Raw genomic sequence first — 68,158 nt, forward strand, 5'->3', positions numbered from 1 at the left:
AATGATTGCCGCCGAGCTCTCCAGATCCGACGCGAAGTTCGTCCTAGCTTCACTGTTCATCTCAGATGACTAGTACATGCTCGTAGGTTGACCAGCCATTTCACCCCAAAAGCTTACGATTGGAGAAGTCGAGCAAGCACAACCGGATACAGTTTTGACACGAAACGGTGTATGCAGAAAAGCAATGGCTATTTAAGATTCCATCCACATTGGATTGGATCAATGGTCAGTATCGTTCTGCAACAGGACTAGAGGGATGTTTATGTAAAATTAAACTTTAATTTGTTCAAAACGATGTGGTAGAAATCTATTTTTGACTTGTTTGCATATATCATCCATCTTACCGAAAAACTTAGCTAGGCCTAACACAAATCTGAACTAGCATATATCAAACTTCCAAATGAAATGCCCAGACTAGCTCAATGACAGCAGAATAATGGAGCAATCACCAATCAAGCACATCCCTTGACGTCACGATCCAGATTCTCACCAATCTAGTGCCATCAACAAGCTGGCTTTAAAATGCAGGCAAGCAGCAGTACAGTCCTGTGACTCTTGTCCGATGTGCCATGTTCATGGAATCATGGTACCAGTTGGCTTGCTGCCTCATGAGTAGGCACCGGCGTAGACCCCAGCTGAAGTCTAAGCATCACCTAACTCGTTTTAACTTCTTCCTGATGATATTCATCCAACTTGCTGATCCCTGGATCATCAAGCACCTAATTCAGCATCCAGCCGTGTTAAACCATCCATCAAGCGCGCACCGGCCAATGGTTTCCGCCACAAGATTTTTAATTTACTTGCAAATTGATGAACAAGGAAAAGATTCTTCTCCGGTCGGAGAATCTGGTGCTTGGCCAAATTTTGCCTAATTTCTGGTTGGCGTTCTTGTTGTTTTTCTTGGTCAGTCCGTCAGTGTTGAACTTGGATGCTTCTGTAATAGGATTGTCAGCATGCATATATAGTATTACATACAATATATGAAGCTTAGCAGTGTTGGGAATTTGCTGACATATACAGGTAACAAGAACTGCAATTTGTTTCCCTGGAAGATAAGGCATTTTCTTGTGAAGATAAAGGTAAGGCGAGTTTGATTTCGTCATCCCAGGTCGTATATTATGGGTGGGAGGTTGGAGGAATCAGAGTATTGATCCAAAATTCCAAAGCATCGGAATATGCGTACTAGTCTGCACACTGTACAACAGTCACTAACATCACAAGCTTAAATGCATGAGTTCAAAGATCAAAGGGGGGCATATTTGTACCGTGAAAACCATGGTGCACTGTGAAGTCCAAGGATCACAGCAAATTCTGCAAGCAGTAGCAGCTGGTCACAACAAGGCCAAGCCAGTATGAGGCTGTACAGTGGGCATCTTCCAAGCTCATTGCATTTGACCGTGTAATGGAATTGCCTGCACAAATTCAAGAGGACCATGAAGCCCCTGCTGGCGATGTCATGTTGTACCATCGTCATCCTCTAGATCACTGAACGATACATCTTCATCATCTGCAACTGGAAACGTCGTGTTTCCTGGGCCACCTATCTCCTCTTCCAACCATTCATCGCCATCATCCTCATCCTCATCCTCATCATGATAAGCTTTCTGAATGTCAACTCTTGAGTGTTCACTGATGTCAGCCAATGGTTGTTTCTGTTGATCATCTTTAGGAGGAGAATTCTCCACCAATGCTATCTCCGACATTTGCATGATCTGCTCTTCTGCTGCTGCATCTTCTGTAGAGAGATCGCATGTGCTTTCTTCCAACGTAGACTCTGACACCACAGTAGCGTCTTTCAATATGGGGACTAGCTGTACAGGTACACTGCCGCTGATGTTATCTGAAGAAACAGTTCCAGCATCACTGGTTGCATTAGTTGATTGAAATTCCTGATTGGTTGGTTGAGAGATGCCATAGTCTATGTTGCTAAAAGATGTGGCCATCACGGAGCCATCTTGACCCTTTAAGGCATCCAAAACCTCTACAGGAGAAGCTAAAGCACCATCTACATTGCTGAAAGGCACAGGTAAGGTGTCCCCACTGCTGCTCTGTAACTTCGTCTGATATTGCAAATCATGTGACAACCTGCCTCTGGCTTCCAAAATCTGTGCCAAGGAAATCAGGAGCTGATAAGAAGTTAGCTAGCAAACAATGTAATGAGCTGGCAGACACCAGCTTATCTTTTGTGCAGTCAGAACAAATAAAAGGTTAAACATCATGACTAGCAAGAAAGCAAAATCATCAGCAAAAACTACTAGAGCATTGAGGGCCTATTGAAGATGACTTTCTGTTGATATATCCACCTCTTAAGGCTCATGCATGCATGTGAGGGCTAATAAGTGTTACGAATTATTTGAATATAGGGAAATCAGTCTCATTATACTGCACTTTCTGTTTCAAGATATTTAGTAAGTCAATATTCATTTGATGGTTAATTCGAACTTTTTGCTGTTTGACATGTTTCCTCCATTCACTTTAAATTTAACTAATATGAGACTTCAGAGTTCAGACTCATGCAAAGCATCATTACGCAAATAAAATTGTATTAAGGAATTGAGTCGATAAAAATACAGTAACAGCTAAAACTGAATGAATCAATAAGTTATTATAGAAAATTAGTATAATATAATGAATCAATTCAGCGTGCAGCCAGCTAGGCCAATTTCTAACTAGGAGGCACATTTGGATGTGAGCATACCCCAACATGCTTGGGACAAAAGGCTAAGTTGTTGTTGTTGTTGTTGTTGTAGGCACATTTGGATGTGACTTGCAAGAAAGTAAAATCACAAACAGAAATCACTAATGCATTGAGGACCCATTAGACTTTCTGTCCAAATCACTAATGCATTGAGGACCCATTAGACTTTCTGTCATATATCCATCTCTAAATCATGCATGCCTGGCAAACAATCACAATGAATCAATTCAGCTATAATGCCTATGCTGGGCCAAGCCCAAACTATGGGCCTATTTCGATGTGATTTATTTAACTCAACTCCCTTCAAAACAGATGTCTATCAATTAGAACGAAAAACTGTCATAAATTCATAATTTCAACCAGAGCAAACGCAGCAATAAAACAGAAGAGCAAATGTACCGATGAAAAGAATGATAATTAGATTCACTATGAAGCAGGAGGAAGGGAATGTGGGAAGGTTACACTAGGTTAGCCAACAAAAAAAAAGTGGATCCAGACTATAACAAATCTGCCACACTTGTTGACACATACACTTGATATGTACAGGCTTCATTAGCTTATCCGGCAGAAAGGCAGAAGGACAAAGCTTGAGAATGTACATTAGTACATATATGTGCCACATGAGACTAATTAACCAACCATATTTTTATGATTGCTGAAAGCCTTTATGACTGCCGAAAGCCGAAACTGAACATTTTGAAATCAAATCCCAAAGTGAAGTCATACTGATGACCAAGTTACATATGGAACATTGGCTAATGTAAACACTGAACAACAGAGATATGGCCATGATTTATTGACCATTTTAACAAAATAGTACATCATTTTATTTGAAGAAGGCACATGCCTAGCGTGGATCTCTCACTATTTCAGAAATCATAACTATGATGCAAAGTTCTTTTTTGTTGCAAAAGACACAAATTTATTATGTACATTTTGGTCATATTTTCATGCCTACTGCTGCCATATGAGCATGACTGCCTTCCCAGGACACAAATCATAACTTGGTGAGCTCATATGGCTAACTCAATGAACATATGCCAAGGCGAATCACCTGTGGAGTCGACAGAATCTCGGCATCCTCCTTCGTGAGCTTAGGATGCAGCAGCACGAAGTATATCTTCCAGAAGCAGCCCTCGCTCATGTGGCTGGGGCAGAGCTCGATCCGTAGATCAGCGAGCTCCGGCGCCACGCTCTCGACGGCCAGCGCGTGGTCCTGCTGCGCATCAGTCATGTCGAAATCTGCACTTCGCGTCAACGGAGCAGAACAAAATTAGCACTAAATCATAAGTGAGATTGAAGGATAAAATTAGTACCGAATCCGCACTTCATTGCCTTATGGGGGAGGCAATGAAGATACGCACGCACCGTCGGAGTCGGCGTCGTCGGGGAGGAGGGGGAAGTCGAGCCAGAGCTCGTGCCGCAGGGCGGCGTCCCGCGCGAAGGCAACCACCTCCTCGGTGACCCCCACGGCGGCCTCCGCCCAGCCCGCGCCGCCCTCCGGGGGCAGCAGCGAGGAGGCGATCTTGGCGAGATCCGCAACGGCCTGGCGGCCCGGGAGCCGCGCGAGGCCGGCGCGGAAGCGGCCCGCGATCTCCGCCGGGTCCGGCCCCCGCCGCGCGCCCCCGCCTGGGGCCTCGAGGAAGGAGGCGAGGCCCTGGAAGCGGTTTGCGAGCGCGCCGGTGAGCTCGGAGAGGTCCTCGCGGACGCCGCGAGGAGGGGAGGAGGAGGAGGAGCCGGGTGAGGCAGAGGGGCCCGGGGCGGTGCCGCTGGGTTCGTCCTCCTCGGGGGAGAGGAGAGAGTTGGCGATGGAGCGCGCGAGCCACGCCATTGCCGGCGGCGAGGTCGGTGGCGGCGGCGGGAGGGGAGCGGGGGAGACTTGGGGCGGGGGAAAGGTAGGTGGGCGCCTTGTCGTGTGCCCCCTTTCACTGTCGTGTGGGCCCGGTAGTATCTTAATCGACCAAATAACTTCCTCCTAAAATTTCTCATTTTGTGATTTAGAAAAATAGTACTGACAGCACGGGCCACCTTCTCAAAAAATCTCTACGGGCCCCACCACAGCAGCACACATGAAAGTTCGATATTTGACATCGAATTTGCATGCTTCACGTTTTTAACCGTCAATTCGCAAGTTTTTCAAAATATAATCCTTTATTTGCGAATTATTTTGATTCGGGAGATTTTTCTTATTTTCTCTATTTCTCTATTTTTTTAATTTTTAGGTTGCTGATCAAGTGAAGGACTATTTTACCTCTCACCCTATCAGTCAGAAGGATTGGATCGAATCCATTCACTCGTGCTGGCTTGCCTTTCATCTCACTTTCTCGCTAGCTTCTTCTCAGCCACCGCTGCTGCTCCCTCTCCTCCCACCGCCGCCGACCGTCACACCGGCCCACACAGCCGCTGCTGCCCCCTCCCACCGGCCCTCCGGAAGGCCAAATCTTTTCTGCATCTGGATCCTCCAGTAGCCGCCGTAGAGCAGCCCGTAGGTGCAGAGCAGCACGCCAGCGCCGCTGACCATGTTGCCGATGATGTAGTTGCGGATGTGCAGCGCCGAGACGCCCAGCACCCAGAGGGGCATGAAGCACAGCAGCGCGAACGTCATGGCGTGTGTATAGACATTGTTAAAACCCAGCCTCCATGCTCCACCCCAACACACACTGAAGGTGGGAGAGATGTGACATCCTGGCCCAACAAGGATGAATTTGAGCTCACCAGTAGCTCAAGTGGGAGTGATATGGTACGTGTGGGGAGTTGTCCCACTTTTCTAATTGAGGGTGAGCCTCACCTACGTATAAACCCAAATGTCAAGTGCATTTAAACCTCCGGATTAACCCTTTTACACGAAGTGAGGACGAAAGCGTAAGTAGGGTCGGTATGAGTGCGTATTTTACTCAACGTGCAAGTAGAACTAAAATAATTTGAAACTGCAGCGTTTACAAGATATTGCCGCTGCAATTGAACGTATGGCCAGCCCACTTGGCCTCCGTCACGACGTGCCCAATGGAGGTGGGATGCATTTGTGTGTCCAAGAACCAGGCGAGCTCGTGGCACTGGTTGGTTATCTTTTCCCAGCGGGCTGCACACTGTGTACTCGGCGGCGACAACCGGCGCGGCGAGCGAGAGGGAGATGAAACGCTGATCCGCATGGGTGAATGGATGGATTTGATTGGCCAATTATTCTGAACCGATCGATTGATAGGATCAGAGGTATCCCTTCACTAGGTCTGCAACCTGAAAATAAAAAAGAAATAGAGAAAAGAAGAAATTTTTGAATCGAAATAATTCGCTGATATATTTTAAAAGGTGTGTAAATTGAGGATTAAAAGATACGAGGCGTACGAATTTGATGCCAAATATAAAAAAATTTCTAGCAGCACACCGCACACGCGCCACTCCACTACGCCAAGCCGCCGCCGCCTCGCCGCCCCTAGAGCTGAGCCGCCGGCGCCGGACACCGACCGCGATCCCGCAGCCAGGGTTCACGCGCCGGGCCCGCTACGGCGCCGCCGCCAACCAGGACCACGCCGCCGGCAGGGGCACGGAGACACCTCCACCAGTTGATCTAGCGGCCTGCCCCCGGAGCAACCGCCGGTGAGGGACGCCAGCGCGGGTCTACCCTGCCAACATCCTCGACCCCCGTTTCGACTCCTCCATCGGCGCGACCCGGTATCCTAGCTCGAATCCCGCCATTTCTCCGGCACTCCGGACTCTGGAACTGCTAGGTTGGTACGCTCTCGCTCTTGTTGCTGCTTCCTTGAACCAGATTAGGATTTATTTTGTTGGCCCGTCGGACTACGTTCTGATGAATCTCTTCGTGTCGCCGACAGGTTAGAGGAGCAACTGAGAAGATTCCGAAGGGGGCATCGTTGGACCAGGAAGTGAGTGTGCCCTGTCTCCCATCCCCATTTCTTTCGTTTTTGTAAGTGTTGATGGCATGCTGTGGTGCATTATGCTGGAATGTTCGTTGTGTTATTAGCTTATATGACTAGGGATCTGGATCTCTATGGTCGCGTTGTTTACTAGCTGAGCTTCTTAATTCGGTGGCCTTGCTTGACTTAAAAAGTATGCACGTGGGATGCGTAGAGGGTAGGACCGCCTTCATGTGAAGCGTTGTTTAAAAATCCGGTACGGTCTATAATACAGTTGTTAAACAAATTAACAAACCAATGGCACATGGGAGTTGGGAGGAGCGCATTGGCAGCCATTAGCGCTGACAGTACCGTTCTGCGCTACCAATTGAGAAGAAATGTACAATGGACTTAGAGGAGTCGAAGAGGATTGTGCTTAGATTTAGATGTTCACATATCCCAACGTTTTTAAAAAGGTTTATTTGGAGATTATGCGGGTTGGGTTGCCATCTCATTCTAAAACCTGCCCATGTTAGTGCCACCCTGGATTAAAAACCCAAGTAGAATGACAGGGGTAACATGTCCGTTGCCCAGTATTGAATGGTGAGAGATGATGTAAGGCATGTTTGGTTGTATGTCTAAAGTGTTAAAAATTACCATATATTTTCTACCACATCTGGCTACGGTTAGACGCTGAAATTCTGCGCCACACCTTGGCATGCCTAAGGAAATCTTGCCACATTTTTACAAATCATTGACGAGTGGGACCTACACAGTAGAAGAAAAATCTTACCATAAATGTAGATACAAACCAAACGCACGTCTAATTCAGTCAAACCTGCATAACCTTAAGCGTGGCAAACTGTGACAACTAACGTAGGGAACCATACATACCCGTAAAGCCCGTAAAGTAACCAGTTTTTCTTTTCCCCTCAAAAGAAGTGTCACATAAATTGCCTTTTTACCGTTTGTTTTCTTCTTGCAATAACGCATTCATGATTGCATATTGCTCGTGTAATGTAGTCCTTTTGCTTACGTTGCTCCTGTTGTGCGGTTCCTTTGTTCGATCTGCAGAGACAGTATCTGTGTGCGGCACCTTCTCGGTTGAGTGCCCCTGATGAAGCAAGCTCTTCCAGGAACAGGGATGCCTAGCTCGAACATTCAGAAGAGCGCCCCAGACAGAACCAGCGCCCTACCAGATGACCTGTTGCTTCATGTCATGTACTTCCTAACAATACAGGAGGCAGTGCAGACAGGCCTGCTTTCACGGGGGTGGCAGAATCTCTGGTCATCTTTGATGTGGCTCAATTTTGACGCAGCCAAGTTCAGCAGCATGAGAACTTACAGAAAGTTTGTCAACAATGCGCTTCTGTGCCGAAGCTCTTTGCCGGAGCCGGTGCCACTGGATGCATTTTGGATTTATGCTGTCTGCGACAACTCTGATGATTCCCTTGACTATTCTGACATCCATCCATGGATTCGCCATGCCATCAATAACGAGGCCTGGGCTCTAGGCATAATGAAGCATTCTGGCCCCAAGCCTCTTTCTATGGAGGGTTATCCCTTTCCTTTCAGCTCGGTGTACTTGAAAATTTTAGGCCTTTCCCATTGTTCTATAGATGACTGGTTCGTCCAGAATCTCTCTTCCTGTTGCCCCGTGTTAGACGACCAAGACTTGATGAGTTGTGCCATCCATATCACCATGTTTTCGTCAACCAAATTGAAGAGTTTGACCATTACCAGTACACAACTTACTAGGGACCATCCATATCTCTCTTCCTGTTGCCACTAGAAGATTTGTTATGTGCTGAATTGGTGAGTATATTCATGACCTGGCAGTGCAACTTACTAGTATTTTTATGGTGAAATGGGTATTTTGGTCCCTCAACTTTATCATGAGGATCAAGTTTGTCTCTCAACTTTATCTCAAGAGTCAACTTTTAAATTGGCCAATATAGTCCCTCAACTTTTGTTTTGAGATCAAACTCATCCTTATGCTGATATTATACGCTATAATAATATTAGATAAATGCAAAAGGTCCTTTTTTACCTTTGGTTTCTTTTCCCTCTTCAATTTTCACTATTTGTGTCACTATTAGCTCAACTTTCCGCAACATTTTAGATGGTGGTACGTATTTATTCAGTAAGTAGCTTTAATTTAACTTGCCATGCGTCCACGGTATACAATCCGATGCATTAGTAAATAAATTTTTGTTTTTCAAATTAAAAACTTGTGATGTTCAACTTCTAAATAAATTTAGAAGGGGAAAGGAGCCAAGGGTAAAGATATCTTTTTCATAAATCTTATATTATTATGGAGTATAATATCAGTATAAGAATAAGTTTGACCTAAAATGAAAGTTAAGGAACTGTATTCGGACCGAATTGAAAGTTGAAGGATGAACCTGACCCTCGGATCAAAGTTGAGGGACTAACACGTCTATTTTGCCATTTGTCAACGAGCTGATAAATATTGAGATGATGAAGTCATCAAACACGTCTCGCAATCGATGGAAAATAATATCATTTATTTTGTAAATAAATCTAAAAGAATATGTATCATTCAACTACCACTCTACGAGATTAACACCATGTCTTTGGTTACCGTTAGGCGCGCTTGCTGACTTTTTAAGCTTTCAGCCCCTCCAAACCATCTCAAGCTACCTCTCAAACCGTCTCAACGGACACAGCACAACAGCAGCCCCTCCAATCCACTGCAGATGCCGAACCGCCGCCGCCCCTCGACGCCGGCGCCGGACCCCGCCCGCGACCCCGCAGCGAGGGATCACGCGACCCGTCTCTACACGCCACCACCGGCCAGGATCGCGCGTGGAGACGCCTCCGCCCCCAACAGATCTAGCGGTCAGCTGCCGGAGCGAGCGTAGCCTACTCCTGTCTGCTCCCTCGACCCCCATCGCTGGCTCTCCAATAGGGCCGCCCCGAATCCCAGCTCAAATACCCCCTTTTTCTCCGGTATTTCCAAACCCTAGCCGTCCAGTCTCCAGTTCCCATTTCTTAGTGTTGATTGATGGCATGCTGTGGTGCATTATACGTTTATATACTGGACTGTCCATTGTGTACTGCTCTGTGCATTAGTTTATATGACTAAGGATATCTATGGTTGCGTTGTTTATTCATTATTAGCTGAGGTTCTTAGTTCAGGGGCATTGCCGATTTAAAAACGATGCACGTGGGATGCATAAAGGATACGAGACTGGGATAGGCCCTCTTCAGTGCACTGCCTTAACCTGAAGCGTTGGTGGGGAGCGGATTAGCAGCTACTGGTGCTGATAGTACTGGGCCAGTGCCACGCTAACCAGCTGAGAAGAAATGTAAAGAGGACTTAGAGGAGAGAAAGAAAATTGAACTTTGATGTTGGCATTTGGTCCCACCATTTTTAAAAACAATTATTTGAAGATTATGATTGTTGGGTTGTCATCTCATTCTAAAACCAGCCCATGTTAGTGCCAAACTGGATTAAAACCCGAGTGGAATGATGTCTAGGGGGTAACATGTTTATTGCCAAGTATAGGCTGGTGAGGGATGTAAAGTAACCACTATTTTCTTTTCCCCTCAAAACATTGTCACCTAGATTGTATATTTTCTTTATGTTTCAAACTCGTTGGTTTTCTGCTTGCAATAACGCATTGATGATTGGATATTGCTCACGTAATGTAGTCCTTTTGTTACATTGCTCCTCTTTTGTTTGTCCCTTTATTCTGCAGAGACAATATCCGTGTGCAGCAGCTGCTTGATTGAATGCCCCTGATGAAGCAAGCTCTTCCAGGAATAGGGATGCGTAGCTCTAACTGCCAGAAGAGTGCCCCCGACAGAATCAGCGCCCTACCGGATGAATTGCTGCTTCATGTCATGTACGTCCTAACCCTGCAGGAGGCAGTGCAGACAAGCCTGCTTTCACGGAGGTGGAAGAATCTCTGGGCATCTTTGATGTGGCTCAATTTCGACGCGGCCAAGTTCAGCAGCATGAGAACTTACAGAAAGTTTGTCGACAATGCGCTCCAGTACCGAAGCTCTTTGCCGATGCTGGTGCCACTGGTTGCATTTTGGATTTCTACTGTCTGCAACAACTCTGATGATTCCCTTGACTACTCTGACATCCAGCCATGGATTCACCATGCCCTTAATAGCAAGGCCTGGGCTCTAGGCATACTGAAGCATTCCGGCCCCAAGCCCCTTTCTATGGAGGGTTATCCCTTTCCTTTCACCTCGGTGTACTTGAAAATTTTAGGCCTTTCCCATTGTTTTATAGATGACTGGTTCGTCCAGAATCTCTCTTCCTGTTGCCCGGTGTTAGACGACCTAGACTTGATGAGTTGTGCCATCCATGTCACCATGTTCTCGTCAACCGCATTGAAGAGTTTGGCCATTACCAGCACACAATATAGAGTTTCAGTAGCTTGTGATAGATATGCCAAACCTAGTCTCCCTGAGCCTAGAGGAGATTCCGAGAAGAATTATTCACCTCATGCATGTGTCATCAGTGAAAACAGCCTCAATATACCTGTTCTCACTCTCTTTTGGACACTCGCAGGTTCAGTGCAGTATTCTCAGTGCTTTTTCAAATGCCACCAGCTTGATCTTCCAAGGTGTTTGACATTCAGTAAACTGAAACAACTGCACCTTGGCGGGTGGTTTTTGAGTGGTGGGTGCTATCCACTAATATACTTGCTTCGGCGCTCTCCTAACACAGAAAAACTTATCCTGCAACTTGACACAGTAAGATATACCACCCCCTCCCTCCCACATGATGGTTCTGCTTATGAATTTGAGTTCAATAATGTTTTTGTAACCTAACAGAGTGGAGCTGATGATTGTGCGAGGCTTGCAAAGGCTTATGCTGAAATATATCCTACGTGCAAGGAAGCAGCAGCAACGTTTGGCTTTGGAAAGCTTAGAAAAATCAGGATCTACTGCCATCTGCAGAGGGATAAAAAAAGAGCTGCGATCATCATGCTCGCCCTGTCAACCCATATTAGCCCTCTCCCTAGCATTAAAGTCAAGCCCCTTCCAGTTTAGGATGGTATGTCTCTTAAAACTTACCATGCAGGCATACAGAATCTTGAAATTACACCTTGGGCTCTTATGATCGAACCAGGTATTATGTTTATCGAGGTAGGCTGTTGACAAACATCGCTATGTTGTTGCAGGGATCTGGATTTGGTGACCAGGTAGCTATCTGACCATGGATTAGAGCTTCTGACACCTGGAAGACTTGTTCCTTCTCCCCCTGATGACAGTATCTATGACTTAGCTAGTGTGACTGCCTGTGCCCAACTAATGTCTCCGTTAGCGACTTAGTGTTTTTGTTTGCTGCTTTTATCTTTCTGATGGCCTTTTTTGGCGCAAAACTGGACTTCGCCATTATTTTGGGAAGCATCTTGTAGTTGTCTGTCTGCCAATTCATGTCGCCATTACTGGCGCGTTGGAGCTATGATGTCCGTGAAAATCATGTGCTTGTATCCGGTGGTTGTTCAGTTATGGTGTCCATGCCATGTTCTCTCGTTTTGCCTGCCTATCTGCAATGGTTAATCCCATCAGCCGAAGAAGCCTGAAGGGATAGTTGCCACGCTTGCAGGCAACTGGAGTCGCTGTAAAGTGTTTGCACCATGTGCTGCTGCTTGTCTAGTCTTGTCCAAGTCCTTTTTCGAGTGAATGTTGGCCAAAACTTTTCGAGTGCTAGTCAAATAGAAAATTAGCATTGATCAGCTTTGTCTGCTTTGACAAGATTAGCGCTGAATTCCTGACCTGCCAATATCGATCTCCAGCTGCACGTTCCAAGATGTTTTCTTTTTTGTCTTGAAAAAGGTCTCGAGCCGCACACGGCACAAGCATACCAGACCAGACGAGAGCTTTTGCTGCCGTGTGTCTACGGTTAGCTGGCTGCCAACCGCCTACACTTCTTCCAGCTCTGAGCCGTTGACTTTTCCTCCGGTTGCCAAGCCATTACCTGCAGTGCAGCGCTCGCCGCTGAATCTTTCCACGCAAAAGTGTTCCACTGTCAAATCATCACCAGCTGCAGCCACGTGGTCTAAACACCTCGATAACTAGGCCCCAGTTTGACCTCAACGTTGACCTACGCGTCATGTAGAGCCTCGTCCAAGACCAGAACTGCGTGTCAGAAGAAAAAAGGACCAAGAACTGTGCAAGGCACGCCGACGTAGCTCCGGGGCTTGCTCACCGATCCTAGCTTTTACGGGTAGCGGGTGGTTTTAGGGATTAAAAATAAGTTCTGTCACATCGGATATATAAACAATATTTAAAAATATTAAATATAGATTAATTATAAAAACCAATTGTATAAATGGAGGTTAATTCGCGAGACGAATATATTAAGTCTAATTAGTTCATAATTTGATAATGTTGTGCTACAGTAAACACATGCTAATGATGGATTAATTAGGCTTAATGGATTTATCTCGTGAATTATTCTCCATATATGCAATTTGTTTTATAATTATATCATACTTAGTCTCTCTAATTGGCGTCCAAACATACAATATGATATGATACGGACTTAAAATAAAAATAAGTCACTGGATCCCTTCAGTTTGTGGGCTAGGTGCTACGAGCAGTTTGCTAAATACTCAATCCTTGTTGTATTTAGTTTCACGAGGACAAAGACTTTGACCGACATTGACTCTACTACTACGCATATTTTTTTTACAAAAGCTGTTCCATTAGATTTATATTCAATTATTTTATAATTACATAAATAAAAACTATATGAAGAAAATATTAATCGAAGGCTTATCTCGCAAGCGTTCTTGTGGAGAGCCTACGACGGCGGGACAATTTCTCCGAGCCTGCATACACCGTTGAAAAGAAGTTCGGTGTTGATTTGTGCTGGACCCCGCCGATTCAGAGAAGCATCCTGTTGGATGGCAACCTTGCTTGACATAACACACACTTGATGCTCCTTGACGTTGACAGGGCTGGCATATGCGTGGTCGATAATTTCAGCGTTGTTTTATATTTTTTTATAATTTATGATATGCTAGACGTTAATATTCTTCTTTATGTATTTGGTTAAATTTAGACTACTTTGGTTTAAAATGAACCAAAATGCTTTATATTTCAGAAGCATGACATGTATAATACATTCGAAACCATCCAAAGGGATAAATTTGGCCGGTTTTGACAGCTGGATGGCCTCTGTTATCCGGTTTTATAGTTGAAGGTTGAAAATTAAATTTTTATGATAGTTTGAGCGTGTAAATCGGATTTTTCTTTTTTTATTAGGAAGTTGAGCAGATTCAAGTGCTATCCAATAAACAATGTTACAGTAACGATCCCGAAGATTTGCTGCCTCAGTAAGATAACCCAAAGCAGATGATGGCCTTGACAAGTACAGCACTGAGTCGACGACTTTTCAACGTACCTCGTGTTGACCAGAAAGCACTCCCGCTAACCAGTAACCATGATCTTGCTGTCCGGTCCCCATCACTGGCTACAAATCCCCTGCACGCGCGCAGCTACCACGCGCTGTCGCTTCTTCTACCATTCCCTGATGATTGCATGGACCTCGTCCATTCCTTCTTCCTCCTCTGTTCGGCTGGTCCTCCTCTCGTCTCCTCCTCGATCCGTCCACCTTCTCTTCCTCCGGCAATTGTCGCCGTCGGCCGCCACGCTAACTAAGATTTTCAGAGTTCCTGTTGCTACCTCGCCGTCACCGCCACCGTTGGTCCACGGCTGGTCTTGTATTGCTCCTACCGGTGCATATGGTAGCTACCTCATACCTACATGGAGATCAGGGTGCGGGGGTGGATTCAGCGGCAGGAGCCCTCTACCGCCGGGAATTTTATGGAGCCCCCTAAGCTTCTCCTACAAATTTGAGGAGGAAAAGGAGGAAGGAGGAAAGGGGAAGTGGAAGGAGGAAGAGGAGCAAGAGAGCTTCCAAGATTCAATCCTGTCTCCGCCATTTTCGAGATGTGTCTTAGTATGATCGTATCATCTTGATTTAATGGTCTAAAATTGTTAATAAATCTTTCCTCATCTTAAAAATGATTCTATACCGTGTAGGAAAGAATAGGTGTGCTATGTATAGGAAAATAGCCGGTGGTTTGCCTGAAGCTGGGAACCAAAGGTTTAGGCGCTGCATCTGCATGTCCTTTGGCCTCAACTTGCTTGGTTGTACTGCGTACCAGAGCCACTCATCCGTACCCTGCACGGGTGTGTTTAGATAGGCTAAAATTAAATGCTATTAGCATCCATACACAATACTAAATTAAAGTTTTTAAATTAAAGTTATTAAGTCTTAACTAAAGTTTAGCTAATCCAATTAACACTTCTGATTGGATGAGCTAGTGTAAAAATTTAATATTTTTGGATATTAGCATCCAGATCCAAACACCTTTTAATCAGATGGTAACCACGCTCGAATATCCATCACTGCTTGAAGTCGACATCCCAACTTGGCATTTGGCATGCATGAAGTCGACAATCAACATGGTCTATATGCATTGGACGGGTTCAAGTGCTATATTATCCAATAAACAATGCTCGAAAAAGATCTCCTCCTCACAAAATAGCCAAAGCATTGACAAGTACAGCACTGAACCGTTGACTTTTCAACGCAGCCCGCGTACCTCCCCCTGGTCACACCTCGCGATCGTGCCAGTGAGTGCTCCAGTTGACCATCCTGCTGTTCCATCACTAACTACCATTGTCCAAGCAAGCGTCACTCGGTTTTCCAGGGGATTCAGAGAAATTTTGAAGCAAAGCTTTTCAATTCAATCTCTTCAAGTTAGGCGAGAAAGAGAAAATGTTGCCTGTTTCAAGAGGTTGACCTTTTCATCCCTGTTCTCCGGTTGCCGAGTCATGTCATATCTTCAGACTTCAGCAACTTTTTGTTCTGAAAACTGATGAAATTTGAAAGCTTCATCAAATTCATTCTAGTGTAGCCACCATCTGCACAGTCAGAACAGAAGCCAAGTATAACACCCTACGTCCCTACCCAAGCTCGAGTTTGACTTTGACTTTGACCCCCGTGACCTGTCCCCGATATAGCAGCTTCGTCAGAAGCCAAAGCTCCAAGGCAAGGCTGCAGCAGCAATGGCCTCCTTCCGTGCTCTGACAGCCTCCTCCTCCTCCTCCTTGTTCCTCGTGCTCCTCTTCCTCGCCTCCGGCGGGCAAGCGCCGCAGCAGCTCCGGGTCCGGGCGCAGCAGCCCTACGGCTCGGCGATCAGCGACTGCCCCAACCAGCACAACGCCTCCGGCCTGCTCGGTTACTTCTGCGGCGCCGGCAGCGCGCCGTCCTGCCCGGCCTTCCTCACCTTCAACGCCCGCCCCCCGTACAGCAGCCTCGCCTCCATCGCGGCGCTGCTCGGCGCCGACGCCGCGGGCCTCGCCGCGGCCAACGGGGTCGCGGCGGCCGGGGCGCCGCTCGCGGAGGGCACCCGGGTGCTCGTCCCGGCGACCTGCGCCTGCACGGCCACGCCGGAGGGCCGGTTCTACCAGCGGAACGCGACGTACGTCGTCAAGCCCGGCGACACGCTGCTCATCATCGCCAAAGACACGTTCGAGGGCCTGTCGTCGTGCCAGGCGCTCCAGGCGCAGGGGCTGCGCGGCGCCGCGCCGGAGACGCTCAACGCGAGCCAGACGCTTCCCGTGCCGCTGCGGTGCGCGTGCCCGAGCGCCGCGCAGGCCGCCGCCGGGGCGAGGTTCCTGGTGAGCTACCTCGTCGTTGAGTTCGACGACGTCAGCGCCGTGGCCGCGCGGTTCGGCGTCGACGTCGAGACCATCAAGGATGCCAACCGGCTCGAGCCGCCGTACACCATACTCCCTAACACCACCCTGCTCGTCCCCGTCAGCGCCCAGCCTAACGTGTCGCGGATCCAGACGCCGCCGTCGCCGCCGCCGCCGCCGCCGGTGGTAGCGCCTCTTCCGGCCAAGAAGAGCAGCAGCCATGTCGGGGTTTACATTGGCGTCGCGGTGGCGGTGCTTGCCGTCGCTGCAATTGCCTCTGCCGGAGCTGTGCTTGCTCTGAAGGCGAGAAGGAGGCGAGCCGGCGCCGCTCTGGCCACCGGCGAGCTGGCTAAGAAGGACGGCAAAGGCAAAGGCAACGACACGAACACGACGTCGTCGGGTTTCACCGGCGGCGGCGAGTTCTCCCTTTCCACGAGCGAGGCGTTCTCGAGCCTCTCCGTGACGGACATCAAGTCCTCGCTGAAGGTGTACACGTACGCGGAGCTCAGGGCGGCGACCGACGACTTCAGCCCGGACCGCCACATCGGCGGGTCGGTGTACCGCGCGGCGTTCAACGGCGACGCCGCCGCCGTCGAGGTGGTCGACCGGAACGTGTCGACGGAGGTGGAGATCATGCGCAAGATCAACCACCTAAACCTGATCCGCCTCATCGGCCTCTGCCACCACCACGGCCGGTGGTACCTCGTCACCGAGTATGCCGAGCACGGCGCGCTCCGGGACCGCCTCCTCGCGGCCGGCGCGGGCGCGGCGGCGCCGCTGACCTGGGCGCAGCGGGTGCAGGTCGCGCTCGACGTCGCCGAGGGGCTCCTGTACCTGCACGAGTACGCGCGGCCGCCGTGCGTGCACATGGACGTGAGCAGCGGCAGCGTGCTCCTCGCCGGCGACGGGCCCCGAGCCAAGCTCCGGAGTTTCGGCGCCGCGCGGGCCATCACGGGCGCCACCGCCGGCGCCGAGGAGGCGCTGTTCACGATGACGAGCCGCATCGCGGGGACGCGCGGGTACATCGCGCCGGAGTACCTGGAGCACGGCGTGGTGTCGCCCAGGGCCGACGTGTACTCGCTCGGCGTGGTGCTCCTGGAGCTCGTCACGGGGAAGGACGCCGAGGAGCTGGTTGGGGACGGCGTGGGCGACCCGTTCGCCGCCCTGCGGGAGCTGGCCGAGGAGCTCGACGGCGGCGGCGACGCCGTGCTGCAGAGGCTGGAGGAGCTCGTGGACCCCGCGCTGCCGGCGGGGAGCTGCCCGCAGGACGCCGTGGTCATGATGGTCAGGCTGGTCGAGAGGTGCGTCCGGCGCGACGCGGCGGCCCGGCCGAGCACCGGGGAGGTGGCGCGGCGCCTCCTGAACCTGTCGGGGGTCTCGGCGGTCAGCTGGCGGAACTCGCCGGAGTCGCCCCGGAGCTCCGGCAGCGGGAAAGGCCTAATGTACTAGATCAGCAGCAGCATAGCCCATTAGCCATACCTGCCATCGTGCGAATTGTTGTTTCTTTTGTTTGAAAATAGAATTGTGCGAATTGTGAAACTACCAAAATGAAATCCTGTACAAATTTTCACTGTGAGAAGTGAGTTTGTTCTCGAAGAGGGAAAAAATGGTTACAGTCGTAATCATTTGGCACATCACCAGATTTTAGTGTCATTTGCTATTTCACACCGAACTTTCAATAATTTGTCTGGTATCATTTCAAATATAAGCTCTCTGTCATAAACTGAACTGTAACCATTTCAATACTTTTTTCTGTGATCTCACTAAAAGAAAACTTTGTATAATATCAAGAGAGAACTCTGTAGATAACACTCATGCCCTTTGCGGCAATCCCTTGCTTGCACAAGATGACAAACTCCACCTTGTATTTGTAAATACCATGATGTGAGAAAAAAAGTTTAAAGATCGATGCATGGAGAAAAAAATTAGTGTTTGAGTAGGAAAAATTATAACATGAAGCGTTCTAATCTGATGCCATTATTCGTGATAAGTAAACAAAGATCACTCTTGGTTATATGAGATTGCAAGAAATTAGAGCTGTGTACTAACCTAGAGTATCTTGTAATAAAAATGTATAAGGTTCGTCTTGGACACAAATCCATTGTCGTCTAGTCCGGTTAGGATACCTGGCTTTCACCCAGGCGACCCGGGTTCAAATCCCGGCAATGGAAAACTTTCTTTTTGCAATTCCAATCTTTTTTTTCTGTCCCCATGTATCAATCTCAACCGTCCATCTCTGATCGGACGGTCGTCACGCTCCACCGTAGGGTTCAGCGGGCCCAGCCTTCCCCCCTTTCCCCCAAACCCCAGCTTGCATTCCCCGTTCCGGCGCCGCCGACGGCCACCTGCACCGCCAGCGATGGCCGCCGCCGACGCTGACGACGTCGCTCCGCCCACCGCGTCCGGCTACCTCGACCCCTCCTACTGGTTCGCTCCCTCCCTCCCTCCTCCTCCCACTTCTCTGGTTTCCCGTCGGACCGAGCAGAGAGCAGTTAATCTGACCCCGCCGGCGGCCGCGGCCGCGCGCAGGGACGAGCGGTTCGGGAAGGAGGAGCACTACGAGTGGTTCAAGGACTTCTCCCACTTCCGCCACCTCCTCGCCCCGCTCCTCTCCCCGTCCCTCTCGGTGCGTCTTCTCTTATCCTCCCGCCCATCCTTATTCCTTCCCCAAATCCTGTCGCGCGGTACTCTCAGCTCTGCATTTTTTCTCCTTTTTCGGTTGCATTTAGGTCCTCGAGGTTGGGTGCGGCAACTCGCGTCTTGGGGAGGAGCTCCTGCGGGAGGGCGTCGCCGGCGGCATCACCTGCGTCGACCTCTCCCCCGTCGCCGTCCAGCGGATGCGCGACCGCCTTGCCGCGCAGGGCACCAAAGGTGAATTTCCTGATATCAGCCTGCCATTCCTCACCGATAAAAAAAGATGCTTTGATGCTTTGTGGCTGGTCACATTACCAATGGCCACCATTATGGTTGTTGCTTCCTGCAGGTGTGGATGTTGTGGTGGCTGACATGCTTGACCTGCCGTTCGAGCCAGAGAGCTTTGACCTCGTGATCGAGAAGGGCACCATGGTACACAATGTTCATGATCTCGTTCCATCTTGTGTCGAAGTAAAATCTGCACCAATGCACGGAGGCTGATTATGGTGGATAAACTTGAATTTAGAACCTGAATGATCTTAGGGTGTTAAGCATCTATTGTGTGGCCTAGTCTCACTAAATAGCACCTCATTCGAAATTAGAAAAGAAATTATAGGTCAGCCGAAAAGGCAATCTCATGACCTCAATGTGAAGCATACCTTGATTGTTTAGTGTATGCTATAGTGTGCCAACCAGAGCATCGCGTTTTGGAAATATTTTTAGTACAGTGGTACTGCATTTTCGAAGACAACCTAATAACTACTTTTAGCACCATGATAATGGTGTTATGTTGACTGTAAGCAAGAAGCAGAAGAGAGACTTGCATCTATTTAGCACGTGGGCTCAAGGCCAGCATGTATCGCGCAGTTGAAGTTTGAAGTTTCCATCTAGCAACGAAATGAGCAGACTCATTGTGATCTTTAAGTGCAATGCATCTATTTTAGAAGTTTCCTTTAACATTAGAACCAAATACTGGACCTGTGAAATGGTTTCAGCACAAAGCTTCTGCTGGAGTGCTGGAGTTAAAATACACATGGAGGGAGCAGGACTAGTCCCAATGTTCATGTCACAAATTAAGCATCATTGGACACAACTAAACACGATGTGCAATGTTCTAATGTACTTATGTTCATTCTAATGGCTAGTGCTTGTACATTATCTCTTGGACTTGATAAAAGAACATCCTTTTTAACAGGACGTATTGTTTGTGGACAGTGGCGATCCATGGAACCCCAATCCTACAACAGTAAATAACGTGATGAAAATGCTTGAATGTATCCACAGGGTTTTGAAGCCAGAAGGCATATTTGTATCAATTACCTTCGGACAGGTCAGGGTTTTACAACAATCATTCATGTCAGATTTATTTATTTATTTATCACCATACAATTAAAGATTGTCTTTCAGAGGATGAAATAAGTGAAGTTGCAAACAGGAACATGCTTGAAGGCTGAAGCTGTGTCTTACTCTTTTCTTTTATCTAGTAATCTTTCTGTTCTCAATGAAGAATTTTCACATGGCAGCCACACTTTCGACGTCGATTTTTTGAAGCTCCTGAGTTTACATGGTCTGTTGAGTACAGTACCTTTGGTGACGGCTTCCATTATTTCTTCTACATGCTTCAGAAGGTTAATTTGGACCTTTCCTTTGATTTCACTTGAAGTCATCAGTTACCTCATAGACATTATGGTTCAATTACACTAGAAGTTTTATCATTACTGAAATCACTTCATCCCCTAACAAAAAACCGTCTTCTTAATTATTTGCCTTTTGATCTCTAGGGCAAGAGGTCACTGGAGTCCAATAGTTACCAAAATATAATACCTGCTGCTCCAAGAATAAATATGGTCCATGAAGAGCTCGAGAGCGAAGATTTTATATTCCGCACAAATGTAGAGGAGTTGTGAGTGGCAGGTTAACAAGAGGCTGCCATGATCTTTGAAGGTTTGATGAAGGCATGAAGCTAACACATCAAAAGAGGGGCCAGTCCAGCATTGGTAATCCCGCAATGTTATTTGTACAATCTGTTGGAGCAGTGGGGCCTTATTGCGTAATGGCGTGCTACGGGTCTATGTACAATATGATTGTACATTGAATGCTTCCGTCAACTCTAGTTAAGATATACTATGAGATCTTTTTCCCCGTTAATCCAATTATGACATGGCAGTTTCATAGCTACAAAATCATATATTTAGCGGTACCTGTTTACCGGGAGTGAGCCTGCCCTAATTTTTCTTCTTTTTGAACAAGGAACGATAACTAGGGTGGGATCTTGGAAATTGCATGGCTTGGTTTGAGTTGGTTGGTCGATATCACTTGAGTCAATACAGTTTTGTTTGTTCGGAAAAGAACACAAGTTAATTTGACAGCATATCTGGTTCATCAAACTTCAGGATGCAGAAGGAGCTGGAAAAATAAATATGGGCAAGCGGTCACCGGAGTCCAGCAGTTATCAAAATTCACTACCTGCTGCTCCAAGAATAAATATGGTACATGAAGAGTTCGAGAGCGAGGATTTATTCAATATGTGTATTTCTTTTCTGAATCCGTCAGTTGAGATATTGAGGCTAGGTTTTAGAATATGGCCATTTCGTTGTACTGTGGAGCCAAAACAAACTCTCATGACTGAAAAAAAAAAGCCTCTGGCGAGAGGTGCTCCGGGCAACAGTGGTGGTGTCCGGTGGACGGTTCACTTGCCTCGGCAGTGGTTGGCAAGTGTGTTTTCCTTCTATTCCTGGGTTAGTTGAAACGGCCATCGTTCTATACGAAGCAAAGAAGGCATCTTTGCTCACATGCTTAAGAGCTACTTGCCACGTGCATTGTTGCATATATGCTTATGTTTTCCTCTTGACGGGCTCCTTCATCATATCGTCTTTTGTCTGTCCATCAATGGCGAGCTAGGTGGGCTCAACTACTAGAGAGGAGGGCCGATGATTCATGCTTGGCGTCCACAGATGATCCGTCTATAACAACAGGTTTGTGCATGTCCATACATGTCCTCATGCTGTTTATTAACCTGCAATTTCAACTTTGTGTTATATCAGTCCAAAATACTTCTCGCCTTGTCTCTCTAGTTTCTTTTGGTGCTGCGATGCAGCCAATCCACAAGAGCTTCCTTCTCCGCATGATATATGTCAAATATTTAGATTCTTACCATGCATGAGTAGATAGACAAGAGAGTCCTTCCTTCATGCATGGGATTTGTTAGAGTAGTTTGCAATGATGCTGCAATCAGACCCAATCATTTGTTCTTGATCCCGTGCGAGTCAAGGTGCCATACTATGCAACGTTAAATCAGCTTGGATGTAGGAGATGATGCTTTATAAATGAATCATTTCTGATACAAAACTACAACAATATGGGATTATAAGTTAACAAAAATTTGTTCTAGGCTCTATCCACGACTTACTATATATATATATATATATATATATATATATATATTTCATTGGGTCTTGGAACATTAGAATGAAAGGGAAAGTAACTCTATGGAAATAACTTTTAGTCAACAACTCCACCGTAATTTACTCGTCTGGAAGAAATATAACAAGATTTCCAATTCATTCATTTAAGAGCTAGGCAAAACTGTTTCTTCAGATTTCCCTTTGCTGGGTTTGCTGTTATTAATTGTGCAAAGAAACAAAAGCATTATTAATAAGGTCAAGGTACTGGATTTTTCTGTCTCGATCATCTTGTACAGTTATCCAGCCTCCTCTTAGTCAAAGCAACTGTTATATTTTTCTTAGTTTTCACAGGAGTCGTCCAGAAAATAAATAAGTGATGGAACCGATGCAAGGGAAAGACATATCAAGGTGGATAGCGCATAGCAATCATAACACAAAACGCTTCACAAAACACGAGATAGAAAGAATAACTAACAACTACAGGATTATTCTTGGGAGGGGTGCTTCCGGAGAAGTTTACAGAGGTGTCCTGGACAAAAATGTGGTTGCAGTGAAGAGGTTAGTCTACAATGTGAGGGAAAACTTTGATCAAGACTTTCATGTCCATCGTGAAGTCAATCACAAAAATGCAGTCAGGCTCATCGGTTATTGTGTGGAGGAAAATGCTCTAATGATGGTCACTGAGGGTGCGTTTGGTTCGGCTGTGAGCTGTGAAAAAGCTGCTGTGGAAAAGCTGCTGTGAAAAAGCTGCTGTGAGAAAGCTGCTGTGAAAAAGCTGAACGCCGTTTGGTTCAATCTGCTGTGAAACTGTGAATTGCTGTAAAATGTCCGTAATGCCCCTGAGATCCTGATATGCTGTATATATGTAAAATGAGCGTAATGATGTAAACTTTGCATTGGCGACATATTTTTCACGAAATTATATTACATATATAAATAAGTGCATTGTTAATTTCAAAAGAGTTGTGAGCTACATAGCAATCTCATATTCCCCTTGCATTTTCTATCGAAGCAGCTATCCTATCACGAATTGTGTTCATAGTAAGTTCATTCTCTCCCTCTATTTCACGACCATCATCTTGAGTTTGTTCCTCAACATTTGATGCTCGTGGCATATACTCCTCATCTGCGTCACACCTCTCAAAGTCCTTATCACGCAACTGACTATCACGAATGAAATTGTGTAGCGCAAAACATACTATAATGATCTCTTTCTGCCGGTCAGCTGAGAAACTCGGCATAGCTTTCAATATGCGCCATTTTTGCTTGAGAACTCCAAATGCTCGCTCAATGACATTGCGGAGAGAGGAGTGCAAAAAGTTGAATAACTCATGCTTTCCTTGCGGTGGACATCCACGACGATGACGAAATTCTGGTATATGGTACGTAGTCCCCTTAAAAGGTGCAAGGTATCCGGTTCGATTTGGATAACCAGAGTCAACAAGATAGTATTTATCTGAAAATAAAAAATAAGTTAGCATTGTAGAAAATGATGATGAAAGTGTATAAGGGACAATTTACCTTTAGGAGGTACAGGAAATGAAGGAAAGTTTGCCAATGCATGGTAAAGGATCCGTGTATCATGGGCGGAACCCGCCCATCCAGCAACCACAAATGTGAACCTCATATCAAAGTCGCATATGGCAAGTACATTTTGTGATGTATATCCATGACGACAAGTGTAGTTAATTACCTCATCAACAGGAACAATAACCGGAATATGTGATCCATCTATTGCACCAATAGCACCCTTGAAATGAGGCCAGAAACGAGGTTCTTTTAACTTCTCATGATCATTGCTAAATGTTGGATCCTTCGGTGCGATGTTGTGTTTTGCTAGTTTAAGTAAACACTTCAATACCTCTTTAAATTTCATATGAACTGTCCATGTTGACCGGACAAAACGGTTTTCAACTTGGGAAAATGACTGAGGCCCTCCAACAATCCATAAGAACATTGCTAATGATTCCATTGATGTAACATTTCTAGAGGATTTCAAACTATATGAAGACACCAATAAATCATGAAGAGCCATGAAAACCTCTGTACTCATCCGAAACATCTTGTAAAAGTATCTTGGACGCTTGAAGCACTTCATGACCCAATCATAACCAGATTCCGAATCTTCCTTTGCTCTATATTCAGCTTTATTAGCATACCGATCATTGTAAAGATCAGCTAGATTCCCAAGAAGCGCAGCATGTTGAGATAACTCATTTAATGAAAGAAGAGACTGCTGGCCTTTTCTAGCCAGCTCTTCCATATTCGCATCCATCTACATAAAGAAAGTAAATTGTTCAAAAAATGCAAGAAAAAATTATTAAACATACACGGAAAAAAAATAGTTCCACCATACACTACAAATCTGGTTCCAACATACATAACAAAACTCGTTCCAAGTTAAAAAACAACACTGGTTCCAACATACAAGACAATTGTTCGAACATACGAGAACGTAAGCAAATAAAAGGTTCAAACACAAGAGAAATTGATCTATGTGCCCTTCTTTAACTCGTGCTCCCTCTCAATCAAATCAAGCCTTCCTTCGTTTGTTTCAAGCGCACCAAAAAACTCTCTAAACTCAGGCTTCATGAGGCATAAGTGAACAGTGTGCATCAAAGCAGTTTTTTCCTGAATCCCACAATCCTTCACCATTCTCATGCATTCTGCAATAGTTGGAACACGGCTGGATTGCGGAGGAGCCGATGATGCTTCAAGACTTGAGCCAATTTTATCAGCTGCACTTTCAATCCTCATGCATGTGTTCTTGTACATCCGGAAAAATGGACTCTTCTCCTCCTTCTCTTCAATCTGACTAGACAATTGTTTGCGCTTCTTTCCTGCTGGTTTTGGTTTCTCAATGGGAGTAATCTCCACTGGTTCCTCATCACTCGAGTCACTTGAAGGAATATCTCCCGGACATGATGCGGAAGCACCGGTGACATGCACCTTCTCAAACAGCAGATGTAAATCATCAAGGTGCTTCGGCCCCCTCTTTCGAAACTTGACATGGACACACTTGATACCTCTCTCTGGGTTGTTGCATCGCTGTAAAATAAATTTAGCAAGGTTAGGAACGACATATAACAAAGGCAAATAAAATTCCCTTCAAAAAACATAACGTAACTCACCGCAAGATGTTCATCCCACCACGTGCTAGAGCACTCAACAGTTTGATTCGCATCATCCCATCCAAGCCCAGTGGCAGCATTTTTTAGTTCCATGAACACGGTGTAATCTTTTTTCACGTTGTCCAATTTATTCTTCAATTGTGACCTCACTAGTTTCAACCCGGTTCTTGCAAGAAATTTATCCTCAAGGTTCTTCCAACCAGTTCTAGTGAAACAACCATTTGGTCTATTCCCAAGAATAACCTCCTCCTTGCAAATATCAATGAAGTGCTTCAAAGTGGCATTATCCCACACCGCCTTTTCACCCATCACTAATGTGAGGATCGCAATCAACTATTTTTTCATTCACAAGCAATCGATGTATTATTCCAAATGTTAAGATAACAAGGGTGTAGACAGTAAAACATGCGTGTTGCCTTGTAAATAGATCTAAATAGAAATCATCAGAAGCAACAGAAGGGATCTACAAGTGCACGACGATATGTTTCATAAACACACATTGTACTTGACAAATTGAATCAAGTATGGAAAAGGCATCCAAAAAAAGGAATGTAGCAAGAATTCTTCTGCAACGTATGTGTTGCTTCAGTACACCTCTAGCAGTATGAAACAATGCATGACACGAATCATGTTTCAATTGCAACAGCTTTCTGGACATCTCTCACACTAATTAAATTAAAGGTTTATGTCAGTATCAAAACATGGTATTTTATTTGCTCCCCAAGTTCCAAACATTACAGGACAGTAAGCAACCAGCTAACTTGCTTGCTTGTGTTAAATTGTGACAAAGCACTGTCAATAATTTGCTTGCAAGCAAATATATACACAACTGCACTGTCAATAATTTACATACCTTTCAAGAACACACATTTACATACCTTTCACACTTAACGTAGAATACAACCCAAATCCAGGCCCTCCACACTTGAGCTGCCTTTAGCTTAGCACCATTTCAGTTCAGCAATCATGCGTATATACTGTTCAATGTTGGAAAGAAATTGTAAGTAACATTTCGTTTCAATGTACAAAACATAAGTTCACAGGTGCTGGTTCGGGTCCCAGCCACTAAAGCCGTCAAAATATACATTCACAGAAATTATATGGAGGCACCTCTCTGATTGATCATTTAACCCATCAGAATGTTAATAAACCATATTGTTAGCGGTCATGTGCTTCGAGCCTATAACTACCATGCCAATCTCCACCCAATTCTGTTAAGATTGACTGCTTGTCACCCTAAGAAATAAAAAGAAACCAGCTTGCTTAGTCAAGCATTGTAAACTGTACATCAGGGAATCAGGTTCTGGGAAGTCTTTCAGGTGAAAGATCAAATTTGGTTCTGTACATGACCTTGTAAACTGTATCTTGACTCTGTACATGAAATGAATTTTATCTTATTTCTTACCTAAATTTATGCATACATGTTCAGCTGTAGGTCAGCAAGTGTCTCAAATCAGCCAGAGGCCCTTTCCATCGAGCATCCTATGGCTGCATCGATGCCAACTTTGAGTAGGAATGGAAAAGAGTCCAAAGTTACACTGAGCTCTAGGCTGTCTATCAAATTGCCATAGTAAACAGATGTGCCAAGGAATATTGCATGATGTCAGGAGTGTATAGTCCATAGAACAATACACATTCATATAGATGGACAAATTTATCATATCAAACACCAAAGCTCACGCTTTTTCAGCAATTATCCTACATACTTGTCATACATTTAAGGACTAGAAGAAAAGAAGCATACCTTCACCACCTTCACCACCTCCCCTGCTTTCCCCAGCTTATCAATCGTCTGCACAACAGCAAGAAGGGATGAAAGAGAGCAGTCAATTTCTTTCCCTGGATATCTATTTATCACAGAGGAATTAACAACTTGGGGTTATGCATATTTTTATAGCAAAGCACCAATCAAGCGGGCATTACTTGCTCCAACGAATCAAATGAAATGGATCCCTCGCTGGATCAGGACATCTCTTTAGAATTGAAGCAAAGAGATCCCTCGCTAACATACCACACCGTCGTATCAATCAAACAACAAATTTGCAAAGCGACGCATGGCGGAACGAAGGGACAGGTGGGTCCGTTACCGTGGTGAGGATGACCTCGAGGGTCGGGGGCGCGGCCGGTCGGCGGTCGGGGCCGCGGGCGCCGGGGGGCGGGGGCGCGGCCGCTCGGGGGTCGGGCGCCGGGGGCGCGGGCGGCGGGGGCCCGGGGGTGCGGGCGTCGGGGGGTGCGGGCGGCGGGGGGCCGGGGGCGCGGGCGCCGGCCGGGGGCGTGGGGGCGCGGCCGCCGGGGGCGCGGGCGCCGGCGCTGGGGGGTCGGGGGCGCGGCCGCCGGGGGTGCAGGGGCGCGGCCGCCGTCGAACCCTAGCGCGATGCTGTGCGGGATGGGGAGAAGCGAGAGGAGAACGACGAGAAAAGAAACGAACCGGTATGCGTAAAGGATGGCAGGCGGGTAATTTGTTGCATCTTGCCGCTGCCAACGCCGCGAAAGCGGTCCCCGACCGGCTGTGGCCGCTAGCGTTACGAGAAGCTGCTGCGTTAGGAAACGCAGAGGTGCGTTACGAGCTGTTTGGTTCGGCTTCCACGTTGCGAACGCAAACGCAGCCGTGAGACGCTGAACCAAACGGGGCCTTACATGTATACTCAGGTCATTCATGGGGACATCAAGCCTGCTAACATACTTCTAGATGGAAGCCTCAAAGCAAACATATCAGACTTTGGAATATCAAGACTGGTCAACGACCCAGATAAAACCTTGGTCACTGAGAATTTTATCGGTAGCATAGGTTACATGGATCCTTTGTTTGCTCAGGGATGGACGCCTCACCGTGAAGAGTGATGTCTACAGTTTTGGAGTTGTCCTGGTGGAACTGATCACTAGGAAAAGGGCAGCAACATCAGGTGGAGAAGTCAACATTGTTGATGCATTTACTGAAGCTCTTGCAAAAGGGGTTACGAGGGGTGAGAGCACTCTTTGATGCCGAAATTGCAAGCCAGAACAACACGAAGATTCTGGATGGGGTTGCAAAGCTAGCCGGTAAATGCTTGCTGATGGAACGGGGCAGACGTCCTGAGATGATTGACGTGGTAGAACGACTCCGGAAACTTGGGAAAGCTTCACATCAAGTACATCAACGGGTGGATTTGTTCTCTTGGGCAAGGAAGAGGAAGCCAATGACGACTTGGACCTCAAATCTCTGCCGCCAGTTCTCACTTGAAGAGATTAAAGCTGCAACAAGAAACTTTGATGAGTCGCTTCTTGTTAATGCAACAAGAATCTTGCCGCCTTTTGTTAATCCAGATGAAATTTTTGGCAGTAGAGTTTACCGTGGTGTGATTGATGGGGGAGCAACCAAAGTGGCTATCAAGCTCCCTAGCTACAGGCATGGCGCTGGTGGCTGCGAGCTCCGTTCGGCGATAGAGATGAGGTCAAAGCTAAGGCACGGTCATATCGTGCCGCTGATCGGTTATTGCGATGAGGACAACGAAACAATCCTGGTGTACGATTTCATGGCTTGTGTAAGTCTGCACTATCACTTGTATGAGAACCAGCAGGAGCCACGCCTTACGTGGAAGCAGCGTTTGGAGATCTGCATTGGTGTAGCTCGTGGTCTACACTATCTTCACAGAGGTACAAAGCACGCCATCATCCACGGGAGCCTGAAGTCAGCGAATATTTTCCTCGATAAGAATTGGGTTGCCAAGATTATTGATGGTGGTTTGTCGTCCGATAATGCTAGCGACCACTGGGTCTTAAGTTTCAATTTCTTAGGAGTAAACCCCCGCGACCTAACTGAGGAATCGGATGTCCTTGCTTTTGGTGCTCTGCTGTTTGAGGCCCAGAGCAGGTCTACTTCGTTCAAAGGGATACGTGTTAAGGTGGGCATTGCATTACAAGTGGGAGGGCAAGCTTTATCAGTTTCTTGATCCCGCTCTTCAGGAAGAAATTAGTCTACAATCTCTCAACAAGTTTGTCGAAACTGCTGCGAGATGTGTTGCTGATCAGGGCATGGACCGTCCGTCGATGGCGGATGTGCTCTCGGACCTCGAGTGTGCCATTCAGTCGCAGGTGAATGCAGAGGCTAGTGGAAGTGGAAGTTAGGGTAACATTGGTGGCAGGACGTCAGAGTGTGGCAAGAGCAGGCACAATTTCACCAGAACGGATTCTGATGAGCTTATATCTATCTCAGTGCCCGTATTCAGTGCGTTGTCCGACTGTATGTATTGTTTTTCTTTTTTGCAATGGATTCTTCTTTGACACATATTGTGTTGTGTTTCACGCTCTCATTATATTCGAGTCCATTTAGGTTACAATATAGTATAGACGATCCATTCTTATTATATACACTTCAGGTCCACCTACCAGTGATACGTGCTGAACCAAATTAAATTTTGGATGGAAACGTTACGTATTTTAGTAATAGATAAAGATTAGTTGATGAGTTGTCGTGTCTTGGTTTATATCTTCTGCGCTGTGACTGTATTTGCATCAGGAGTTTTCTTGTTTTTGTTTCAAAAAAGTATATATGCATCTTTGATTGTTTATACGTAGGTATGGGTATTCGGTTAGATTGAACCAAACCGATCAGTTCTTAGTCTTTTTCAAAATTCTGTCATAAACTAGAGTGGAAAACAAGAGAGACTGAGTTATTCAGCTTCGATCATTTGGATTGATTTCCAGTCATGATTGAAAATGACCCAACGATTTTAGGAGGAGGAAACCATAGAAAATCGCAAGGAAAAACACCAAGAAATCAGTCGATCACCCCATCTTGGAGGAGGAGAAGCTGCAAACACACACACACAGACACACACACACACACACGAGCACACTCGGTCCAAGGCTCTAGGCGGTTGAGGCATGTCCGACCTAGGTGGCGGTCTGGCGGGGCAGCCGGCATCGATAATGGAGAAGAAGAAAGGAGTCCAGAGGAAGAAGCAGCTCCCCGAAGGACATGCTATTGGCGCTATAGGAGGTCGAGGCGGACTAGGTGGTGCGGATCCACCAGGTGGGTTGGGCGTCCTCAAGGGATCGTGGCAGAGCATACCGACAGCAGGGGCGGAGCCAAGAAGTCAACCCCCAAGTTGAATAGTTGATACCTACCTTCTTGCTAGTTTTAACATTTTACCTAGTTTTTAGTCTGATATAACACTGTGTAAGGGTGTAGAAGAACACGAACTACAACATAGGGTAGTACGAGGCCCGGATCTGCCACTGATCGGCAGTGAAGCCGCGGATGAGGGAGGCGGTAGCATCACTAGGGATGGTAAAGGACCTTAAAATTTAGCTTAGATAGTTTAAGGGCCGAGATCTAATATAGCAAAACTCTAATCTTATATAATTTTGATTAAAAAAATATAAGGAACAATTTGCATGATGAAGACTAGAGTTACGATCCGCTACCCACCCCTAGGCGTCACAAAGGAGATGTAGCGCACCGCTAGGGCTCGGGGTGCGGGGAGTCAGGGGGATGGGGGATGTGGCAGTCAGATACCAGGTGAGGTGGTCAGGTGATGTTTTACTTATTTATTACATAGGTGGGTTTAGTATTACTTGGATCTGGGCTGGAAGTGTTGTTTGCTCCTATGAGCATTTTGGTTAACCAAGGGTTAAGATGGAATTACTCGGACTAAAACTTGGTTCACCAGTACGTGTGATTGCAGTGCCCGTGCTCTTAAAATGTAAACGTTGCCCTTTCGTGAAGAATCCTCCTACCTCGATGATCGATTGAGCAGCACCATCTGGAAGGCAGGGAGGATGATGACTTGGAGCAATGTGGATCCACTACGGGTCAGTGTGCTCTAGTGGTTAGCTACATGGTCAGCTATGGTTTGGTGGAAGAGGCAGTGAAACGGCGCAACACTTCTTCGATTGAGTTACTGACATTTGTTGGAGTCCACGGGCTGTAGCCTGAAGACCTCCCGTCACTGCCTAGCAGATGCGCGACCGCCTTGTGGAGCACGGATAGGTTCAGTTGTGAGCCTCGCCGTTCAACACTGTAATAATGCAGAATAGATGTTGGTGCCTTGAACTGCCAACTAGTAAATTTTAGTAAATTTTATGTTTGTGCGTCTGGTTTGGATGGTGCGTAAGAAAGATACGAGAGTTTATAATGGTTCGGGCAGAATGTCCCTACGTCCAGTTCGAGCCGCTTGTGCTCTTGCACTAAATTTTGCAGCAGAGGTTACAAACGGACGAGAGAGGAAACGGGCTCCTAAGTCTCTGGCGGCGAAGTGCTGTGTGGGTAAGTGAACATTCTTCCCATGGGGGTCCTCCCCTTCCCTTTTATATGCCAAGGGGCAGGGATCGGATACAAGAGAGAGAGAAATGTCGCCGAGATCCCACTTTTCCTTCTCCCTACGTGTGGTCCCCACTGATCCTGTAGATGACGATAGGGTGTCCCTGCGCTACTCCTTGGTGCGACGTGCGACGTGCATCTCAATAGGGTGGGCGGCACAGCCTCCCAACGTGCTTGGTGGGCGACGTGCACCCCGACGAGACGGGCAGCGTGAGCCTCCGACGCGTTTTACGGCTTTGACCTCCAGTGCGGTGGACGATAGGGGCTTGCGGTAATGGCCTGTCCTCTCAGGAGGTCCTGTTGAGGCACGTCCTTACTTGCCCCTGTGCCAGAGGTTCGACCCTCGGCACGACCTGTCATTCCGTGAGACCCCGAGGGCCCCACATCCCTACGGCGGGTACGGTCGAATCCATTCCCTCGGGGTCGGGCGAGGCCGAGCCTGTGCCCTCGGGGTCGGGCAGGGTCGGGCAAGCAGGGCTTCTCTCACAGGGGTCGGACGAGGCGGAGCCCGTCCTCTTATGGTCGGACAAGGTGGCTCGTGCCCTTCTTCTAGGCTTGATATTTGGGCTGTCGGTGCCCTTCCTTTCCGTGGGCCATCCGTGGCCATGCAACAGCTTTGATTAGGCTGAGCCGTATATTGCGGGAGAGCTAAACCGTAATTAGCTTTCAAAGTAACATACTTTTCGGGAGGTCCATGATATTCGCCCCCGACAGTAGGGATCTCTGTGCAATCTGACCTGGCTAGAATATCTATAGCAACTTTTGTTGTTCTTATTTTCCAATCATGAAAAAAAGTATTTTAGACGTTAGACTAATATTTGAACCTATAAATAAGAATGGCAGTACAAGTTAGTGGCAGAACTTTCTTTCTTATAATTAATTTAACAGGCCTGCTAGCGTCCGGACGTCCCATCCCGGACAATAGCGTCGGACGCTGTGGTGTCCGTTCCATTGAGCGGTGCTTTTGAATTAATTAGAATAAAAATCCTGCTGCAACATTCGCTGCCACGCAACGTAACCGATTCCATCATAAAAATCTCCGTTACAATGATCACTGATGTTGCCCTCAACATGACAATTCCCACGATCGAAACCAAAAATCCTGTCAGCATTCACTAATGTTTTGTGCAACATGACCAACTCCCCACCATCAAAACCAATCAAATTCCTATCCCATGGATAAACGAAATCTGCAACATCCAAACTTACCTTTTGAAACATCCAAATAAAAGAAATAATAGCTCCCTGCAGGAGATCCTAACAATAGCAAATTGCAACGTCAAGAAACCTCAACCTCTACTACAAATATCACTACTGTAAAAATATCACTTTTTTGCAACATCAAGAAAGAATAGCTGCAACATCTCAACACGGCATTGCGACATCTCTCCACCTCTAATGCAACATGATGGCTTACCTTTTGCAACATAAAACCTAGAGATTTTCATCCTATTTTTCTTCGGCATGCCAGTATCCCACATCATCTTTTTGCTTTGCGTCCCTGGCTCCTCTTCCCCATCTCGACATCTCCAACATGCGCCGCTAGGATTTGCTCACCTCGGCGCGCCGTTGCTGCGTCGGGCGGCCTCACCTCGGTATGCTGTTGTTTCGTGTGGCGGCGATGCACCCACATGTTGTGAATGGGCTCGAGCGCATCAAATTTGAAGGGAGTTGTGGCCCTAAAGATGGATTGCTGGAACACGGGTACAACATACACCTCGTGGTGGTGGGCGAGCATGGTGGCGAGGATGAGGAGGAGATGGATGTGCGTGTCTGCTCTCACCATTGCTGCTGTTTGCGCTTGGGCTGTGGAGCTATAAGCTTGTGGGTGAGGATGACAAGGACGGGATGCCCCATGGTGGCGGCAGCTAGGCGAGCGGTACCGATTAGCATCAGTTGGATGGTTTTTAGGGTCTTGTTTAGATTCCAAGTTTTTCTAATCCAAATTGCAAGCACAGTTATGGGTTGGAAACTTTTGAACCCCAAGGTCTTGTTTAGATGCAGGTCAAATTTTTTTGCAACCAGCCCGTTTAGATTGCAACTTCATAATATTACACAAATTTGAAATTTAACCAGCATCTAAACAAGGCCGTAGATGTGGAGGAAAAGATGTCACGCGTGTTTCTGGAACTAGGGATGTGTCCTATTTTTTCACCCGAGCTCGGACGTCCGTGCCTTAGCATTTTTTTTGAAAACAGTGCTCTTGTTTGACGTTAATTCAGAGTTACGGACTATAAAATACCAGCACATTTTCGCTTGAATGTTTAAGTGTAAAGTTGTAAACTTTGACTCCATGTTGTTTGAATAAGTAGCATGATTTAAAATGGCGGGTAATAAATCTCAAACACACTCTGTGTTCTGAAAACCTACCAATAACAAAAGAGAAAAATAACGAAGCAGCAGAGCCGAACCCACAACACCACCAAGAACAGAGCACCCAGCACAAACAGGGAGCCGACCCGACCCGCCCTCCCCGTCGCCGGCGGGATGGCTTCCTCGGCGGCGTACCCCGACGCGGACGAGAACCTGGAGGCCATCATCACCCGCATCGAGCAGAAGTCCCGCAAGATCGAGACCCTCCTCAAGCAGTAATCCCCCTTCCCCCTCTCCTCCCCCCGACCTCCTCCTCCCCAGCTTCTTGATTGGTGCAATCCTTTCTGCGGCGGCGCGCGCAGGTCGAAGCCGGTGGAAGCCCTGAAGACGGCGCTCGAGGGGTCGCCCCTCAAGACCCGCGATGAGCGATGCAAGGTTCGATTTTTTCTTTTTTAAATGCTTGGTCTTGTTTCTTCCATGGATTCGATCTGGGTTTCTTGACGGGGAGTGTTGGTTGGGCGCAGTCGGCGAATTGGATCGTGGTGCACCGGGCGATGATGGCCATCAGGGACGTCGACGGCATGTTCAACTCCCTAGATCCCGAGTACTACGACATCCTGATGAAGTAAGACACCTCTCCATTCCTCTTTTCCTCCCCTCCATTTTCGTAATTTGCTTCCAAGATTCAACTTTCTTGGTCAGAGCAGGGCAGTGTTTTGTTGTTTACATTGGACGGTGAAACTTGCCTGTTCCTAGTTTGGATTCAGGATGTGTATCACTGCATTGTAGCATTTAGTTGTGTTGATCCTCCCTGAATGTGTCGTAGTATTGCTGAATTGAAAACACCACGCCTTAGCTAGCTTCCTAATATGGAACCTCGCTTGTGATTTTGATCCTGCCATGGTCGTTTCCATCTGTCAATGTGTCCTGGTTGGGAGTTAACTTTCAATTTTTTTCCCTATTGGGACTAGAAATATTAATAGCTTAGAAAATAAATTCGAGAATGATTGTACTGGAGTATATAAATTTGTTTTGGGGGGCTGTTGCTCTCTCTAGATAATGATATCTTATACATTTTTGTATCAGCCATATGAAACAAACTGCAGATTCCTTTTGAAAAATTCTCCATAATTTATTCCACAGATATATTACAGTAGAAATTTGTGACCAAAGCTATACTTTGAAGTCAGTGTGCAAATGACATTTATGTGTCTGAATGTGTACAATTTTTAACGCATTTGTGCCACAGTTGACAGAGAATTTTATAGTGTGGCAGTTTGTCTTCAAGAGTTAAACAATCACTGTACTTAGTCTTACTGAAGCATTGAATTTGGATATATTACTTCTGTCGTAATAGTGCTTTCTGCTCCGTCATGTTTGATCTAATGAACTGTTTAAAAAAATGTTTGATCCAATGAGTGATGAGATATGCTGATTGATATACCTAGGCTTATCCACATTACCGCTCCTATTTCCTATTATTTATTGAAAAATGTCCAGTTATCTCCCCTCAAGTATCATCAAAGTCCGGATAACCCCCTAAACTATTTCTTGGTTTAATTTACCCCCTAAACTATGTCATTTGGTCCAATTTACCCCTATTTCACTGCAATTCTTCACTTTATTAATTTGTGTGTCTCCAAAGATATGCCAATATATGATTCTTGGCTGCTTTGGTAGCACAGCTTGTGCTTATTGCATAAACTGCTTATGTAAAAAGCTGGTGGAAAGCAGCTTCTGCTTATTGCTTCTTTCTAGTTCATTCTCAGAATCTGCCTACTAATAAGCTACTGTAAAATCCTGGCGTTTGGTACAACCTCTGCTTTCTTCTGCAGAGAAGCTGAGAAATAAGCTTTGGCAAACAGGGCCTATGGCAGATTAGCAGTTGCTCTATGAACAGTGAATGATTTTGGAGTGAGGCATCAATATTTGCTTGCATGCTCTTCTGTCTATGATTTTTGTGGAAAGCGGTGTATGAAAGCCATATGATCTAAAGATGAATTTTCTTGCAGGTACCTTTATAGAGGATTATCGACAGGGGACAGGCCAACATGTGACCAGTGCCTCAAAATTCATGAAAAACTGACTGAGAAGGCAGGCTTAGGATGTATATTGCGATCGCTTGCTGATACTGTTAACACTGTATGAGCTTGTGGGCTTCATCTCTGAGGTTGGACAGAACAAAGTTTCCTTCCTGCTCTGTGCTGTGATAAATCACAGCAGACAACTTAGCTGTATGAAAATTGTTGGCTAGATGTTTTAGATCTCTTTTCTTCGCCATCTGGCAGTTTCAGTTAGAGCATCATTGTACCTTACTAGAATGGCTGAATCTAAACTTATGTAGTATTATGTTGTTCTGAACTCCTTGTACTAGACTGTTGAGTTTTTGCTACTATAGAAAAAAAAATCAAGGTGTTTCTGTACCATCAGATCTCAAAAGTTTTGCTCTTGTTACTGACGTAAATATGTATTATCTGGCTATTGAAACTTTGTTTAGGTGCCCAATGTGATAAATGCTGCAAGTGAAATTATTATTTGGTGATAGAATAACATGTAACGATCATTTTCAGAAGTCAGAACAGGTACCTGTACTAACATTCTCATCTTGGTAAAATAACACTAAGCTAAAATATTGGTTGAACCTGAAACCCAGAATCCCTTAAAGTATCTGGTAGTAAAAACCCTTAAAAATATATTCTTGAAATATGTAACAATAATACTACTGAATAAAATCGCGTACAGATGTAGATTATACTCCATGAATTCAATGCCTTGTATGAATAGCCAAACTGGGTAAACACTAGAATTCATTTTATGCAACAACATTTTGCATTCACTGACCATGGAATGGTCGATTGTGTGAACGAAGTTCTAGACTGATTTATCTAAAAGTAATGAAGTTCACCCCACGAAATGCATGTTTGCATCGGAGGGCATAGAGCACGAACTTTAATAATCTCCCAAAAAACATAAACCATCAGAACACATGAACTATACATAAATTGCGAAGGAAAAGCCTTACAAGTACATCAAAAGCTGCAAATGATAGAAGCAATTAAATGAATAGCCAAACCTGGTAGTGAAGTCTAAACCATTTTATTATATCCTTCGTACTAACAATATCTCCAAATTAACAGGATCATCTCCAGGATTTTTTCCCTCAAGGAAACAAACGGCTTATTACCGGAAACATAGGATCAACCCCATCTTATCATTCGATCAACCAACATTACAAGTGCATGACTCATCGGAGAAGCAGCTTATGATAGCCAAGATAGTACAACTACTAGAACATGATGGGATCTGCACAGCAGCCGGCAGAGATGCCCATGAGCCCATCCATGGCCTGCCCGGGCATGTCGTCGAGCAGCCAGTCCTCAAGCAGCGAGAAGGTAGCTGTGCTCGCTCCCATCGCCGGCGCCACCATCATCTCCAATGCCGGCGACTTACTAACATCGCCGGTCACGATCTGATCCTTGCAAAGGATGGAAGCTGCAGCGTCCTGTTCTTCCTGGAACTCTTGCATGGCGATCTTGCAGTTAGCTGTTGCTGCTGGTGATGGCCTCATCCATGTCTGCAAGAGGTTGGAGATGGCACCAGCCTCATTGTTGCTGGGTGCACTGGTAGTGCAGGTGGTGTTGGGGTAGCTGCTTATGGGCTGCACGCCTGCCTGAAGGCTGTGGTGGCTGCTGCTAGTAGGGCTGTAGTAGTTTGGACTGGTGACTGCATTGGAGGGAGCGGTTTGGAAAGAGTCGCCGGCTGGCTGTTGCAGCCTCTTCACCTTCTTCTTGAGGTGTGTGTTCCAGTAGTTCTTGATGTCGTTGTCGGTTCGTTGAGGGAGGTAGGAGGCTATGGCTGCCCACCTGCATGTATGCACAAGATCTGTTAACTAGACACCAAATTACATAAAAGAGTATGGCAGATTATGCTGTTATGCAGTTAGTACATCATGGTTTTGTTTAGAACTACTTCAAGCTTGGACTCGCCATCAAGATGGAGTTTGCTCAATTTTTGAAGCTGATGATGAATATGAAGTTGACAAGTTTAAGAAAGTTACAAATCTATGTAGATTAAATGCAACTTATGTTTGGTGCTTATGCAATAGTAGACCAACAATTCCAGGAGGTTCTAAAGAAAATGATCAACTTCAGGAATGGTGATTACTTGTTGCCAAGCAGCGCCTGAAGGTGGATGATGATCCCTTCCTCGTGAGGAGTGAAGTTCCCGCGCTTGATCCCGGGCCTGAGGTAATTCGTCCACCTCAGCCTGCAGCTCTTGCTGCACCTCATCAACCCTATATCAAACACAGACGCAACATCATCAAACCATGGAACATGCTTTCTCTAAACACAAACTAGAATCCACACCTAAAGAAGACCAAATCCAAGCACAACCAAACATCTATAGTGACAATCTGAACCAATTGGTGACCATGCTAATAAGAGCGCATCTGATGAGCTGCTGTCTGAGATGAGATCAACTAACCAGTGTTCTCGGGCACGGAGCGCCAGTTCCCGGGGCCGTGCTGCTGGATGTAGGAGACGAGGACGATGTCCTCCTCCGGCGTCCACGGCCCCTTCTTGACGCCGACGCCGTTGTCGCAGCACGGTGGCCTCCCCATACCTGCTGCGTCCTACCTCGGATACACTAGCTGTAGCTAGCTCCACACCTAGAGAGCTAGCCTTAGCTAGTAGATAGATAGCTACAGGCAAGTCGAAGCAGCAAGAAAGCTGTGGCTGCTGCCTGCACAGCCACGGCCCTGCACGATGGCCAATCTCTGAAACCTTCTGGCCTCCTCCTCCTTTTATTCTGGCACACCAGCAGGCTAAGTCATCACCAGCACCTGCGTGCTAGCTGCTTTATCTCCTACCTGTCCCCTTGCTGCACAGGTTGCCCTAGCTCGCTCGCCTCATGTGAGTGCTTATATACTGCATGACCTCATAAGCCCCTGCGCTGTGTGTTTTCTGCTTTTGATCTCGTGCTGTTGCTTTCCGACGCAAAAGTCAGCCAGGTGATCACATGAACGAGCGCCTCTCGGCGATCTTTGCTTTTGTGCGTGTGCAGGAACGGTTGACGACGTATTGCTCGAGGACTTCTTTTCCGCTGTGGCGCTCATGAGGGCAGTAATTGCGCTGCGTTTGTTCACTTGCGTCGTCGTCGTGTCTCTCCAGATTTCTTGGGCATTGATGAGCACCGTGTGTGTGTGTGTGTGCACCTGGCATGTGCAGGCTGGCTCTTCTCTGATCTCTTGCAGTTCAGAGTTGTTCAGACCTCACAGCAGGAGCTCTGAAGAATTTGCAGCAGGAAAACCAAATCACTTTGTACTCATTAACTAAATCGATTGGGGATCCTTGTATTATGCCGGTGGATCCTGATCGATCATGTGTTCACCTTGCCAAAGAGATCTTGATTGAGTCCTGGACACGGCACGAGCGCTACCTGATGCACACGTGAGAGTGGACTGATTCAGTGAGAAACCTAGCTAAAGTTTGTGTCTACGCGGCCTGCTACATAAGGCTAGGCCTCAATATATTGTTCTTTAGATAGATGCCAAATTTCCTTCATCCATCTACAAAAAAGTTACTTTAGATGGTGTTCTAGGATCACTACGTATGAGTGAGTAGTGTGCATCAAATCTAGCTTAATTTACTCTATATCAGAAAACAAATAAAATCTCGTGCTTAACAAAAGATCTAGCTAGTTTCAACTAAGTATCCTATCGGTCTTGATTTTGTTTTGTTCATTCCCTCTAATCTCCCTCATGGCGCGGACGCAGCTTTCAAGTGGCATGTACATACAGTCGGAGGACATGGATGCATTTGCACGGACGCATGGACGGACATGGACCCATCAGCTGCTGGTCCTAACCATGAACACCATCGGCCATGTCACATGGGCGACACGAATCGATCGGCTTGTGACAACGAAAAAAGCAAGCGATCGAGTCATGGGCGAAACGGCGCGTAAAGTCGCGCCGCGGTTGACCTCAGGGTTTACATACTTGCATTGTAAGAAAATTCGACTGCAAGTCAATGTTTATCCCGTACGTACACACGCGCGTACGAACGAGTGCACGAGCTTGCACACGGGCGCGAATTGAAGGTCAAAGGTAAAAGGGAAAAAAAAAGCAATACCAGCAATATAGTCAAAAGTGCACGCGTACTACAGCAATACATGCAACAGCGTGTAAAGGTGAAAACTCAAAACCCTGCCACTTAACATGCAAAGATCGTCCAAACTCACACCGCTATGAAAAAAGTTTTTAGAGGTGGGTAAAACCTATTTCTAGGTGCGGGTGCCGTACCCGTTTCTATTTCTCGCAGCTAAAAATAGCTATTTGTAGCGGCGGGTAAAACGCCCCCGCCCCTGAAAATCTATTTCTAAGGGCGACCCACCCCTAGAAACCAATTTCCATAAAATAAAAAAATTGAAAACAGTAATATAAAAATATTCCAGTCAACCAGTCACCACCACCCGCTCCTAAAAATATTTTTCTACTTATTCCAAAAATCTTTACATATAGCAAAACAAATAAAAAAACTTCTATACTATGGTTATTTTGAACTATAGATAAAAAAATATACCAAGTATATTTCAGTGTATATAAAGATTAAGATTTATTGAAACCTCAAAGTATGACTTGATTTGTATGAGATACTATATAGTCATAGCCATATATAAGGTACAACTATTAAATGATCTTGTGATTCTAAAAGATTTTAAATAAATAATGTATAAACTATAAAATTTTAGATATTACCACTACAACTTTGATAAGGAGCTACTCTATATCCGAGGTTGTTTGAAAAAAAATTAAAACTTCTAGATTTTAAAATTAGAGAACTTATAATATTTTTTTGGACCATTAAATGACCTTAAATGGAAAAGTTATCAACTATAAAGTTGTTTTAGATCACGTCAGCCTCTACAATTTTGATATAAAGTTTGACTTCATCCGAGGTCATATGAAAAAGTCCCGTTCCTGGAAATGATAGCCATTTATAGGGACAGGTGACGCTATTACCCGTTCCTAAAAATACTTTTTTAGGGGCGGATCGGATGCTACAGTAACTGCGCTCCATTTGTAGGAGCGGGTTACTTTTGATCCATCTCTAGAAAAAATAGAGCATTCCTACAAATTACTTTTTAGTAGTGTCAAAACCCTGCCACTTCATATCCAAATGTCACCGTACTAGAGAGAAGTAACCTTTGCTACCGGTGTAAGGCCATTTACATCCGGAGTGAATCGTGAGTATGCATGAGGAAGTGATAATTTTTCCGGTTCTAAATTGGGAGTGAAAGCATTCTATACTCTTGAGTTTTTCTCACAAGTGTTGTATGCTAGAGTGAAAGGCATGAATCGAGAGTAATATCTTTCCCCTCAAGGTTCCCACCGCCCTTTTCTACTCTTACATTTGTTGAAATAAAGAGGGGAGGTAGACCCTTCATGTACAACATAGTTTGTTCGTTTTTTTAAAGAATACGCAGGAGAGCTGCGTATTATTTCACTAAAAAGAAATAAGGAATAAAGTCTTACAACACAGGCCCGAGGTCGGCTCACGCACCACACTACAAGCTTAGAAGGAATATAGCCTTAGAATGAATATGTTAACTTGAATAGGGTTATCAATCACATATGTTATTGTAATATCCATAGGACTTGTTTCGTTATTGACTAACCTTGTTAGAATGAATATGTTAGCTAAATATGGCTATCACATAAATTGTCGTGGACAAAATAGACACCACACTTGTATATCAGATACGACACTTGTGTATCAAATTGTGGTGGGCAAAATGACCACCACACTTGTGTATGACCTCTCTTTCCACTTCATCTCCCTGGATGCCCCCCTCACCCCGTCCTCCTCCATATCCTTCAGTTCCTGGTCACCGCTAGATGTATGACAGCCACCACTACCAAATTGAATACCACCGCCAAGGAAACAGCTGAAGCAAGTCTTAGAAGAAAACCCCACCTCCGCTATCCTGAAACCGAAGGCAACACAAGAAAAACATTTTGTAGTTGTGCTTGCTAGCTTTGATTCACATTGTTTACTACTGTGGAATTCTCTTCATATTGGAATGCGAATCATTAAGTACACTTAAAAGGTGGTTGGGTGATACGATTATGTGAACAATAGGCAACGCATCTTTTCATCAAAAAATAGGCAATGCACCTGCAAGGCTTGATTATCATTTGCCTCCTCTTTTCTCAACTTATTTTATGCATTTAGGATTATTGTGGTTCCTTGAATGTAGCTAATCTAGTGTTTTTCAAATATGTAGATTTTCTATCCCATGATATATTCAGGGAAAAGCCATGGGAAGAACTAAGAATTGTATATTTATTTTCCTGTAGTTATGTGTTTCATTGGTTCCAAGAGGTCTGCAAGAGCCTTGGATCCTCACTCGTGTTCTTCAAGGTGCCTTTGCATCACCCTGGTTTAGGTTGAAAGTGGTCGTGTCACTTATAAGCTTTAAATTATTACTTCCTGATAATATGTGTTAACTGAAGTGTTTGATCTTAGGTAGCATTTTTAGTTTCTTTTTGCATAAGTAATACAGCAGATTTTGGTTCAATTTGTTATAACTTATAAGCAAGTTTTTTTAAAAAAAATTACGAGCCATTGTTGTGAGAGTTTGCGACTTAGAAAGTGTCATAAGCACACTTGGGATAGGGGCCAATTGTGTGTACACCTGAGGCGGCCTCTTGTGCGTAGGGACGAACAAATTTCAAGCATCTGTGTAGGTGGGCGGTTGGTGTCCAGCACACGTGTGGGGTCTGGTGCGGCCGGCCACTCGGCTCGCTCACGTGCGTCGACCGGGCCCCGCACTTCTGGAAGCTCGTAAACAGCTCCCAGTAATTCGCCATTCTTGCACGCTGCAGTGTCGTGATAAGAAAACTCTTATTATCATCAATTAATCAGTCATAGCGTACTCACTGCATACGTACTTCTTGTCAGTGGAAACAATTTTCGGCGAGAACTTCTCGGTACTGATGTCATTATATATGGACCGTGATGCGGATATTCATGCTCCTTATTCAACCACACCTATGGGAGGACAATAAAATCGTGTATAACTAGAGATCGAGCTTACATACCTAATTCTTAGATAATTTAACTTAATCTATTTCTAGCTGTCCATACATATAATGTTATAATTGGATGCTACTAAATTATGATGATGGTTTATTTATATTAAGAATATAGGTGAAGAACCAGCTAAGTGTGAGGGTGAGAGCAGCAAGTTCGAACCTGGAGAAAGATCAGACAACAGCCAGTTCAGACCTAGAGGAAACAAGTTCTAACCAGCCTTTCAAACCCCCACGTTCGGACCTACAGGAAGCGCTACATTGATATGGTCATAACTTTTCACTCCGGAGGTTACTTAGAGACCTATGGGTACTCGTTGGAAAGATTTTGAAGTCTACGTTCAGATGGATCCAACCTTATTATCAGATTCATCCGGAGCTGAGCACAATCAACAAAAGAACCTTTTGACCTCCAGACTAAACAGCAATCAGTAAAAGAAGGTTCGAACCTCCGGCCTGAACTGAACCCCAGTTATCGGGCCATTGGGTCTTGTTTTCAATAGAGCCCATGTGGGGAGCATACTCAGATTTGGATGGCTCATCCAGCATATTGCGGTAGCAGTCTAGTAACATCCACCATTTGAGACTTAGATTTTATTCAGACGCAAGTTTAGCTACTGCTATTTTTTTAAACATATATGTCGATTAGATAACCCGATTTGCTTGATTCAGATCCAAACTGATGCGTATCAGATTTATCTTTTGGGCAAAGTCTGTGCGTTATTTTATTGCCCACTTGTTGTTGAAGTGTGGTCTAATAAGAGCCGGTGTAACCGTCGCTAAGACGCAACGCCTAGCACAACGTCGATCCTCCGCAAACTGAGTTACCTCCCCTCTCACTGAAGGATTAGCCCCGTCGTATCACACTGTTTTTTTTCTAAAGTTACTCCGCACATGAACTGAAAATGACCGCCCCGGTCAGGCCTGAGATAGTGAGATGGCAACTCGAATAGGACTATCGAAAGAGAAAATTTTAATTTTGTAAATAAGTACGAGGGAATATATTAGTATCGAATAAGGATATGTAAATTCATATTTACGTTTCAAAGGACATGGATAACTGGGTATCCATCTCCACTGGTAGTATTGGCGTCTGAGGGACATCAACATCAATGATCTTGTGAGCTGCTGTGCAGGAACATGGTCCCAATGCCGGGCTGCAGCTGGCCTATAACCGTAGCATCCATGTGATGTGTGTCCACGTATATTTAACCTCTCCTTACGTCTCTGTTGCTTGGCTAAGATCAGCTTGCTAGCTCGCCTAGCCGACACTACGTAAGAAGTTATTAAAGAAAATACTATTACAAGAGACGCGGTTTACAGACACGTCTTCTGTGACTCATTGGAGACGCGCGTTAACAACTCACCTCTGATACGAGTCTATGAGTAGATGGAAAATTTGTATAAATAATTTGCGTCTCTGTACCGATACAGGACTTGTGGGCTGTAAATCTGCGCCTCCAGTAAATTCATCAGTCATAGTGATAGGAGATGATAGGAGACGCGTGTAACGTCTCCTTGTGGGTACAAATAGAGACGCGTTTTTAAAAAATGAGTCTCCTGTTACGTGTAGTCCGAACCCCCACCCACGTCTCTCTCCGTCTCGTCTCTCCAAGTCTCCCATCTCTCTCCCTCCTCTCCATCTCTCCCGCCGCCGCAGCCTCCCCTCGTCCCGTCCGCCACCTCCTCCCCGCCACCGTGTCCTCCCCTCCTCTCCCCGCCATGCCGCAGCCTCCTCCCTGCCTCCTCCCTCCGCGGCGGCGCGCGGGCCGCGAGCACGCGCATGGGGACGGTGCGGCCTCGACCCACACGGCAGCATCCTGATGCGGCCGTGTTGATCCCCAACTCATCCTCCCAAATCAGGAGATGAAGATTACCGCGCTCCTGGTGCTGAAGCCGTCGAACTCCGGCGCCGGGAGCTCCTCGTCCGGCGGTGGGTCGGGTCCGGAGGCGGTGGTGCTCGCGGACGCGACAGACGCGAGCCACTTCGGCTACTTCCAGCGCAGCGCTGCCCGCGAGTTCATCGTCTTCATCGCCGAACCTTCGCGCAGCGCACCCAGCGGAGCCAGCGGCAGTCCATCCAGCACGAAGGTAACCTTAGATCTGCTTAGCTTTCTGATACGTTGAGGAGATCCAAGGTTCGTACGGGTTTGGCCGGGGGGCATAGGGCATGGGCATCCTTTGCCTGCGGATCCGCTGGTAGTTTGATTTCTGGAGCAAGGAAGATTGGTGAAATTGTTCGGATTGCGAGTGGGAAAGTAGCGATGTATGTTGATACATGATGTTCTAATTGATCTTATTGGTGAAGTTGTGTTTGGGCTTGCTGTTCGTTATCAGAAGAGATTTTGGGGCAACGCTTGAACCAATTCTGATGATTAATTTGCCGTACTTGAATCTTGTAGTAGCTACTAGCTAGGCGAGCATCACAGTTCATGGCTGATCCTCTTTGGTTTAAGATTTGGAACACAATTTTGTTGTGCATTTCCTCATGCTGTGGTGATGTACCATGTCTTTTCAGAATACAAGGTCCATTCACACACAACAGAAATGGTCTTTGTGCGGTGGCATTCATGGACGATCACTATCCAACCATTATTCCAGAGATTCCGCTCATGTCATTGCATTCTGCTTAGGTCGGCTTACCAATTACAGGTACAGCCTGCCTGTCAAAAGGGGTTAGTTCTAAACATAGTTAAGTTGTATGAATCACGCTATAACTTTGCTGTTTCCCAGCATCTTTGATAATTGCAGTCGTGCTCAGCACTGTTACAATGTTAGTATGCATTATTGGACATGTTTGATTGACAATGTTGAAACCTAGACTGCCTGATAGTAGGCTGTTCCCTTAAATTTTCGTTACAAGGCAACCATCTACGTCCAGGATCAAAATGTTAGGCATTGATTATTTTTTTCATATTGAACTTAAGGAGGCAACAAGCTTTACGTACTTCAATTTGACATAGCTGTGTGCACTTTACTGATTACATGGTAAATTCATTTTTCAGGAAGTGCTTGGTGCTGCTGCTCCTGGATCCATACACAAGTGGGCATCACAAGTGGGCATCGAGTGATATGTTATCTTATTTTCATTTCTGCATAAGACATTAGTAGATCTATATGAGTTCAATAGATTAGGACTGCATTTGTAATGTATATAGTGGATAAAGCATGTGAATTTATGATGTAAAGAATGGATAAAACATGTGTATATGTGATGTATATAAGAGTATACTTTATCCTTCTTTTTCTTTTTTTGTTTTCTTAATTCATTATAGTAGATACTGGTTAGCAACCCGTGTCTCCTATACGAGGGTCATTGGAGACGCGGGTTTGTAAAAATATGTCTCCAATGACCCCTCTCATACGAGATGCGAAAAAACCGCATCTCCTGATTAGAGATGTAAATTTGGAGACACGGATAAAATGCATCTCTTATGTGAGTTAATCAGCATCTTCTATGAGACTTTCTTACATGGTGCGACCCATATGTCCAGTCTTACCGCCCAATAGACACAGCTGCGAGCTCACTATTTAACAGATCCTCTCAAGTGCCATGCAGCTTGTAGAAGGAGCTCATAAGGTCCTCAACTGATACACTAGCTACATCGCAATCGCATGTAGTTGTGATCACACAAATAATGGTGAGCTGTACGCGTGCACGCAGTATGCGTTGACCCTTCAGCTAGGTTCATCGAGATGGAGAGACAGAGACAGAAATGACTCACAACACGTGATCAAAGTCATTGATTGATGATTGGGTGTTCGGTATGTGTGTGGAATGAAGTTTTGAACCCATTTTAGCATTAGAAATTATTCGAGAATTACAGATAAATATTTAGATAGAATCTAATTTGAATAAAATTCAGGTTTGAAATTAATTGCAAAAGAAAACCGGACAAAATCCACATAAATTAATCCACGGAATGGAAAATACAACATAAATAATTCTCAGCACGTTGCAGAAATACGAATTTGAATTTTGGAGAAGATTTGGGTTAGTTTGCCCATATATATGTAATTAAAACAGCTTTTATTTTGTTGCGAATTTAGAAAAAGGTTCAAATTTGAGTGGTATTTATAAAATGTATAAACACATGATATACCCTGAATCCATGTTTGGTGATGATGAAATAAGATGAACCATGAGCCTGCTTGCCAAGGGAACAAACTCTGGTGCTCAGTGACAGGGAGAGAGCTGAGCAACTCATCGCAATTGCTCGAGAGGTGTTGCGGAATATTATGTTTTTTTTAGAATTTTGAGCTACTTTTATTTTTTCTAACCACCATGTTAGAAAGGTTATAGTGTTTTATGAATAAACAGATTGCATCTAGTCGTTGAAATTTTCGATAAGATTGAAATTATAATCAGATAAATAACGTTGGATCTAAAACATAAGTCGCTATTGCAAACAAATAACTTCACGTACATGACAAGTGCAAGAATGCACCTATGGTTGTCTCAAAAATAATTTCAACTTGAGCAGAATAAACTAGAAAACTGGTAAAAGTACATGCATGTATATGTTCAACTTCATTTTTGTTCACATCATCTAAAAGAAGCTTCATTTATTATTCGTGGCACGCACTACCATCCTTGGAAAGCACAATCACTTGTAAGGTTGGAGCTCCAAATATTATGGCAGAGGTCCTGAAAAGTAGTTGTTGGACAAGTCCAGTGTGGTTAGGCTCATTGGCATCGGAGGTATTTTACCCATTAATTGGTTTGAACCAAGGAAGAGTTGTATTAGCGACATGCTTTCCATGCTTGCTGGCAATCCTCCACGGATCTGATTATTGGCTATGCTCAAGTATGTGACTTTTGAGAAGGTACTGCAGAACCAGTCTGGAAGGTGATCATTTATACTTGTGTTGGAAATGTCAAGTCTATAAATATCGACCATCCATTTAAGCCATGAAGGAAACAGAGGTCCCATCCGACAAGATCCAAAATGACTTTCCATCAGTGTAAAGGGAGGCTTCCATTCCGAACTGATCTGAATCTTTAAGGAATTAGCAGACAGATCTATCCACTGCAAGCTCTTTAGACCAGCAAAGTGTTCCTCTGTGATGGTGCCATCCAGATCATTATGGTTTATGTTCAGGTAGCTCACATTAGCGAGCATACCAATCTCATACGGCACGTGTCCGGTCAGGTGGTTGTAGGACAGATCAACGTAACTCAAGCTGGTAAAATTCCCAACAAATGAAGGGAGAGGTCCAGTAATGTTGTTTTGAGCCAGGTCATGAATGTTCAAGCTGGTTAACTGGGCCATGAGGTCTGGTATTGCTCCGCTGATATTATTGCGCGCTAGGCCAAGAAACTCCAAGCTGGTTTAACTGCCCTATGCAATCTGGTATCGGTCCGCTGATGTTGTTGCCTGATAGGCCAAGGAATTTCAAGCCTGTTAATTGCCCCATCCAGTTTGGTAGTATTCCACGGATGTTATTTCTTGACAGGTCAAGACGTTCCAAGCAAGCTGGTTAATTGTCGCATCCGGTTCGGTAGTACGCCGCTTTAGATTGTTGTTTGTGAGGTCTAATTCTTGCAATCTATAGCTATTGGATTGACAATGTGGCAGACTCTCAAGCAAAACTCTTTTACGTCTCCGTACAAGAGGTTCGACCCCATGTGTAGGACTTCCAAATTACAAAGGTTTCTTAGGCTTGTTGCCCATGGTACACTTGGGCTTGTTATCCAAAAGCTGTGAAATGTCGAGGTCTTCGAGATATACCATGTCTTGTAGCGAAAGGGGAAGCAGACCGTATAAAGCCGTCGAATAAAGGTTGAGGTGTTTGAGGTGTGTTATGTTCCAAAACCAACTAGATGCAATCGGATGGTCGAAATAGTTGCTTGAGAGATCAAGGGTCTCAACTCTCAAGGTTTGCAAGTTTATGGTGCGGGAGAGATTGGTAAAGGTAAAGGTCCCTCAGAGAAGGGATCATGTTCACTCAGGCCAGTCAACTGTCGCGCCGAGGCTTACGCCACAGAGGTTAACATACCGAAGGAAAGGTAAATGCCCTAGCCAAATCACATCTTTTGAATGCATATCTTAGTAGAAGAAAGATCAAGTCACATTTTTTTAGCTTAGTTGGCCGTGTACGGTCATAGAGGCTGGAAACTAATTTTTTTCTAGAAAAATTTGTCAGCTTAGTGGTGCGTGGGACGATACTTGTGGTGTTTATAAATGGATCCGGTCTACGCCTTTAATAAGGTCTAAGCCGTCGCTCGTCGACCTCCTGTGGATCTGACATCATCAACATTTCTCCCCGGAAGGGATGGCTGATCCAATCCTCACGGCATTTTCTCTGATTAAAAGGATCGACCAAGGAGGAGACTTCATTAATCCGTCTGATGGGTTCTAGGCTTGATTGGAGCGTGACTCTTGCCTGGCCCATTTCTCAGTCCAACCTGTCTGGACCATTTCTCACGCTTGTTACCGTACCCCCTTGTTCTGCCGTTGACTCGGGATCAGTCCGATTTTTTTAGTCGTTGACGCCTGCTTCAGACCTTGTATGTAGCTAGGGTTTTTTCAGTCATTTTCCAACCAATGTGTCATTGTATTGTATGTGCATGCATATATGTGACCTTGCAGGCTGGATTCCATGTACAAAACATCAATGAGCTACGCTGACAGACGTATGTGTCGCTGACTAAGAGAATCAGATTCAGGACAACTGTAGCACCAACTAAAGCGTGCTGCAAACCTGTACGGGAGAAAAAAAAATTACTGCAACTGATCCATTGCTCGTGGCTTCTCCTCCACCTCACCTTCCGCGTTCAATTGGGTTGATTAGGTCCAGCTAAAAAGCGACTTGTATTGTAACCATTCACCACCGAGAAACTTCATTAGGTTTAGAGCTTCCTTCAACTTCATTGGGTTCAGGTAAAAGAAATTTTTTCCCAATTCCAAGGTTTTGTTAACAAATTCAAAAAAATATTGGACCCGGAGCCCCAGGTCATCGTCGTCAATATTTGGATGTTGCCGGAAAGGCAGAGCATGTCGCGTCGTCCCTGCCTTTAGAGGCTGATTGGTTAGCTGGTTTTCAGCTGAGCCAGGCACTCACCATGCAACCAGCGCATGTTTGGTTGGCTGCAGGAGTCACTGGGTCTGTCCAATATGCCTGGCTCCTTGGTCATGCTGCTCTCCTTGATTATACCGCTAGGAAGCAGAAATTCAAACACCTCCCTTTTTTTTAACGTTACTTGCCACGTGGACCACTGGTGGGCTCAAATTCATCCTAAGCTGGGATGTCACATGCACCCCTTTAGGGACTTGCCGTCCTCATCGGCCAACTTCCCACGCATGGATCACTGGTGGGCTCAAATTTATCCTAAGCCGGAATGTCACATACACCCCTTAAGGACCCGCCGTCCTTATCGGCAACATACCCTCACACCTTGGCGCATACACCATGCTATGTGACCACATAGGACCTATGGGCGCCACGCGCCATATGTCCACGCACATGGCCATGTAACCGCGGGATCAGCTCTGATACCAAACGTAACGACTCAACCTAGAAAAATAGCTCATACCCGTACCTCTACATTGCAATCTAGTTACGCTTTCGTTCTCACTTCACGTAAAAGAGTTAACCTATATTTTTTGCAATACTTCATAGAGTTGACTATTTAAGTTAGCTTATCTCACTCTCAATTTCTTCTTTGGGACTATTGTTAAGCTACCATAGTACTTCAATTATGGCTCAACTGGTCCATCGGCTGGACGTTACACTTCTAAACGATGTCAGCTTGACTAGGGAGGGCCTGGCTCACTAGCGCGGTGCAGGTTGAGCGCGTGCAAAAAACCAATCCCGCTTTTAGTGTCTCCAGCGTAGGTGACTCACCGAGTCCCCGGTGGGTGGTCGCGCTCGGCAGAGGGCATGAACTCACTCACCATCACTCTGCTGCGATCAACAGCCTTGGGCCACACTCCTCCGCTGTGGGTACCAAAATTTCAAGAGCCTGATAGTGGTGCTAGCGCATGATTTTCATCGAAAACTTCGCTGTTTTGATTCCCCAATCCTTTTGCAAACATTCTTTTTGTTTGATTTCAAGTTTTCAATGATGGTGAAATGGAAATATACTACATCCATAATTTTTCTGATACATGTTGTATGACACGGACACTTGTTGTAGTGTTGTAAACTAATGTTTTGGCCTATTGGGCTTGGTCGTTGCTATTGTATTTTGTTAGTTCGCTCCCATCTTCTAATAAATTGAATGTAAAACTCCGGGCGTGCAGCGTGCTTCTCCTTGTTTTTTTTTAAAAACAACATCACGAGGAGAGAAAAGGACAACAACGAGATACAAAAGGAGGAAAAAAAGCGAGAGATGTATGGAGCAAGGAGAACAATGGGCCTGCCTCGGCGACACGAGGGCCCAACCAAAGCACGCGGAAGGCCTGCGGGCCGCACCATCACCACAGGCCCAGTGTTTTCGTTATCAGGCAGGCAGGCAGCCCAACACAGCATACCCACGATTTTCACTTCATTTTTTCTTTGCGAAATTTTTCAGTTCAATTCTGCTGCCGCTCTTCTTCCTGTCCCGTTCTTCACTACGCTCCTGTTTCCTGCAACGGTTTTTCAATGGCGGGCATAAATGCCGCCCAAAGCTGTTGGTGAGATGCATCCGGAATTGGGGGCCTGCGTTTCCCGCCTTCAATTGCCGCCATTTCTCGTCGGCCTAACCACCAACGCTCACTCTTTCCCAGCCCCGTTCTGGAGACCAATGTTGCTGTCCGTACGTCCCAGCTGCGTGCCAGATGGATGGTCCTAAATCCTAATGTTGATCCAGCAAGTTCTTTTTCCCAGCCCTCTGTCTGTCTGTCTGCACCCCAAGTAGATGCAGATTCAAACTATGCATTTTGGGTTGCAGAGATTCCCAGCAGAGCAACTAGTATAGGTTTAAGCGTATAGATCACGCAGGAACTTTGATTGGCAACTAAAAACGATTCTGTTTACATGTAAAAGGAGCTGCAAGTTTAGTTTCAGTGTTGGGCTGTTGCCTCATCAGATTTTAAGTACCTTCAAGTATCAGGTAAAGACACTGTCATGCCACCTGCATGTACACGACTGCTACAGTCGCCGCCATGAAGTCAGCATTCAGCAGCTCCCTGCACCGGCATTGTAGTAACACGAGCTTTAAATCGCCCACCAACTTTCTCACCGCCATAACTGCCTCCCATCTCACGACCTGCAAGCTAAAAAATCGAGCGGAGAGGGAGCAGGAGATCCGCATCGCATTGCTGCCCAGATCGCACCGGTGCGGAGGAGGATGGCGGAGATGTTCACCGTCAAGGTGGGGGAGGCGGCGCCGGCCGGCGGCGGCAGGCCGGCGGCCGGGCCCGTGTACCGGAGCGTCTACGCCAAGGACGGCCTCATGGAGCTGCCGCAGGACGTCCAGTCCCCTTGGGACTTCTTCAGGTTTGGTTCCTGGCTGGCACTGTGCCCTCTGTCTCTGCTTCCACAATGTGTGTGTTTCCAAGCGTTTTCACCAGATTCTACTGGTACTCTACAAGGGCTGGGTCTTTTCAGATAATGTTGCTCAAAGTTTCCTTTTTTTTTGTTCTTGTAGTGGAGCAGTCAAGAAGTACCCCAAGAACAGGATGCTCGGCCAGCGCCAAGTCACAGATGGCAAGGTAAAATCTAGCCTCTGCTTGTTTTATTTCGACTGCAATCTTCTGTTTTTTTAGAGACTAAACTCCTTTTTTGATTAGGCCGGTGAATATGTGTGGCAAACGTACGAGGAAGTGTACCAGAAGGTCATGAGGATTGAATCAGCCATCAGAAGCTTCGGTGTTAACCCGGTGAGCGACAAAAGCTGACATGCCTGTGTCTATGTTGAGATTTTTCTCTTGATCCTGACATTGCACACCTTGCATGAAAACTAACTCATCTAGTCGATATGTGCATGTTGACAGGGGTCTCACTGTGGCATATATGGATCCAACTGTCCAGAATGGGTTATGGCCATGCAGGTGACCTCATTTTGTTTGTTTCTCCCAGAATTATTCTTTGGAGTGTTCTGATCTATTTTTTATTTTTATTTTTTTTCCAGGCATGCAACAGTCAAGGAATATGTTATGTGCCACTGTATGACACCCTCGGTAGGTTCTCCATGGTTCATAGCACTCACTAAGACACAAATGGCTTATGGCATAAATACCTGAATACATCTGAATGCACAAATATTCAGATTTGTGCACATGGTTAAATGTGTTTGCGAAAAAGCTTAGAGTGGACAAAAATGTCTGGGAATAAAGCAATAACTCAGAATAGCTTGATTCTTTTGTCCTTTGTTTTGTACTTATCAAATCCTGTTGTGTTACTGACGTCTAAGGTGTAACAAAATGCAGGAGCAAATGCTGTTGAATTCATCATGGACCATGCTGAGATATCCATTGCTTTTGTCCAGGAGAGCAAGATCAAATCAGTAAGCCAAAACATTTGCTCCTTTGCAACATGCGTTTTGGATCTAAATTCAATTACATGATTAGCTAACGCATACCAAGTTACAACAGAACTTGGCTTGAACCTGCTAAAATCAATGCTACTGATTTGAAATTAGTTTTGGAGATCAATGCTACATATCATTATCTAAGTCATTGAATTGCATCTTTCAGATACTAGCCGTAGTCCCTAAGTGCACAGCCCACCTTAGAGGTTAGCTTGCTGAACATCAACACTTTAGTATGATTATCTCCAGTATTATATGATCATTAATGACTCGGTGCATCTTCAGCGATTGTTAGTTTTGGTGATTTTACAAGTGAGATGAAAAAGGAAGCTGAGAAATTTGGTGTATCTTGCTTTTCTTGGGAAGAATTTTCTTCAATGGTTAGTCTGATTTCTTATTACAACTCTTAACTGATACCTAAGGACTATTAGTTCATTATGAATGTCATGACGTGTTAGAGTGCTTTGTTTGAATAGGGAAAACAAAACTACGAACATCCCAAGAAGCAAAAGGATGATATTTGTACAATCATGTATACCAGTGGAACAACTGGAGATCCCAAAGGTGTGATAATCACAAACAGGGCTATCATTGCTGGTGTCATGACCACGGAACACCTTCTCAAAGAGACAGATAAAGTGGTAAGCTGCATAAATATAATTCTTCAACTGTTGTTTTTGCATGAAAGGTGTAATGTGATCAACATCTATTGTAAAATTTGTCATGGTTTCTTCATCAGTTGATTTCTTCAAAAAAAAGATTTGCAAGGAGTTTGCCAAATTGGAAGTAATATTGACCTGATAATATATGCAGATCACTGAAGAGGATTCATATTTCTCCTACCTTCCATTAGCACACATATTTGATCAAGTAATCGAGAACTACTGTATCTCTAAAGGTGCCTCCATCGGATTCTGGCAAGGGGTACAAACTAAATTTTGCAGTGAAACAATTCTGCAGTTTTCTTCTTTATAAATAATTTTGCAGTGGCTGTTCTCGTATACCTACTGAAGTGTAATTTTTTTAACAGGACATTAGGTATCTCATGGAGGATGTGCAAGTGATGAAACCGACAATATTTTGTGGTGTTCCTCGTGTTTATGATCGTATATACACAGGTTTAAGAAAAACCCAGAATAACTTTATCGTTCTCAATTCCAACTGGATTTCGTGCATAATCATAATCTGTGGATCTCATTAATTGAAGGTATAAACCTGAAAATTCAGTCTGGAGGGATGTTAGCCAAACACCTTTTTCAGTATGCCTACAACTAGTGAGTAGTACCACAAGATTGAATATGCAAAGAAGCTAAATTCCATGCATGCTTACCTTTGAAATAAAATAAGAAAATGTCCATTTTCCATCAGCAAACTTGCCAATATGAGGAAAGGGCTGAAGCAGCATGAAGCATCACCATTTTTCGACAAGATAGTTTTCAGCAAAGTGCGTACAGTCTTGAACTTTATTTTTTTTCTTTTTGTTCGAAAAGCTCTGAACATTTATATTGTTTCTCATACAGATAAAGGAGGGGCTTGGAGGACGTATCCGTCTCATGATAGCAGGGGCAGCACCTTTGCCAGGGCAAATCGAAGAGTTCATGCGGGTAACCAGCTGCAGCGTCTTTGTACAAGGATATGGTGAGATCTTCAGACAATATTTTTAGCATTTTAACATGACTCAGTTCAGTTTTTTGGATGAAAATATGATACCAATCTTTCTTCATTTGTTGAAATCAGTATTGTATTTTTTAAACCTTTTAACAGAACTCTAGTATACTTACAAGTCTGGTCCTGGGAAACATGCAGTCAAACACCTGTCATATTGATATGCAGGGCTCACTGAGAGTTGTGCGGGATGCTTCACATCGATCGCCAATGTTTTCTCAATGATTGGAACAGTTGGCCCTCCTGTAACGACGATCGAAGCACGACTAGAGTCTGTCCCTGAAATGGGCTATGATGCTCTGTCAGAAACGCCCCGGGGTGAGATCTGCTTGAGGGGTCATACCTTGTTCTCTGGGTACTACAAGCGCCCGAGCCTCACTGAAGAAGTGTTCTCAGATGGCTGGTTCCATACAGGTGAAAATTTCTTTCTCACTTCTTTCTAGCTAACTATACCATCGATTAGTGAAGATGATTAATATATTAGAAATTTGCCATCATCTTGTGTGTGCAGGTGATATTGGAGAGTGGCAACCCAATGGTGCGATGAAGATCATTGACAGGAAGAAGAACATCTTCAAGTTATCCCAGGGAGAGTATGTAGCAGTTGAGGTCGTGGAAAGTGCGTATATGCAATCCCCTCTTGTGGCCTCGGTATGCTGATTGATACTAAAATAAACCTAAATCAGAGTACTTGAACACCTAATTACGCTCGGATTTAACTGAACTAGAGGCTGGCTCCTCTCTGAACCAGGTTTGGGTATATGGAAACAGCTTTGAGTCATTCCTTGTTGCGGTGGTTGTCCCTGAGAGGCAAGCTCTTGAGGATTGGGCCGCAACCAACAACAAGGCTGGTGACTTTGCAGAGCTGTGTAATGATCCGAAAGCAAGGGGTTACATTCAGGATGAGCTGAACAAAACTGGCAAGAAACTCGGGGTAAGATAATACTACTCGATATAGTGAGCGATCATTTGCAGCCATTTATTTTCACGGTTCATGTATAATTATTCAGAAAAACAATAAGGAAAAAAAACTGCAATCGTTTCATGCATCCAGTTGAGAGGCTTTGAGATGCTGAAGGCAGTTCACCTGGAGCCAGTGCCGTTCAGCATAGAGAAGGATCTGATCACTCCAACTTTTAAGCTCAAGAGACCCCAGCTGCTAAAATATTACAAGGTTTGAGGAAATAATCTAAATTTGCACAAAAGTTATACATTGTTTTTGGTGATCTCTTTAAAGAATGTGTAAATTTTCATAGTTTTATTCATGCAAAGAACAAATTTGTTGCAGGACCACATTGATCAGATGTACAAGGATGCCAAGGACGCGAGAACTGCACTCTGACAATGTATACTACCAACAGTGGCTATGGCCCTGGCGGTACATTGTGATTCTTCAGAAGTGTGTAGATATTAATAATCAGGATTTTTGAGTTGAAGGCATCTGTGCTATGTCTTATGCCAAGATGTAAGAACTGAGTTGGTCATGAAGCTGGTCATAGGTTATATGAATAAATTTACATCATTCCCTAGAGACTTCTTTTCTAAGAAAAAGGACAAGTCTCCTGCTTTTGTCAATCGAGACGAACCAGAAGTTTGGCGTTGTATGGAATTTGAAATATTGTTAATGACACGAATCTTTATTACACAACAGAGGTGCCTTTCATGCAATTTCAGTTAACATATATAGAATGAGAAATACAAATTCTCTGTGCTTGCTCCAAATATGTTAGGAGCCCAGAGTACAGAACTATTATACGCTCTATATTCACCGGAGTACTACATGGTCTAGGCATGTTAGCTGGTTATGGTATATTATATATAAACTGACTGGGCCTGATCAGCAATTGCGCAATGGTTCAGATAACTTTTTTCTTCTTCTAAAAAGCTTGTTTGCTTATGTAAAATGGTACAAGAAAAGTACATAAAAACATGCTCATACCAGTGAGAACGCTGCACATGTGGGTTGCAAAAGGCTGGGCCAAGATGGATCGGATGTATGCATGGTAAAGCATCATCCCTTCCAATATAAAGGGCATATAAGATTTATTGTAGCCCATGGTCATGTGAAATTGCATTCTTGGAATCTTGGTCACACATTTGTTTGCTCAAAAAAGATCCATAATTCTTATTCATAAGATGAAATTGTGTCAAGAAACTTCAAAATATCTAAAAAGAGTACAGCAGGGATTTCAGATCACCTATCGCGGTGGCTAGAGCGCCACTTATTGAACATAAAATAAACACAGCCCAACAACAATCGTCGCAGTCGCAAATGACGCTGACATAATTGGTCCCACTTCAGCTCCGACGCTGATCAACACATTCTTAAAATTACGGGAAAAGGTTGCCCGTAACCTGTATCATATATATGAAAAAAAGTTATGGTAGATGACAATATAATGTGTGCAGGAAGCAACGAAATTATTTTTGAAGAAATAATGAAAACAGAAATTGAATAATAAGCTGGCTTGTTAACATTAAGCACTAAAATGGTTTAATTATCCTACAAATAGCAGCCTGCAAATTAATTAAATTCTGCGATCATGCTAGGTTTAAAACAACTATGGAAAGTAGACATCTCAGACCGAAGTTATTGTTTACTTACAGATGGTGGAGTGTACAGGGCATAGATGCTGAGTTTCTGGTAATACTCCTGGTTGGGAACATTCAGAACAGTCTCATACTTGATGACACCCCGCGCTAAAGTAAGCTCTCCGATCCCACCGACAATGGCCCATTCACCAACTGTACTGAGACCCATCACTTGAAGAATGGAGCCAGGGAACCTGTCATTTTCATGAAAATATCATGTCACTACAAACGTAATAGTTGGTATCTGATCGAATAAGATCGAATAAGTGTAGCATATATCTTCGCCTAACAAAAGAAAAATATAATAAACACCTGCTATATGTACAGTGTACTGGTCATGAACGAATACTAAAGTTTGAAAGAAACAGGCTAGGGCGCTAGGCGCAACAGTTGAGCCATGCAAGTGTAAAAAACTATTACCTGCTTCCATTGCCGAAGAGAATGCTGAAAGAATTTTGATAGATGAAGCCATTCAGTTGGTCAGTATTGACACCTGTGCCTCTTGCAGTAGCTACAAGGTTTCCAGTGGGTTGAGACGCATCAAGTATCGCCCAGTTGTTGACAGTGATCGAACCAAACCCATGTTCCTCCGGTAAAAGGACTGATACTACAAGGTTATGTTCTGGCCGTGGAGGGTGAATGTCGTGCAAGTAAAGGACCTCTTTTATTACACTCTCACATTTGGAAGGAAGGCAAATGTGAGGATTGGTCAAGTAACTGGAAGCACTGTCCATGTAAAGGGCGTTACTGGCCATTGCCAGGGCTAGCTGGGACAGGGAAAGGAACAAGATGACATAACTACGATTGGCCATTCTTGGAACTAGGGAAGGGATCTACACTTCAGGTTCAGTGTTTCCTTCTTTATTTTGTGGTGTGTTTGGTACCAGAAGAGGATGGGCCCTATTTATAGAGTTCATGGACTACTGGTACCTTAACAGGATAGCACATGCCAAGACCAGCAGAAGTCGTGGTTCGTCAATGTTTTCGTTTTATTTTCGCTGAGCAGCGGCCTTCGATGAAAGAAAAGAGTCCCACTTTTTTTTTTCCATGTGATCATGTTCCAAACATTGCGCCATTTCAGTGGACATAATAATATCATAAACTAGTACTGCTGCAAGAGGCCCCAAACACGCACTGCTAAAGTGTCTTCATGCTGTAGATAGATCTGTTGATGTGTAAATGTATTAATAGTCCACATATGTTGACTAATTAAAGCGCTTCCATGGGATGCTGACTAAATGACACATCGGGCCGGGTAGTTTATGACTGTATTTAGACTACAAGAAAATGTTCTGTTGGTTAATCCTTCACTTCGCTAAGTACAGATCGATTGTATGGTGAACACCCACATTTGGATCGTCACAACAGTTCAATATATTCATGATGGGAGTTTTGCACACATGAAGTAGCACATTTAAGGTTATTTTACATATCTAACCTTTCTGCCAATAGGTAACCAAGATAACAGTAGTAATTAAATGCAGGAAAGCAAAATAAGGACATGTACAAAAACGCATGGGTCTGTTTGGATGATCTAAAGTTGGATGCTAAACTTTAGCACCTATTTAAGTTTTTGAATCTTGATTAAAGTTTAACTCAGCCATTTGCGCTCTTGTTTGAAGAAGCTAGTGCTAAAGTTTAGCAATTTTAAATATTAGTACTTGGATCTAAACACCCATAATATACGGTGGCCGGCATAGGGGCAGGCGGCGTGGAGAAGGTCACGGGTACATCGTATTCTCATAAGTTCTGCTACCTTCCGGTGTTGGTAGAGCTGCTTGCTTGAGGTGGTGCTCACAGCAGCAGATCCGGACACGCCGTCAGCGAGCGGGAACAACCTAGCTAACACTTATAAAAAAAAGTTTTCAGTGGCGTGATACCGATTCTATTTCTCGTAGCTATTAATAGCTATTGATAGTTAACGTGCCTGCCCCTAAAAATTAATTTCTAGAGGCGGATCATGGCGTCACCTGCCCCTACAATCGATTTGTAGGGGCGGGTTACGGCATGATCCGCCTCTAAAAATCAATGTTCAGAATATAGAAAAATTGGAAAAAAATCAAAAACAGCAAAAGAAAAAAGAAAAAATATCCCTGCCAACCAGCCACCACCCCCTTTACTACAAAGGTATAATTTATTGACGAAATATGCACATTTGCGTAAACCGAGGTTCGAACTGCTTACTCCCAGCGTCGCGTGTACCCTTCTATACACCATACTGCAGAATCACTTATGACTCTATGGGTATACTAACTTTTATATTAACTTTAAAATTAATTTTTAGGGGCTGGTCATACCATCACCCGTCCTTATAAATCCATTTTTAGAGCGGGTGACGTCACCCGTCCCTAAAAATATTTTTCTATTTTATTCCAAAAATTCATTTAAATCTTTACAAGTAGCAAAACAAATCAAAAAAGGTGAAACTTCTACACTATGATTATTGTAAACTATAGATAAAAAATATACCAAATATATTTCACTATGTATAAAGATTAAAATTGTGGAAATTTTAAAGTATGACTTGAGTTGTATTAGATACTATATAGTCATAGCCATATGAGAACTTATAATAATTTTTTAAACTATTAAATGACCTTAAATATAAAAGTTATCAACTATAAAATTTTAGACACGTCAACCTCTACAATTTTGATATAAAGTTTAACTTCATCCGAGATCATATGAAAAAGATGTAAATTTTTTGCGTGGAACCATTTGTAGGGGCGGGTCATACCATCATCTATCCGCTAAAAATATATTTTTAAGAGCGGGTGATGCCATTACCTGCTCCTATAAATAATCACCATTTTCAGAGATGGTTGGTGGCATCACGGGTGACGCCGTCACCTACCTCTAAAATTATTTTTATAGGGGCAGGTCGGATGGTACGATAGCCGCCGTTCACATCTTTTGATCCGTCTCTGGAAGAAAAAAAGGAAGCATTGGCAAATTATTTTTTAGTAGTGTATAAATGATACTTACGCTGTCTGTTCAGCTTGTACCAGAGGTCATGGTTTCGAGAGATGCGACTCCATTCTCTCTCTAAACTCATCTCTCCCTTCCACGTCAGCAAGAAGCTTCGCTTTCGATGTTTACAGACGAGCCTTAAATGCCCGTTGTGTACTGGCCTAACCGATAAAACCCACACAAATGGAAAGAGCTAGCTAGTACTACCTTGCATTTAGGTACTAACACTACGATAGAATGATTTTCACCTCCGGTCCTTAATCCATTTTTACCGCCAGTTTAGGTATCGGCGGTAAAATATCGGCGATGATAATTCTATTTTCACCGCCGGTCCGTATTTTAACGGGGCTTTTCTCCGCCGGCCCGTAATTGGGGCCAATGGTGAAAATGATTTTATCCGCCGGCGTGTAACTGGGCTGGTGGTGAAAATATTTTCCCAATTGGGTTTTTAAGCAAAAAAATCTAGTGGTGCATTTGAATATAATTTCAGAATTAGAGTTCCGAAGCTGGATTTATTTGGACATGATTCCAGAGAAGTACCTTGATTAGTTCTACATAAAACATAATTTAGCTAATATGTAAAATACAAAAAATTGATTCTTAAATTAGAAAAAAATATAAGTAGGTTCATTATCTCAAAATGTATCTTTAATTGACTATGAGGGCTTCATTATGATCTAGTCGTACATAAGCGGGCTCCTCACCCTCTTCATACAGAGGTAGGTCGACGTCCACTCCGAGAGAAGGCATGTCCAGATAGCCGTTCCCTTCATCCTCGTTTCTATTTTCAATACCGACGATCTTCCTCTTTCCTTGGAGTACCACATGTTTGTCCTCGTTAGCTAGGTCCTTTGCATAGAAGACTTGGACTATATCTTTAGCCCATACGAACGGTTCGCCTCTGTACCCGATGTTGGTGAGATCAACGACCATCATAATGTACTTGTCCATGAAAAACCCTTTGGGAAATTTAACCCACTGCCACCGAAAAAGAGGGATCTTTAGTGGTCCATAGTCTAGCATCCAAATTTCTTCTATGAATCCATACTATGTTTCCAAACAACGATTGTTGTCATAAGCATTGATACGGACACCACTATTTTGAATGATGCTCTTTTCATCTTGCTTTTTTTGTGTAAAATGTGTATGCATTTATGTCATAGCCTTGGTATTGCAATACAGTACTCGATAGCCCAATGGCCAACAAATCAAGCTCACGACAACCGATATCAACTCCCATCAACTTCTGGTGTAGCCAGTCACCAAAGGTTAACCTATGTTATTTTTCTTGCCATGCCTTTGACCCGCCAGGATTTTTCCTTAATAGTTCTTCCTTGTGCATATCGATATATGGTGAAACTACGGCCGCTTGTTGAAGAACAGCAAAATATGCTTGCTTGAAAGCAACAAGGTCGTCAACATGGAGTGATTTCTCGCCAATCGTGCCTCTACCTATAAGCCTTCCTTCATGATGAGATATTGGAACGCCAATTCGATTGAGACTTCAGATAGTATGTGCAGAATTCAATAGACTCCTCCGTAGACCATCCTTGTACCATGCATCCTTCTGGTCCGTATCTATTTCGAACATACTTCCTCAGAACACTCATCATCCGTTCGAATGGAAACATCTGATGCAAGAAAATTGATCCTAGTGCTTTTATCTGGGAGACAAGGTGGACAAGGAGATGCACGAAGATATCAAAAAATGTTGGAGGGAAATGCATCTCAAGCCTATTTATCGCATGGACCAAGTCTTCCTGAAGCTTGTCTAGCGTTTGCAAATTTATAACCTTATGTGAGATTGAGTTGAAGAATGAGCACAACTTTATGATCGGGTCCCGAACCTTTACAGGAAGAACACCCCTAATTGCAATTCTTCATGATAATATGGCAGTCATGGGCTGAAGCGCCCCGACCCGAGAAGATCAAGGCTAAACCATGTATTAGTTACCGAATAAAGTCTCCGGCATAATACATGTTACATCAAGTGGAGTCCAGAGTCATACAGAGCTTTATTCAGCAAATACACGAGGGGTAATGCGACAACATAGAGCTACACAACTCAAACATAGGATAGTGACTATCATAACAGCATGGAGGACTAGCTCTTCATCCATCACAACTCCACTCGACCAGCTTGGGTGCGGACACGATCTACTCACAGTCTTCTGGAACAAAGTCGGGATCCTCTGGAGAAAAATCAGCAAGGGTTGAGTACAAAAGTACTCAGCAAGTTCCACCTCACCCTACGGGAGGGGAATGACATGCATGACACACATTAACTACAATGCATATGCTATGCAACTCATGGTACGCCCTTCTTCCCGACACAACCCACAGTAGGTAGCTCACTAGTTGTTAGGACCACACCGTAGCCTGTCCATTCCGTGGACACGGACCATTCGAATGGATTCTACACTCTGCAGAGGTCGTACACTGTACCCACAAGCTCGACTGCCCGAATGGACAACCGACATAGCCGACACCCAGCCGTGGTCACGCCCCAGCCCGGCCGAACAACCCCTCGGGCCCTGACCACAATGGTCTATACCCATGACACATCCCTGCGACCGTCAGGCTAACCAGTGGGATTAGGCTAAGTCTATCCCATAACAGAACCTATGGTCGTACTAAAGTAAGCTAGGTGAGATGTCAAAACAACTCGGTCGTTATGGTTCGCCAGGGCAGCAGCCATCCCTCAACACATTAACTCGAGCCTACCTCCACGGTAGCACTCACCTGCCAGTCTACCACCACGGTAGCGCCGGCTTCCAGCATACCCAGCTGCACTAGCCTCAACCAAAACCCTTCATATCCTAGTCTCAACTCTAGACATGCATAACTACTCACATGCATGTATGAGCACACTCAATCACTCAAGCACCGTTATATGTAATCGATCCTAAACCAGAGCTACAACTAGACGTCCTCACATGGATGCAACCGCTCACGTAGGGGTCGATGAAACTTGCCTTCGCTTACGTACGTGTCGTCGGTGGCGGCTTCCTGCTCGCGGTATGGGTCTTCTGGCTCCCTGGCAGGCTCCTCCTCGGTCACTCCGTGATCTACGGGCGGAGACGGCACAACCGGCAAACAAACACAAGCAAGCTATAAAACAAGCTCAAATGGAAATGACAATAGGAATTGATATGAAGGAGATATTGGGTTTATAGTTTTGGTTGGTAAATAGAATGATTTGGGTTAGGTGCTCACGGCCTGGTGGATGTTTTGGGTCTTTATTAGTATTGTGGAGTTAATGGTCGGGGCTGCCTGCCATCTCACCTTGGCGTGCAACAGCTCGAGGAATAGGGTCAACTGTTGGGGCTTCGTCTCGTGAGTGAGCTGGGCTCGTGGGGAGTGGTTAGCGGAGTGAAGCGGCTCGGTGTGCTTGGGCTGGTGATGGAGTTCGTCACGGCCTCGCTCCTTTTATAGGCGAGGGGAGTAGCAGCGGCGTCGTACGGGGACGGGCGACGGCGTGGGCTGCGGCAGCTCGCCGTCAGCTCAAACAGTGGCAGCACTGAAGACGCGAGCGTCGAGGCGGCAAAGCCGGCGAGGACGCTGCAGCGGCGTGGGCGAGGTGGGGACGCGGAGGTGGGCGGCACGGCGTGGTGCCGGCGGCAGTGTGCGGTCCCGTCGTGGGGCCACGGAGGTGGGCGGCACGGCGCGGTGCCGGCGGCAGTGCGCGGTCCCGTCGTGGGGCCGGCGTGTCGCGCGTGCGCGGGCGAGAGCGAGCGTGCGCGGCGGAAAATATCTCGGCCGGCACTGTGCATGACGGTTTATTCCAAGGTCAATGGTGTGAGTACTTTGTGGTTTCCAGGGGATGATGAAGTTATTGCGAAGGAAGTAGGCGCTGTTATGATTATCTGAGAATTAGGGCGTGGTGCGGTGACTTGAGAGGCTTCTGGTTACTTAGTGCACCGGATCCTTTTGAATCACAACTTATATACTAAGTACTTAAGTTTAACTAGGAGACTAACGCTTATAAAAACACTTACCTTATTGGAGCGGCAAAGTCCCGAAGGAACACGCGCCTTTGAGTGGCTAGTCCAGCACTAACCCTCCTAGCCCTACCACAACCTATCTACCTTGCTCATGGGTGGATGTCATGGCAAGGAGGGGGGCTCTATTTATAGGTCAAGGGAAGCCATGGTATTAGGACAAGTGTCCTCCTTCTAGAGAATTCCAAAATATCTTAACATTTTCAAAATTTTATTTATTACTATTTCTAGAGTCTTCCATGAAAAATATCTCCCCCCTTGCTTAGTGGAGAAGGATCCTTAAAAATATTTTATTCTTGCTTAGGGGCTAAGGATCTAGAGAGTTGCCTTGGAAATATCTCACTATTGCTTAGTGGCTAAGGATCTTAGAGAGTTGCCTTGCATCTTCTTCAAAGTGATGACAATTGGGATGTTACAAACCTACCCCACTTAGGTTGAATCTCGTCCTCGAGATTCGGGTGGGTCCTGAAAAAGGTGGGGAAACTCGGCTCTCAGCGCTTCCTCTCTCTCCCATGTCGCTTCCGCTTCTGAGTGCCTGCTCCACTGGACTCGGCAAAGCTTGACGGTGGACGTCCTGGTCTTACGAGTCACAGTGTCCAAAATCTTAACGGGCACCGCTTGATACCTCAAGTCATCTTGCAGATCAATGGTGTCCTGTACCACTTGTTCTTCTGGCACTCTTAAACATTTTCTCAGCTGGGACACATGAAAGACATTGTGCACATCTGACATCTCCTCCGGCAATTGGATCTTATAAGCTACGGCTCCCACTTTCTTCAAGATCGGGAAAGGACCGATAAATCTTGGGGCCAGCTTCCCACGCACTTGGAATCTGCGCGTGCCACGGATTGGAGAGACTTTAAGGTACACATGATCTCCAACCTCAAAGCTGAGCTCACGCCTTCTCTTATCTGCATAGCTTTTCTGACGCGACTGAGCTGCCTTCAAATTTGCTCTTATCTCGGCCACTTTGTCTTCTGCTGCTTCAATAAAATCTGGTCGCTCCACAATGCGATCCCCTACTTCAGACCACATCAGCGGAGTCCGACACTTCCTTCCATAGAGGGCTTCGAACGGCGACATTTTGAGGCTGGTCTGATAGCTATTATTATAGGAAAACTCGGCATATGGCAGACTATCTTCCCAGTCCTTACCATAAGTGAGGACACAAGCTCTCAGCATATCTTCTAGGATCTGGTTGATCCTCTCAGTTTGGCCATCTGTTTGAGGATGATAAGCCGAACTAAAATCCAACTTAGTGCCGAGTGCTTCATGCAGACTCCTCCAAAACCTTGAGGTGAACTGGGTCCCTCGATCTGAGACTATACGCTTGGGCACTCCATGTAACTTCACTATACGGTCGATGTACAGCTTAGCTAGTTTGTCACCTCCGTAAGTGGTGCGCACAGGTATGAAGTGGGCAACTTTTGTGAGGCGGTCAACCACTACCCAGACGGAATCATTACCACTCTTGGTTCTGGGCAGGCCAATAATGAAGTCCATACCAACTTCATCCCATTTCCAAACTGGAATTGGCAATGGTTGGAGTAATCCACTAGGCTTCTGATGCTCAGCCTTTATCCGTCGACATACATCACAGTATGCACAAACTTAGCTATATCGCCTTTCATTCCATTCCACTAGTACTTTTCCTTAAGGTCCAAGTACATTTTGGTGGCACCAGGGTGAATAGAGTAAGCTGAGTTGTGTGCCTCATCCAATATGGTTTGACGGTAATGACCTTGCTTTGGCACACACAGCCGCTTCTTAAACCATAGAACTCCATCCTTATCCACCCTGAAATCCGGGGCCTTGTTTTCTCCGGTTTGGACCTTGATCTCCATTAGCTTCTCATCATCCTTTTGAGCCTCTTTGATTTGGTCATCCAGGACTGGTCGAACACTAAGGTTGTAATTATAGGAATGGGGCACAACACTTAGGTTCAACTTCTCCATTTCCTCACGTAACCGTGGCTCCTGGGTAACCAAGTGGTGGCAATAAGCTTTTCTGCTTAAGGCATCTGCCACTACATTTGCTTTACCCGGATGATAATGGATCTCCAGATCATAATCCTTAATTAATTCCAACCATCTCCTTTGCCTGAGATTAAGGTCCGGTTGGGTGAAGATATACTTAAGGCTCTTATGATCCGTATAGATCTCACACTTATTCCCAATCAGATAGTGCCTCCAAATCTTCAGAGCATGCACTACCGCTGCTAACTCCAAATCATGAGTTGGATAGTTCTGCTCATGGGACCTTAATTGACGAGAGGCATAGGCTACAACTCTCCCCTCTTGCATAAGCACACAGCCTAAGCCTTGTCTGGAAGCATCACAGAAAATAACAAAGTCCTTGCGAATGTAAGGTAAGACCAACACGGGTGCGGTAGTTAGTCTTTCCTTTAGTTCATGGAAACTCCGCTCACAAGCTTCTGTCCAGACAAACTTCTTGTCCTTCTTGAGCAGCTCCGTCATTGGTCTGGCTATCTTAGAAAATCCTTCAATGAATCTCCGATAATAGCCAGCTAATCCAAGGAAACTTCGGATTTCTGAGACGGAGGTTGGCTGTTTCCACTCTGACACTGCAGTTACTTTCTCCGGGTCCACTGCTACTCCTTCAGCAGTCAGGACATGCCCAAGGAAGCTTACCTTCTGTAGCCAGAATTCACACTTACTGAACTTGGCATACAGTTGGTGGCTCCTAAGCTTGCCCAAAACTACTCTAAGGTGCCGCTCGTGCTCTTCGGCACTCCGAGAGTAGACTAGTATGTCGTCGATAAACACAACGACAAACTGGTCCAACTCCTCCATGAACACTTTATTCATGAGGTTCATGAAGTAAGCAGGAGCATTGGTTAAACCGAACGGCATTACCGTGAACTCGTATTGACCATAACGAGTCACAAAAGCCGTCTTAGGCACATCTTCTGGCCTAATCCTCAACTGGTAATAGCCTGACCTTAGGTCTATCTTGGAAAAGAACTTGGCTCCTTTCAGCTGATCAAACAGATCATCTATCTGAGGCAATGGGTACTTGTTCTTGATGGTGACCTCATTCAGGGCTCTATAATCCACACATAGCCTCATGCTTCCATCCTTCTTCTTGACAAAAAGGACAGGTGCTCCCCACGGTGATGAGCTAGGTCTTATATAACCTTTTTGCAAAAGCTCATCTAATTGCTTTTTCAACTCGGCTAGCTCTGGGGCTGCCATCCTATAGGGTCTCTTAGCAATAGGGGCTGTACCGGGGACTAGGTCAATGGCGAATTCCACTTCACGCTCTGGAGGCATACCCGGTAATTCTTCAGGGAACACATCCATATACTCCGCTACTA

The 68,158-nt window shown here is 45.2% G+C and overlaps 9 protein-coding genes, 1 non-coding gene and 1 pseudogene across 15 annotated transcripts; 8 read left to right on the plus strand and 3 right to left on the minus strand.

Annotated features, from left to right (window-relative positions):
* Positions 1-398: 398 nt before the first annotated feature.
* On the minus strand, positions 399-4,608 carry LOC112902280. Of its 4 annotated transcripts, none has more exons than XR_003230552.1 (4): positions 4,067-4,608; positions 3,753-3,940; positions 1,266-2,126; positions 399-934 (listed from the first exon to the last, which is right to left on the minus strand). XR_003230552.1 is itself a non-coding variant. In XM_025971273.1 (3 exons), exons 1-3 carry the CDS (start codon positions 4,527-4,529, stop codon positions 1,455-1,457), a joined length of 1,302 nt encoding a protein of 433 aa, XP_025827058.1. In that variant the 5' UTR covers positions 4,530-4,608; the 3' UTR covers positions 1,090-1,454. The 4 variants fall into 4 exon arrangements, 2 of the variants coding, with proteins under 2 accessions (XP_025827058.1, XP_025827057.1); XR_003230551.1 differs by lacking the exon at positions 399-934 and adding an exon at positions 941-1,187; XM_025971273.1 differs by lacking the exon at positions 399-934 and having other exon boundaries at positions 1,090-2,105.
* Positions 4,609-9,223: 4,615 nt separating this feature from the next.
* On the plus strand, positions 9,224-12,054 carry LOC112902281 (FBD-associated F-box protein At4g10400-like). The gene is made up of 4 exons (XM_025971274.1): positions 9,224-9,522; positions 10,275-11,286; positions 11,368-11,590; positions 11,718-12,054. Exons 2-3 carry the CDS (start codon positions 10,309-10,311, stop codon positions 11,584-11,586), a joined length of 1,197 nt encoding a protein of 398 aa, XP_025827059.1. The 5' UTR covers positions 9,224-9,522; positions 10,275-10,308; the 3' UTR covers positions 11,587-11,590; positions 11,718-12,054.
* Positions 12,055-15,259: 3,205 nt separating this feature from the next.
* On the plus strand, positions 15,260-17,907 carry LOC112902277 (lysM domain receptor-like kinase 4). The gene has a single exon (XM_025971263.1). The coding sequence runs from the start codon at positions 15,622-15,624 to the stop codon at positions 17,701-17,703; it is 2,082 nt and encodes a 693-aa protein (XP_025827048.1). The 5' UTR covers positions 15,260-15,621; the 3' UTR covers positions 17,704-17,907.
* A 444-nt stretch (positions 17,908-18,351) lies between these two features.
* TRNAE-UUC lies at positions 18,352-18,425 on the plus strand. The gene has a single exon. It is a non-coding gene; the product is annotated as a tRNA-Glu (tRNA).
* Positions 18,426-18,539: 114 nt separating this feature from the next.
* LOC112902282 (EEF1A lysine methyltransferase 4) lies at positions 18,540-21,619 on the plus strand. Of its 3 annotated transcripts, XR_003230555.1 has the most exons (9): positions 18,540-18,681; positions 18,784-18,880; positions 18,984-19,125; positions 19,238-19,320; positions 20,084-20,218; positions 20,412-20,516; positions 20,670-20,885; positions 21,139-21,189; positions 21,282-21,619. XR_003230555.1 is itself a non-coding variant. In XM_025971275.1 (7 exons), the coding sequence occupies exons 1-7, from the start codon at positions 18,614-18,616 to the stop codon at positions 20,793-20,795; spliced, it is 756 nt and encodes a 251-aa protein (XP_025827060.1). In that variant the 5' UTR covers positions 18,540-18,613; the 3' UTR covers positions 20,796-21,071. The 3 variants fall into 3 exon arrangements, 1 of the variants encoding a protein (XP_025827060.1); XR_003230554.1 differs by lacking the exon at positions 21,139-21,189; XM_025971275.1 differs by lacking the exons at positions 21,139-21,189; positions 21,282-21,619 and having other exon boundaries at positions 20,670-21,071.
* A 6,574-nt stretch (positions 21,620-28,193) lies between these two features.
* On the plus strand, positions 28,194-29,352 carry LOC112903796 (receptor-like protein kinase FERONIA). The gene has a single exon (XM_025973000.1). The coding sequence runs from the start codon at positions 28,348-28,350 to the stop codon at positions 29,350-29,352; it is 1,005 nt and encodes a 334-aa protein (XP_025828785.1). The 5' UTR covers positions 28,194-28,347.
* A 4,724-nt stretch (positions 29,353-34,076) lies between these two features.
* Positions 34,077-36,463, plus strand: LOC112902766 (actin-related protein 2/3 complex subunit 5A-like). Its single transcript, XM_025971937.1, has 4 exons — positions 34,077-34,312; positions 34,400-34,472; positions 34,562-34,662; positions 36,050-36,463. The coding sequence occupies exons 1-4, from the start codon at positions 34,212-34,214 to the stop codon at positions 36,183-36,185; spliced, it is 411 nt and encodes a 136-aa protein (XP_025827722.1). The 5' UTR covers positions 34,077-34,211; the 3' UTR covers positions 36,186-36,463.
* A 648-nt stretch (positions 36,464-37,111) lies between these two features.
* On the minus strand, positions 37,112-38,915 carry LOC112901992 (transcription factor MYB30-like). The gene is made up of 3 exons (XM_025970880.1): positions 38,523-38,915; positions 38,202-38,331; positions 37,112-37,900 (listed from the first exon to the last, which is right to left on the minus strand). Exons 1-3 carry the CDS (start codon positions 38,656-38,658, stop codon positions 37,324-37,326), a joined length of 843 nt encoding a protein of 280 aa, XP_025826665.1. The 5' UTR covers positions 38,659-38,915; the 3' UTR covers positions 37,112-37,323.
* Positions 38,916-44,783: 5,868 nt separating this feature from the next.
* Positions 44,784-46,337, plus strand: LOC112903218 (annotated as a pseudogene).
* Positions 46,338-52,334: 5,997 nt separating this feature from the next.
* On the plus strand, positions 52,335-56,889 carry LOC112902691 (long chain acyl-CoA synthetase 2). Its single transcript, XM_025971860.1, has 19 exons — positions 52,335-52,560; positions 52,712-52,775; positions 52,854-52,943; positions 53,058-53,114; positions 53,195-53,243; positions 53,493-53,569; positions 53,760-53,799; positions 53,879-53,973; positions 54,070-54,234; positions 54,407-54,517; positions 54,624-54,711; positions 54,801-54,867; positions 54,962-55,037; positions 55,114-55,231; positions 55,427-55,672; positions 55,770-55,909; positions 56,010-56,192; positions 56,313-56,432; positions 56,547-56,889. Exons 1-19 carry the CDS (start codon positions 52,412-52,414, stop codon positions 56,598-56,600), a joined length of 1,989 nt encoding a protein of 662 aa, XP_025827645.1. The 5' UTR covers positions 52,335-52,411; the 3' UTR covers positions 56,601-56,889.
* A 580-nt stretch (positions 56,890-57,469) lies between these two features.
* LOC112902032 lies at positions 57,470-58,592 on the minus strand. Its single transcript, XM_025970929.1, has 3 exons — positions 58,271-58,592; positions 57,864-58,044; positions 57,470-57,613 (listed from the first exon to the last, which is right to left on the minus strand). The coding sequence occupies exons 1-3, from the start codon at positions 58,582-58,584 to the stop codon at positions 57,590-57,592; spliced, it is 519 nt and encodes a 172-aa protein (XP_025826714.1). The 5' UTR covers positions 58,585-58,592; the 3' UTR covers positions 57,470-57,589.
* Positions 58,593-68,158: the final 9,566 nt, after the last annotated feature.

Source organism: Panicum hallii, chromosome 8 (genome assembly GCF_002211085.1).
Source record: "Panicum hallii strain FIL2 chromosome 8, PHallii_v3.1, whole genome shotgun sequence".
NCBI lineage: Eukaryota > Viridiplantae > Streptophyta > Magnoliopsida > Poales > Poaceae > Panicum > Panicum hallii.

Coding starts and splice junctions, on each gene's coding strand:
- LOC112902282 (XM_025971275.1), top strand. CDS start 18,614: ATGGCCGCCGCCGACGCTGACGACGTCGCTCCGCCCACCGCGTCCGGC. Junction 19,321..20,083: donor TGATCGAGAAGGGCACCATG/GTACACAATGTT, acceptor CCTTTTTAACAG/GACGTATTGTTTGTGGACAG. Junction 20,219..20,411: donor TATCAATTACCTTCGGACAG/GTCAGGGTTTTA, acceptor TTCACATGGCAG/CCACACTTTCGACGTCGATT.
- LOC112902277 (XM_025971263.1), top strand. CDS start 15,622: ATGGCCTCCTTCCGTGCTCTGACAGCCTCCTCCTCCTCCTCCTTGTTC.
- LOC112903796 (XM_025973000.1), top strand. CDS start 28,348: ATGCATTTACTGAAGCTCTTGCAAAAGGGGTTACGAGGGGTGAGAGCA.
- LOC112902280 (XM_025971272.1), bottom strand. CDS start 4,529: ATGGCGTGGCTCGCGCGCTCCATCGCCAACTCTCTCCTCTCCCCCGAG. Junction 3,941..4,066: donor CGACGACGCCGACTCCGACG/GTGCGTGCGTAT, acceptor CGCGAAGTGCAG/ATTTCGACATGACTGATGCG. Junction 2,127..3,752: donor AGATTCTGTCGACTCCACAG/GTGATTCGCCTT, acceptor ACTTCTTATCAG/CTCCTGATTTCCTTGGCACA.
- LOC112901992 (XM_025970880.1), bottom strand. CDS start 38,658: ATGGGGAGGCCACCGTGCTGCGACAACGGCGTCGGCGTCAAGAAGGGG. Junction 38,332..38,522: donor CTCCGTGCCCGAGAACACTG/GTTAGTTGATCT, acceptor TGTTTGATATAG/GGTTGATGAGGTGCAGCAAG. Junction 37,901..38,201: donor CAGGCGCTGCTTGGCAACAA/GTAATCACCATT, acceptor GCATACATGCAG/GTGGGCAGCCATAGCCTCCT.
- LOC112902281 (XM_025971274.1), top strand. CDS start 10,309: ATGCCCCTGATGAAGCAAGCTCTTCCAGGAATAGGGATGCGTAGCTCT. Junction 11,287..11,367: donor TTATCCTGCAACTTGACACA/GTAAGATATACC, acceptor GTAACCTAACAG/AGTGGAGCTGATGATTGTGC.
- LOC112902766 (XM_025971937.1), top strand. CDS start 34,212: ATGGCTTCCTCGGCGGCGTACCCCGACGCGGACGAGAACCTGGAGGCC. Junction 34,313..34,399: donor ATCGAGACCCTCCTCAAGCA/GTAATCCCCCTT, acceptor CGGCGCGCGCAG/GTCGAAGCCGGTGGAAGCCC. Junction 34,473..34,561: donor CCCGCGATGAGCGATGCAAG/GTTCGATTTTTT, acceptor GGTTGGGCGCAG/TCGGCGAATTGGATCGTGGT.
- LOC112902691 (XM_025971860.1), top strand. CDS start 52,412: ATGGCGGAGATGTTCACCGTCAAGGTGGGGGAGGCGGCGCCGGCCGGC. Junction 54,712..54,800: donor TTATGATCGTATATACACAG/GTTTAAGAAAAA, acceptor CATTAATTGAAG/GTATAAACCTGAAAATTCAG. Junction 55,232..55,426: donor CGTCTTTGTACAAGGATATG/GTGAGATCTTCA, acceptor ATTGATATGCAG/GGCTCACTGAGAGTTGTGCG.
- LOC112902032 (XM_025970929.1), bottom strand. CDS start 58,584: ATGGACAGTGCTTCCAGTTACTTGACCAATCCTCACATTTGCCTTCCT. Junction 58,045..58,270: donor CTCTTCGGCAATGGAAGCAG/GTAATAGTTTTT, acceptor TGAAAATGACAG/GTTCCCTGGCTCCATTCTTC. Junction 57,614..57,863: donor CCCTGTACACTCCACCATCT/GTAAGTAAACAA, acceptor TATATGATACAG/GTTACGGGCAACCTTTTCCC.